The sequence below is a fragment of the Tasmannia lanceolata genome, unplaced genomic scaffold (assembly GCF_043159265.1).
Source record: "Tasmannia lanceolata isolate RefF3 unplaced genomic scaffold, GAP_Taslan_0.1 ptg000025l, whole genome shotgun sequence".
Classification (NCBI taxonomy): domain Eukaryota; kingdom Viridiplantae; phylum Streptophyta; class Magnoliopsida; order Canellales; family Winteraceae; genus Tasmannia; species Tasmannia lanceolata.
Window position 1 is genome coordinate 8,532,062 of NW_027518702.1, and position 60,948 is coordinate 8,593,009.

The 60,948-nt window shown below is 40.1% G+C and overlaps 1 protein-coding gene and 3 long non-coding RNA genes across 4 annotated transcripts; all 4 read left to right on the forward strand.

The window, feature by feature from the left end:
• Positions 1-22,725: 22,725 nt before the first annotated feature.
• Positions 22,726-23,257, forward strand: LOC143857790 (uncharacterized). The gene is made up of 2 exons (XR_013238766.1): positions 22,726-22,843; positions 23,016-23,257. It is a non-coding gene; the product is annotated as an uncharacterized LOC143857790 (long non-coding RNA).
• A 10,847-nt stretch (positions 23,258-34,104) lies between these two features.
• Positions 34,105-35,249, forward strand: LOC143857620 (uncharacterized). Its single transcript, XM_077368073.1, has one exon. The coding sequence runs from the start codon at positions 34,230-34,232 to the stop codon at positions 35,247-35,249; it is 1,020 nt and encodes a 339-aa protein (XP_077224188.1). The 5' UTR covers positions 34,105-34,229.
• A 1,899-nt stretch (positions 35,250-37,148) lies between these two features.
• On the forward strand, positions 37,149-37,716 carry LOC143857478 (uncharacterized). The gene is made up of 2 exons (XR_013238667.1): positions 37,149-37,316; positions 37,464-37,716. It is a non-coding gene; the product is annotated as an uncharacterized LOC143857478 (long non-coding RNA).
• A 22,429-nt stretch (positions 37,717-60,145) lies between these two features.
• On the forward strand, positions 60,146-60,702 carry LOC143857854 (uncharacterized). Its single transcript, XR_013238775.1, has 2 exons — positions 60,146-60,288; positions 60,471-60,702. It is a non-coding gene; the product is annotated as an uncharacterized LOC143857854 (long non-coding RNA).
• The last annotated feature ends 246 nt before the right edge of the window (positions 60,703-60,948 follow it).

The following is a 60,948-nucleotide window of genomic DNA, read 5'->3' on the forward strand; positions in this document are numbered from 1 at the left end:
TTGGTGGCTTGGGATTCAGTCTTGTGGGCCAGCACAGATGTTTGGCGTGGAGTTTTCTCTCTCTCCGTTGCTTTCCGTAAATGCAATGATAATTCAGTCTGGTTCTTCTCAGGTGTCTATGGTCCTTTGTCATCCTCTGAGAAGTGTCTTTTTTGGGAAGAATTAAATCAGACGCGTCGCCTATGTTCCGCTCCTTGGTGTATCGGGGGGGATTTCAATGAAGTTCTAGGATCAAGAGATCGACTTGGGGGTCAGCGAGTCACTGCGGGCATGAGATCTTTCGCTGATTTCATCGCAATCAACGAGCTCGCAGATTTACCTTTGGGTGGCTCCTCTTTCACCTGGGCCAGAGGTTCGAACCGGAGTCGGCTTGACCGATTTCTTCTCTCGGGTGACTGGTTGGCAATTCTTTCTGAAGTCTATCAGCAGGCTTTACCCCATTCAGTTTCCGACCATTGCCCTCTCCTTTTGTCTCCTAAAATGGAGTTCTGGGGCCCGCCCCCCTTCAGATTTGAATTAGCTTGGCTGGAAAATCCCCAAATGGAGGCTCTCTTAGTCCGATGGTGGTCTGAAAGCGTCTTTGAAGGTCCAGGGGACGTAGTTATAGGCAAAAAATTACGCTTCATTAAGGGGAAATTAAAAGAGTGGGATAAGGAGCAGAAAGAAGTGGACCAAGGCAGGAAGAGGATTCTTGAGGACAGATTGATGGAGATAAATACATTGGCAGAGAGTGGTTTGGCCTCGGCGGAGGATTATGAGCAACAAGGAAGATTAATTCAAGAGCATAAAGAGTTGTTGATGCTTAAAGAAATCTCTTGGCGCCAAAGATCTCGAGTCAAGTGGTTGTTGGAGGGAGATAAAAACACAGCCTTCTTCCATGCCATGGCTAGTGCTCGCAGAAGAAGGAACAGAATTGAATCCTTAGAAGTGGAGGGGGAGATTGTATCTGACAAGGAGCGAATTATTGAAGAAATTATTGAATTCTACAGATCTTTATACTCAGCTGATGGGATGTTACGCCCAATTCCTCAAGACATTTGTTTTGCTAGCTTAAGCCTGGAAGCCTCAGCCGGATTGGAAATCCCTTTCTCTGAGGTGGAAATCCGATCAGCACTATTTTCTCTGGCAAAAGATAAAGCCCCTGGACCCGATGGTTTTTGTTTGGCTTTCTTTCAAACTTGCTGGGAAACAGTAAAATCGGATATTCTTCGATTCTTCATAGAATTTTTTGAGGGAGCCATCCTTGACAAAGGGACAGGTGCAACTTTTCTCGTCCTCATTCCAAAAATTGAAGGAGCAACAAAAAGCTCGGATTTTCGCCCGATTAGCTTGGTGGGCAGCCTTTACAAAGTCCTCGCAAAGGTTCTGGCGGATCGTATCAAAGTGGTTCTTCCTTCAATTATATCGGTCTGTCAAAGTGCCTTCATAAGCAACCGGCAAATTCTTGATTGTTCTTTAACAGCCAATGAAGCCATTGACTATTATCGGAGGAAGGGGGAAGGCGGCATTCTATGCAAGCTTGACATGGAGAAGGCATATGACCGAGTGGATTGGGCAGCATTAGATTTTCTCATGGGTCGTATGGGCTTTGGGGGAAGGTGGAGAGGGTGGATCCGGAACTGCTTATCGTCCGCCTGGTTTTCTGTCCTCATCAACGGATCAGCAAAAGGATTCTTCAAATCTTCTAGAGGATTGCGGCAGGGCGATCCTCTCTCTCCTTTTCTTTTCCTGATTGTGGCCGAATCACTGTGCAGACTGCTGAAAAAAGGAAGTGAGTTGGGGCTATATCAAGGGTTCCTTATTGGCGAGAGCAAGGTGGAAGTATCGCTTCTTCAGTTTGCGGATGACACTCTTCTGTTCTGTTCTCCGGTCATATCCCAGATTCTTAACCTTAAAGCTATGCTTCGTTGTTATGAGATGGTTTCGGGTCAAAGATCTAATTTCGCAAAATCTCGGTTGTTCGCGATCAACGTTTCTGAGAACGATGCATCCTTTTTCGCCGGAATTATGGGGTGTGATTTAGATGTCTTTCCAGCAACCTATCTGGGTCTTCCTCTTGGTGTGGGTCGACCGAAACACAACCTATGGGCTCCTATTATTCAAAGGATTGAGCGACGTTTGGCCACCTGGAAGCGCCGGTTGGTTTCCAAAGGAGGTAGATTGGTGCTTATAAAGGCCGTTCTATCCAATATGCCGATATATTTTCTATCTCTTTTTCAATGTCCCGCCTCGGTTGCTAAACGCATCGAACAAATTCAGAGACGCTTCCTGTGGGGCGGATCAGGGTCTTCCAAGGGGGTCTCCCTGATTAAATGGAGTATGGTCTGCTTGCCTACTAAAAATGGAGGTTTGGGTATCAGGAGGGTTCAAAGTTTTAACCAGGCCCTTATGGGCAAGTGGCTGTGGAGATTTGGCGAAGAACAATCCTCTTTGTGGGTCCGGGTCATTGGAAGTAAGTATGGTTCAGATCATGGGCATTGGGACTCTGTTGATAATTTTAAACTCAAAGGTCTCACGGCTTGGAGGGACATCTTGAAGTTGAAGTCGTTATTTGCTCCTGGCGTCCGATTCAGAGTATATAGGGGGGATCGGATTCGGTTCTGGCAGGATCCTTGGTGTTCGGCCGATCCTCTTCAAGTGATGTTTCCTGACTTATTCATCGTTTCATCTCAGAAAGAGGTCTGGGTGTCGGAATGTTTTGTAAGGGAACATGGGAAGGTGGCTTGGTCTCTTAAGTTTCGCAGAGACTTCTTTGTTAGGGAGTTAAACTCTTACAACGCCCTCCTCTCCTTATTGGATTCTTGCTTCATCAAGTCTTCGGGCGTAGATCGTCGGATTTGGATTTGGAATCCTTCGGGGATATTTTCAGTCAAATCTTTTTATAACCATCTGATCCCTTCTTCAGTGGAGCATGTGTCCTCCTCGTTTTGGAGACAATCTTGCCCTCCGAGAGTTGCTTTCTTTGGGTGGTCGGTTAGCTTGGGCCGCATTCAAACTATGGATTTTTTGAGGAAACGAGGAATGTGGTTGGTAGATCACTGTCCTCTATGTTTATCCGCTGGGGAATCCATTGACCACCTTTTCATACACTGTAAGGTTGCTCGCCATATTTGGGGTCTTATTTTTTCTCGTTTTGGAATCAGTTGGGTCCCCTCCAACTCTATGGCTGAATTCATTCAGAGTTGGGCCTGGACTCCTTGGAAAAGGAAAGGCAGAACGCTGTGGAAGATGTGTCTCCTGGCCTCATGGTGGTTCTTGTGGAAAGAGAGGAATGCTCGTATCTTTGAAGGGAAGGCTAGATCTCCCTATTGGATTTATATTCAGTTGATAGCTGCGGTCATATCCTGGGCTCGAAGCCTTCCTCTGTTTCGTTTTGTTTCAGCTTTCGACCTCTGGGAAGGATGGTCAATCATATGCTTGGAATCGGCTACCAAAGTGAAAATCCTCCCCTCCTGGATTCCTCCTCCTCCGGGATCCCTGAAACTTAACTTTGACGGATCGTCTATCGGCAATCCAGGAATGGCAGGAGTAGGGGGGTTATGTAGAAACCACAAAGGGGAAGTCCTCTGGGTCTACTCGGGACCTATCGGAGTGGCAGACTCAAACGAGGCAGAGGTCCGAGCCGTTCATAGCGGGCTTCTCTCGATGCCTCGTCTAGAGTGCGACAAAATTATCGTCGAAGGGGATTCCTTAAATGTGATTCGCTGGCTTTCGGGTAACGCTTCTCCCCCTTGGCGATTTTTGCCTCTCTTAGAGGAAATAGAGGACAGGGCTAAGGGCTCCTCAATAGTTTTTCGCCATGTCAGGAGATCAGCCAATGCGGAAGCAGACTCCCTTGCCAAGAAAGGAGTCTTTCGGGCCGCGTTTGAGTGCTTTGACTATCTACCTCCTTGAATTATTGTACTGCTATCTTTGTATTATCTTTGTTCCTTCAGGACCACCTCGGTTCTGTTTTTACATATATATATATATATATATAATCTGTTGCCCTTTTCAAAAAAAAAAGTAACTCCCTTGGGCAAGGCAGGTATAGGGGGTGTTTTAAGAATTGAATTCTAAGTCTAGGGAAACCAAGATGGGGTTTTTTTTTTTTTTTTTTTTTTTTTTTTTGTGGGGGGGGGGGGGGGGGGGGCGGGGGGTTAATTGGTTGGTGATTAAAAATTTAAAACTTAAAGGATTGATTATACCCAATTCACTAAGTGTATTCTCTTTCTTAGATGGTTAGCACAATAAATGTGAAACAATGAAAGTACACACCACAAAGGAAGGACTAAAGGGAAGAGTAAGAGAAATTGACATACCAATTTATAGTGGTTCAACCTTTAAATCCAAGGGTCTACGTCCACTCTTCTCAAGGTCATACTTGAGGGATTTTAGTAATCGAACACCACACTGCGCCTGGCTCCAAGGCTCCTTACAAATCTTCCGGGGGATTTAATTACAGTGCCCTCTCCACATTACAAATGATAGCTTGCTTGAAGTACAAGGAGTGCTTGGACTCCCTTGGGAGAGAGTGATTTGAAGTCAAATTGATTGTAATGTGTATTTAGGGCTTCTTGAGGGTTGGTAGATCTTTCAAAAGTCATTAAAGTTTATGTTTAATGGGTATACATAGACCCAACACCTCTAATCTAGCCATTAGTGACATTTCCGTACATAAATGTCCCTTTAAAATCTAGTCGTTACGCCCCAGCGACTAGTTTTCTCGATGAGACCAGTCGACCGGAGAGTCTCGGTCGACCACCCTTCGAAGATTGGTGCCAATTATTTTTCAGCAGCGTGCATCGCTCAGTCAGCCAGTGCGTTTCAGTCGCCCGAGCGGGTCCAATCGCCCGACTTGCACATGGTATTTCACTTGGGCATTTGCCCTTTGGCCGGCCGGTCGACCGCACCCATTTTTCTCATTTTTTTTATTTTAAACCATTTTTGATATTTTCAAGCTCTAAAACATGCTTTTTGGGTTCCTTTGAAAAGCATTTTGGGAATTGTTTGAGTGTGCCTGGACTTGAACTTTCACAAAGAGAAGGATGTACATACTAATGCTCTCTCTCTCTCTCTCTCTCTCTCTCTCTCTCTCTCTCTCTCTCTCTCTCTTCTCTTTGCGTGTGGCCTTCAAGTGATCTTCCTTTGAATGTTTTTTTGCTTGGGATGCTTGAATTTGGGCTCATCCTTGGTTGTACCTCCAAGGCATGATTGATCTGGGTATGTTCCAGCTCCTTTGACACTTGTTTGGTCCATCCTGAAGCTTTGGCCATTGTACTGTGATTGTACTAGATTGAATAAACCTGTGAATGACTTGTCTGAAGCACAACACTGAATGCAACTTATCAATCCTTAATATTGAATCAATTTGTGTTTGTTGGTCATCAAAACAAGGAATAGTTGAACCCTTGGTGGCCCTTGGGCTAGCAAGAAAACTTTGGGCAACATCATCTACTTCTTCGCAGGCTCAATCCATATCACCAATTCCATAGAAGCTGAGGTTCATGCACTCCACCGAGGATTGGCCATTTTCATTAGGCAAATGTGATGCAAGCCTCTCCTAGGCTTCTTGGACTAAGGATCGGAAGAGTGACATACACACACTCAATTGCTCAATAACTCGGATACATTAAAACAGATTTGTACAAGTTCAGTAAAATGAGCGTATCTTCTTCGATATAGGTCAGAATGACCCGATTCTAAATCCAAAATTTCAAGAATTCACAGATCTAAAACTTTGATAAGGAAAATTTTCTCAGAAAATTTCTTTAAAGTACTCAAAAGTATGATGGAAGTGGGCTTCTGTAAAGTACTCAAAAGTATGATGGAAGTGGGCTATCAGCAAAGATTAAATTCAGGGTATAGATAACAACTTCAATGGCTATTCTTCAAGGTTGCCAAGGAAGGTAGGTAACATCAACTCTTCTAGATTGATTGTTGCAACTCTTCAAGAATGCAAATGATAGGGGAAAGCTCCTATTCTTCAAGGAAGGAGTGAAGCTCTTCTAGGTTTCAAGGATAAACTCTTCAAGATTCAAGGAAAATGCTCTAGGCAAATTTTCATTCAATATTCAACTCAAAACGTCATTACATATGCTTGCTGGACTTTTATAGAGAAAATACAATAGAAAAAACATGCAAGCTAGCCTACTAACGATTTTAGGGACTTAAAAACTCATAAATTACTTAGGAACTCAAACACATTGACTTGTTAAAGACCTACATACATGGCATACTAAAATGGTCATAACTTTCCACCACTTAGCCAAATGAAGATCATAAATATCCGTTTGAAACAAAATTCAAAGATATACAACTTCTTAGTTTACCATTTTCTATGATTTGTCTATCTAAAGGTCCAAAATCGTGCTTCAAAAATGACTAGAATCATTATGACGGGAATGCAACTGGATCAGGCACGATTGGCGTGTCCATGATCTTGGGCTGGAGCTGGCCTTTATGCTCGGTAGATTCAAGTTGGGCTTGGGACTTGTGTTGAGCTTGAATGCCTGATGATCTTCTCAAAGTCGTTGGATGGTGTGGACCCCGATCCGAGAGAGGCAGGGGGACGAGCCCCCAGGAAGTCTTTAGATCATCCACGTGAAGGAGAGCTCCACCAAGGAACTCTCGAAAGAGTGCCCCTCACAGCATGAGTGGCGATGTAAAGTGAGATACCTCTCGATTCGGGGACTAGCCCGGATTCGAGGCGTACCGTAAACAAAGAAAGAGTCGTCATCCAAGGAAGTAGGCCCTGGATCCCATGATGTGCTCTGTCGCAACAGATAACCAGAGATAAAAAAGGTCCGTGCCTGATGACGAATGGGGAAGGGGTTAGGCGCCCCCAATTCGCCCAAGTGCAAGCACCTGGTCTCTTATGCCATTTATTATTAACTTTGAAGAGTTTTGAACGAAAATCATGCGAAATGGGAACGAATATCCCCAAGATAACGTCTAGCAATCATGCATGTCTCGGAGATGAACAAGAAGCACACACAAAAGAAAATGAAAGACATGCCACCTAAGAATAGCTAGGTTATGAGTGTCATGCCTAATTGGTGTTTAAGTTCCGATGAGCAAACACATGCACACTATAACTAAAGGTATAAGGTCTGTACAGGAAAGTGAGAAAACACAGCAAAACATACAATATGACAAACCCTAGACTCTAATGCGATACTTGACTCGGACCAAGATGACCATCCATCCTGGCTGCACTACGTATCCCGGCCTCGGGAAGAATCAGAGTCAACGTAGTTCGGCGACCTATGCTAAACTACAATGCCTAACCCTCTAGGACCGCTATCCTAGACTCGATCAACTAGACCTGACTAGTTTTTAAAGCTTCTTGTGCCATTACTTAAGTTCAAGTGAATGGTAATTTTTAAGACTCCCTATATGCCCTAACTAATGCAAGTGGACCCTACACCCTATGTGTGACTAGGCTGTACGTCCTAAGGAAAACCATGGGCTATCTAAGTGCGTTCTAGTCTAGCCATCGGATCGACTAAGTGTCTAGCCGACCACGACTCGAGGCCTCCTAACTCTAGGGACACTCATACGACCAGATACAGTATATCAACACAATCAGGACAAACTCCTAATTCTAAGATACCCCAAACGCCTAGGACAGACTCCTAACTCTATGGGAAGATCTTTTGAAAATGGCTTGCAAGGTTATTTTGAAGAATTTTTGTATTTTGGGAATGTTTGAGAGGTTTTGAAGCTTATGGAAGTTTTTGAAGTTGTGACTGAACTCGGGATGCCAGCTGCAAGCCCGAGCTGCCTACGTACCCCTCAGCTAGGGATCAAGCCATCCGTAGTTCGAACTCGATTTTCCTAACTACACTCTTAAGGATTCAAGATTTTTGAGATTTTTTATGTTTTGAAGCGGTTTTGTTATTTTTGACACAAGAGGACAGAATCTTATCATCATAAGGGTATGACAGACTCCTGATATCCCGCAAAGGTTGGACAACATCCTATGCTTTGCGGGAGAATTGGACAGAATCACGACTCTGCAAGGGTTGGACAACATCCTATACCTTGCAAGAGCGGATAAAAATCACATGACTTGATGAGAGGATGGACAGAATCCTAACCCCTATGATGATAGGACAGATTCCTGAAAGATTGACTCTGAAAGATGGAAGGACAGAATCCTAAACTCTATGAAGGTTGGACAGAATCCTATATTCTATAGAGGTAGGACAGACTGATGAATTTTAAAAGGGTAGGACAGACTCCTAAACTTTAAAAGGGTAGGGCAGACTCCTAAACTCTAGGGTGGTAGGACAGACTCCTAAACTCTCTATGACAGACTCTAAAGAGGAAGAAATCCCTTAACATGCGAAAACTCTAAGGCATGAAGGGAAGGGGTTGGCTCAAGAAGCATTCCGTCATAGCTTATTTACTGAAAGTCTCAGAAGATCAATGAGGAGATCAAGCTTTGGTGATAATCCTAAATTCCAATGACAAGCTTGCAAAAATGAAGTAACTCTAAGAAGATTTAATCTAGGTGTCAACATACAACCTAAAGAAAGTGAAAGGAAAGGAAGGATGGTGGAGTTATAGTAGCACCATTATCACTTAGTCTTACAATTTAGCTTTCAGAAAAGAGACAAGATATTTTCAGAGGCTAACATGATTCCCAAAAATTCCCAAGAAATCTGCTTACTCAATGATGATTAGTTTATTTAGCACAAATCTATTGCATTTGTTCATCTGAGTGCTCATCTTATTGAGAGTGAAATGTTCATGGGAAACAACCAATATACTTAACAAATGCAACATGATATGGTAGAGACGACTTCAAGATAAAATAATATTTCCATAGCCTTGTTCCCAAAATTGCACCGACTCAACCTGTCTTTTTGTCACAACAATTGTGTAACCAATATAGTCCAAAAGAAAAGTGGATTAGACAAACTGAGTTTAAGCGATTCACAGAACATGGTTGCTCAATGAAGGGAATGCAACTAACCACATCAAGAACAAACCAAACATCATAGGCTAACATAAACTGAATAATTGCATGACATCCACAAAGAATAAAACAAAAGGAAGGGAATCACCTTGGTTATTGACAGATATTGATGACTTTTTATTCGAGGTGGGTTCCAGAGATGCAGCTAGTGGATTGCTGCCAAAGAGAATGGCGCTATTGGTCGGAAATTGCAGGATTCCACGGGGTTGCCAAAAATAATGTAGAGGGGTAAGATCTTGGGTTTTGATCGGGCAGATGGGATCTTGCCGGAGAAAACAAGGTTACGACTAGGAATTTGGGGCTGAAGCAATGGGGTTTTGAGGAAAGAAATGGAGTTGGGCTGATGGTGAAGTTGGTGGTGGCGGCTGAGGCTCGAGCCTCCTCTGCAAATCCCCTCTCTGCAAGGTTTTCTCCCCTCTTCTTGATCTCTCTACTTCTCTCTATCTCTAATTTTCTCTTGTCCAAAATGAAGATCCCTAAAATCTAGAAAACCAATGAGAAAATCAAAGAGGAAGAGGGATCTTGGGTTGAGATGGTGGCTGTTCTGCAAGTGATGGATGGCAAGTGGGGTTGAATGGGATGAGGATGGCTGGGATGGGTTTTTAAAGGGACCGGGTTTAAATCTTGGGGGAGTTGGAGATGGTGGTTTGGCCAGAGCTCCGGCGGAGTGGGATCGGAGAAGATGGAGGAGGAGGTGGAAATGGTGGCTGAAATGGAGGTGGTTATGGTGGTAGTGGAGAGGGTTTCAATGGAGGTGGAGGTTGCGGCCGATGGAGTGGTTGGTGGTGTTAGAATGGGTTTGGCCGGCCGGATTTGCAGAGGTGGCTGCTAGGAAGGTGGTGGTGGTTGATGGGTTTGAGGAAGTGATTTGGGTGGCTGATGGGGTACGGGTTTGGTAGTGGAGGTTGAGAAATTAGTGGTGGTGGTGGTAACGGTGGGAATGGCTGAAAAATGGAGGAGGGTTTGGGTTAATGGGTTTGAGTGATAAAGAAAAAGAAAAAATGGTGGAGGTAAGTGGTTGGGGCAAAAATGAAGAGGAAGGTGGAGGTGGCTGGCCGGAGATGCTTGGGCTGGCCGGAGATGGATGGATGGCCGGCGGCTCCTTCTTCTCCCTCTCTCTGTTTTTCTTCTTTGGAAAAATGAATGAGGCCTCTCCCCCTAAACCCTAGTTCGATCGAGATATATAAGGGAAAATGATAAATTTTCTTCCCCCCCATCCTCCATGGACAACCACCATCTAATGTATTTTAACTACTCTTTTCCTCGATAGGGGGGTGCCTGGGAAGCAATGGGACTAATATTTTGAGTCTTGTTACTGCATTTGGGGTTAGTAGTGGCACACCATTTGGTTCTATAAACCACCCCCTCCTACTTTAGATAAGGGAAATGATATCACCATAGCCAAGATTTGATAATCACACCAATTTAGCTCGTCTTGTCTGCCATTTCTCACTCGATTTTCGCAAAATTTTGCGGGCGCATTCCTTGGGGTTATGACAATCTTTTGGGAGTTTTGCACCAACTAATGAATACAATGGATTGGTAAAAACTCAGGTTCTCTCCTCGCTTGGGCTCCACTTCCTTGGGAATTTATTTAACTTCAAAGCTTCAACTCAACTTTGGGACCTTAGGGCCTGGTCAAAATGGGGTGTCTACATATGCCCCTCTTTGGCAGAGGGCTTTTGTTGCACGAATGCCAAAGCTGAAGAGACAACACATTTTGACTTGCCCAAGATTTTAAATGGGAGGATAACAAGATGGGTTGACGAGACAGATTCTCATCGGATTAATCAAGAAATGAATGATAAGACGAATTGACGAGACAGATTCTCGTAAAGAAAACTGAGATGGTGATAAAATAGTGAGACAGACTCTCGATAGAATAGTGAGACAGACTCTCAATGGATGGTGAGACAGACTCTCAATGTGATAATGAGACAGACTCTCAACTGAAGGACGAGACAAACTCTCGATGGGATAATGAGACAGACTCTCAAGGGATAGTGAGACAGACTCTCAACTGAAGGACGAGACAGACTCTCGATGGGATAATGAGACGGGCTCTCATTGGGATAGTGAGACAGACTCTCAACTGAAGGACGAGACAAACTCTCGATGGGATAATGAGACAGACTCTCAAAGGGGATGGTGAGACAGACTCTCAACTGAATAGCCAGACGGCCTCTAATTAAGCTACTCAGAGATTTGGAGGATTACAGAGCGGAATGACTAGACAATCGTCATGATCAAGCCACTACAAGATCTGAGAAGACGGCTTCTTAACCGATCAACAAAGCGGAATGATTAGACCATCATCATGATCAAACCACTTTAGAATCTGAGAAGACGGCCTCTTGATAGATCAACAAAGCGGAATGATTAGACGATCATCATGATCAAGCAATTCCAGGATCTGAGAAGACGGTCTCTTGACAGATCAACAAAGCGGGATGATTAGACAATTATCATGATCAAACCATTCGAGGATCGGAGAAGACGGCATCTTGCCAGATCAACAAAGCGGAACGACTAGACCATAATCATGATCAAACCATTCCAGGATCTGAGAAGACGGCCTCTTGACAGATCAACAAAGCGGGATGATTAGACAATTATCATGATCAAACCATTCGAGGATCGGAAAGACGGCATCTTGACAGATCAACAAAGAGGAATGACTAGACCATAATCATGATCAAGCCATTCTAGGATCTGAGAAGACGGCCTCTTGACAGATCAACAAAGCGAGATGATTAGACAATTATCATGATCAAACCATTCGAGGATCAGAGAAGACGGCATCTTGACAGATCAACAAAGCGGAATGATTAGACAATTATCATGATCAAACCACTTTAGGATCTGAGAAGACGGCCTCTTGACAGATCAACAAAGCAGAATGATTAGACAATCATCATGATCATCCCTAAACTGAAAATTTGACTTGGAAAACGCGCTCAGGTTTCTCAAATCTTGATTTGTTAAGACTGCTATCTCAACTATCATCGCATGCTAGGTATCTTTTATGGCCTGACTTTTACCAGGACATAAAAGATGCCCCTAGTATAATTTTACATCCAATACAGAAGTCTTAACAAAACTCGAACAGATTCAAGCTTCCTTTTATGAAATTTGGGTTACAAAGATTATTTTTTTTAAGTTTTCTTTTTCTTTTCAACAGCTTTGAAAGATTTTTTTTTCAACAGCTTTGGAAGATTTGCAACAGTTTTTACCATACCATAAATTGCAATGATAAGACAGTTGCTCGTCACACGACCACTTAAGTTTGTTAGACAGTCTCTCACCAAGCACACACTAAAATTGTGAGACAGTCTCTCACTAAACAAATCAAGAGCATGAAACTCAAGAAGGAACAGTTTTGATTCAAGAAACTAAGATTTTGATCGATTCCGTTACATGATTGATCGTCTCTTGCCGATAACTTTGGGAATGTGCGATCTCTGCTGAGAACCAAACAGAAGTAACTTGCTGATGTTTTAAGTATTGACCATTTTTTCTGAGAGAACTGAATTCTGCTGGGGATTGAAGGCTGCAGAAGCAAATTCTAGACTTCGCTGAAGAAACTGATTTTCTTGGAGAAGCGACTCCTTTGAAGAGCGAACTCAACTGAGAAGTTTAGAGGTTTGGCTTGAGATGTGCTCATATCCCTCTTATCTTAACTTGCTGGAGACATTATTATTGATTGCCTTCATGCTTGACATCTTTTATGACTTGCGTCATAAAAGATGCCCCTAGTATATTGTGTTTCCATGACAAGAGTTTTTTGGAGGCAGGACAATGATGGTTGAAGGAAAGATGCTTCGTTTCATGAAGGCTTAAGGGTTGCACAGTTTTTTTTTTGTATGGAGAGAGTAGGACAATCACCATGATGGCTGAGTCTGAGAATTCCTTCTTTCGCATTGCTCACTTTTGGAGGCTTAAGGTCTCTGGTAGGTTTGAACAAGATGTCTCTCGCCCCTTCTGATACCCAAACCAGGATTTACTCTAAATTTTCTTTGCATTTTGGAGGACACACTCCTATTGTTCCAGCACCCGACAATTTGGACTTTGCAAGGAAAGGGAACACAAATATGAAGGAGGAACAGATTTTCAAGGACTCAATCAAAGAAGATTCTTATTGTTCGAAGGACTCGACTCGCTTTCGACTCACTCTTGGATTTGGTGTGTTACTTTTTCAAGGGTATGTCTTAGCCACTCTTAGAGTATTTCGAAGACCATGTCAAGAGGCACTAATTTCCTCCGTCAGTATTTCCGTCATGGTTATTATCTTCTTCGGATTGCTCGGTTTCGATGCCCCTAGTTTAGATGAGTGTCAAAGTCAGCTTGCCGGCACTACTTGGACTCTGAGATTTTGCTCTGACTGAAGATTCTTCCTCCGTTTCATTAATTCACTCCTTGCAGGAAGTCATTGCCATTGACCAGATTGCCTTTCCAGGTTTTCAATCTGGCGGACTGCTTGTCCTAACTTTTGTCTGGATCGCCCTTTCGGGTTTTCGGTCCAGCGAGCTTGATACCCTAACTTTTGCCTAAGCCGACTTTTAAGTTATCAACTTAGCGGGTGAATGACCCTAAATTTTGCCTAGACCGCCCTCTCGGGTTTTCAGCCAAGCGGGTCTTTAGACTCCATCGTTTTTTTTCTTGACTTTGAACCTCTGTTTGTTCACCAGAAGGACTTTCTAGGTGGGCTTGGGTTCAAAAGGGTTGGATATTTCTTTTGGATTTCAAAGTTTCGACCGAATCTGGATTGGCCAGGTTGCCTAAGTACTCTAAAAATGGAGGATCAGGTCTGCATAGTTCGCTGGGGTTTGGAACAGAATGATTTGGCTTTTAAGCTCAAAGGTTGAAAGGGAATAATTTGATTTTTATTCCAAAGGTTGACCGAACCTGAATTGATCAGGTTGCCTACTTACCCTATAGAAAGGGATCAGGTCAGACGTAGTTCAGAACGAAATGCCCCTGGTTTGTGGGTGTTTGAAAAGAATGTTTGATTTTGTTGAGGCTCGAAGGTGTTTGTAAAAGGAGTTTTCAAACTTAGGATTTTTGGCGTTTAAAGCGCAGGTGTCCAAGGATGGCCTTATGATGTTTTGGCATACAAGCTTCTTGACTGGCTAAGGTTCAATGGCTTTGAACTTTTTCTCTTTTTTTTTTTTTAGGAGTCTGGCGTCATTTCCTGCCAAGACTTCATCTGCACTGTACAAGCTAGACTGATTGAATTCTCACTTTGTCTTTGGGATCTTGCACTGATATTCGGGATTCTACGACTCTGGGTCTTCTCTGAATGCTGAAGATTATATTGAAATTTTCAATCTATTTATCGACTCTGCTTCCTGCGATTCTGACGTTCTTGAGGAGTTAACGTGGGGGGCATGCTCCCTTCTCCTTTCTTCTCTGGATTCTATCTTCTTCTTTTTTTCACTTGAAATGCGGAATGCCCTTACTCCTTGATTACTTTGACTTGAAATTCCATCGGAACGTATAGCCCAAGTATTCTTTTGGGGGTTCATGCTCTATGCTCATGACTTTGTTGTCCGAAAGTTTTCTCTCAATTTTTCATTAACTTCACTTGATGTCTGGTATTCTTCGTTTGAAATTTTCTCATTAACTTCAATCGATATTTAATAGAGGCGTCTCGGATGTCCATGGGTCATGGTCGACCGTGTGCGCATCTGTCTGTGGGGGTTGGGTTTCGGTTTCCCATTATCGTGTTATGGTTTGTGGCGTTCCTCTACTTATCACACCATCATCCAAAATCCCCTTGTCTGATGGAATGATTATGACGAATAGGTGACTGATCTTCAAACCCAAGAGTACAAAGACATACTTAGATATTCGACATTCGAGGTACGTGGTAACGTATTATTTTTGTGTTTTGATTTTCCCAACTTCTTCGACTCTCAGATTTTATGTATATACACATGTGATCCTATTTTAAAATTTTGTAAGTCTTTGATCTCAATTGATTCCGGGTCTAGCATGCCTTTAACCTATGATACTTCTTGTAAATCATGTATATAACCATTTGTTCACGAATACTCTTTCGATCTTGCATCCCCTTGTTCAAATGCAATGAGTTTCTGTATTCATCCTGTGAGCAATGCTCTGAACTTTGGATTTTAATAATCTGTAATCTTGTTTTATTTGATTGTTTCTATTACTTAATATCCCAAGTATATTAGCAAAATTGTTTCTATTTATTGGAGAAAAAATCTCCACTATGTCCCATGATTTTAGCCAAATTTTGGCTAATTATTTATGTTTTGCCCTGTGCATGGTTGTCCACTAGTTTCTTAATAAAATTGTAATCTTTTTCAAAAAAAGTAAAAATTCTACTAGTCCTCCATCTCAACTAGGAAACTAGTTAAAATAGGAAAGCGTCTACAGAACAAAGTCTAGTATTTTTCAAAAATTTCTGTGGGACCTACTTCATAAGATGATCTAAACCGTTCATTTGTTGAGCCACAATGTAAATAGAATGTGTGCAATAAATCATCTGCACATGATGATAAGCTATCAACAGCCAATTAAAAAAGGATAAGATAAGGACAGTTTGTCAATCTCATTATCAAAACATGGAAATGCGAATATAAGTAGCCTAAATAAAATGTAACAAAAATGGAATGCGCTTAGACTCAAGTGCCTTCAAGAAATAAAGGGATTTGGTCACTAGTTTTATGTTTAATTGGCTTATTTACTCGTTTGTCTTCAGCTAATGACAGTTAAACACATGAACCCAAGTGACACATCGATTAGCCCTTGTTAACTTTTAATTATATAAAAAAGGAATTTGCTAGGAAATTTCGTGGAAAGGCATTTCGCGGCTGACTTTTGCACTCAGCTGAGGCTGTTCTCGCAAGCCTGTGAACATGCACCATGATCTCGGTGCTTTTGGATGTTTCTGGTTTCATGCTCTCAAACTTGGATGGTATTTTTCTATATGATGATTGGGAACGATAAAAAGAATGACAAGGAAATAACTCCATCTAATCCTGTCTATGTTCTTGGTTCTTTCGTGCTTTGCTTAAAAAAGGCTTCCCGCACGTCTAATCAAATTACACGCGCTCTTCAAGCTTGCATTTTTTTTCGTTGCACTTGGTCCCTTTCTGCGACGGGGATAAGTGCCTTATAAGACAGTCGGATGAAAATGTCATGTCCCCAAACCGTATACCCGGCTGAGGACACGACAGCGCTGTATACGCTGTATACCTGGAAAGTTAACTCAGCAAGTATACAAGGCTACAAAACAAATATCAAAGCCATCCATTCTAAGTAAATCTGAATAATGAAAATGGTCTACATATAAATCAATAAGTTAAACTCTTACTCTCTCCGCCAATCCAAAATAAGAATCAAAAGTAGTATTTAACAATTATTCAAACAATATTCACTGCCACTATCCAATCAAATAAACTACTAAATGAACGTGGGAAATGTCCTAGGCTTCCGCTCACTCGTCGGTGCCACGTTGTTCAAAATCTGAAATTTGTTAAACCACAGTCAGCCGAAGCCCAGTACATAATAACATACTAATAAAGTGCTGGTTAATGGAAAGAGTTCAAAATCTGATATTTGTTAAACAACAGTCAGCCGAAGCCCAGTACAAATTAACAGACTAATAAATTGTAGGTTAAGTATGCCAGGAAAGAGTTCAAGGACTGGTAATTAAACACTAAAGAAACGGTGTCCAAAACTGAGATTCTCATATGTGCGAAGCGGTCAAAAGTTAAAGGTCCATATCTATTAGAAGGAAATCACAAGTGCATATGTGATATTTCTTAGAGGTCAAAGTTCAAAAGAGGTTGCACATCAAAAGGGTCAAAGTGGTGAAGTTCTTATGGCACTTCCTGTCATCGGCTTAATCAAATAGTATAATAATATACACCACAATAGAGCGTGGTTCTAATGACATGTTATTTTACACCGATTGTCCTAGATGTCAGAACTAGTTCCTGGTTCTTATTCATATACATATCGATAGGGCCAACGTATGTCCCCCATTGGCAGGAACTAAGTTCTTATGTTCTTATAGGCCAAAGCCTTGCAACCGCACTGGCGAGGGTGATTCAAAGTTCAAAAATCTATGCCTCATGAAGTGTTCACATTCATAGGGTTCATATGGATGTCGAAGGCTCAACATAGATTTCCATGTTTCTATATTCGAAGGTCATATGAATCATAAAGTGCTCAAAATCAAAGATTCTATCATGGTTCACAAATAAGGATTCAATATTCAATAATATTCAATAGGATCATACAAGACAATAAGAACACTTGTAAGCACAAAGACTATATCTCGCAACGAATGAGGGCACAGAAAAAGGCATGCTAAACCCAATATAATCTCAAATTTGAAATTCACAAGATCCGTAAGAAAGATCGAACATGATCTTAAAGGGATTGAGGGTCAAAATACAAGGAGAAATCAGTACACTGAATTAGTACGTTATCTCGAACCTCAAAATAAACTTGTATGCTCTCCGGGTTGGAGAGCTATTCACCTAAACAGTGAACTAAATTCATCACCAAGGGTCTAGAGAAGTGACCCGAAACGAAAAATCAAAGCTCCAGAAATCCTAAAACAAAGTCACAAATCCCAATGGGTTCGGGTGCCCGACCCCTTATTCGGACGTCGGAGTCCCCTGGGACATTCTGTAAAATTTTGAACTCTCGGGTTTCTCAGTCTTCACAACATGTACGTTTCATCTCTTTCAAAATAAAATATACTTTTATTTTCAAAACCCTTTCTAAAGTACTCTTACTTTTAAATACTCACATATACAATTTAATACACTATAGGTATGTTTCCGTAACCAGAGAAACTAAGAGAAATTATATGGTGCCCGGTTGTGAAGTCTAGGGTATGAAGTACGACAGAGTACCGCCCTTGATATTTGATCCAACGTCAGACTCTTAAAATGGAAAGAAATCTAAGCGCAATTTGTTTCATGGTAGAAATCTGACTTAGATTTGAGATGCCATATATGGAGAGGATAAAACTTGCCATGTATTTCATAATTTTCAACTATATAGGGGCACATAGACAGACACAGAAAGACACAAGTTTAGGAGAAATGGGGTATTTGAAATTCTTCTTTGTGGCACTCCTTGTGGCATCCATTGCAACTAAAGAGGTTGCTGAAGCAACTAATCGCTTTCCATTTCTCGCCGATCTCAATGGTGACAAACCTCTTCCCGGCGATCCAGGTGGAAAATGATATCCTTAAAGAGAGCTTTTTATTATTGGTTATATGTTGTATATTTTCTGAAAGTAAAAGGAGGAGGGCTTATGGTTTGATTTGTTGTTTTCAGGTTGTCTTCTAGTGTGCGGAAGGGATGGGTGCTGCTTGTGCAGGGCCTCAACATGCATATTCTGCTGTCCTCCTGTCGAAGAACCCCAGAATCCCTAAGTATTTGGGACATTGTTTCTCTCCATTAGCCTGTATTCCTTGCTTAGCCATGGAAATTGGATTATGATATATAATAAAATGGAATACTGAATGATCCATTCTCCCCATATTTTCTCTTTTCTTCTTTGTTTTGTCCAGCCACTTCAGCTTATCTCATCACTCCTACCTTGATAATTCTTTTGTCCCTTACTCTCCCTACTCATCTCTCAGCACATGGGAAACAAATATTCCATGAAAAAAGGACTCAATGGCTGTCGAAGATGGTCTTAACCATGAAATATTATTCCATGGAATATTCATGTACCCTGAGAAATGAGAAGAGGAGGAGAAGAGAAAGGATGAGGCACTAGACAGGGTAGGACTAGAAAGGGAAAGAGAAAACCATAAGAATAGTGAAAACAAATATAACACAAGTGCCTTCAAACAAGAATGCCACAAATAAAGAGGTGGAAACCGATGGAAAAGTTGTGTAAGATTCAAGTCTATGCATAGAACCATGTGTTTTCATTAATTTTGTTAGATCCATGTTGTTTGCATTAATTTTGTTAGAAATCCATCTATTTCATTAAATTTGTTAGATCCATGTTTTTTTTTGGGCGCTGATACCCACCCACCCCACCCCGCCCCCCCCACCTTGATGCTGGCTAACGTATTCCCACCCGCCTTGACGCTGGCTAACGTATTCCCACCATTTGACCTCTCTCTCTCTCTCTCTCTCTCTCCACACACACACAACAGGAACAGTTGGTGGGCCCAACAGAAACCATTGGTGGAATGGCGGGCCCATCTTTGACCACCCATACCACACCATAGGATAATCCAAACGGTCCATTTGATGGGCCATAAACGTAAATAGGTTGCGTCCCAAAATATTTTTCCATAGGAGGATCCTAGCCCTCCGATCTAAATAGAAACTACATCTTATGCAACCTCTATAGATTGTAGGGTTGTGATCATCCTACTGAAATGATTTTTGGGGCACAACCTATTTACATTGTGGCCCATCAAATGGACGACTCGGATCATCCTATGGTCTGGACGGTACACTTCATTTTCAAAAAATATGGGTGGGGCCTAAATTGGTACGAACCACACCATAGGATGATCCAAACCATGGACGGCTTGGATCATCCTATGTTGTGGACAGTATGCTTCAATTTGAAAAATATCGGTGGGGCCTACGATTGGGCCTTAATGTTAGTGTACGACCAACTCCATAGGATTATCCAAACCATGGACGGCTTGGATCATCCTATGTTGTGGACGGGCCTTAATGTTACTGTACGACCACAGGATGATCCAAACCATTCATTTGATGGGCCAACCCTTTTGGTGGCACAACCCATTTACGTTATGGCCAATCAAATGGACGGCTCGGATCATCCTATGATCTGGACAGTACACTTCATTTTCAAAAATATGGGTGGGGCCTAAATTGGGCCTTAATGTTACTGTACAAACCACACCATAGGAGGATCCAAACCATGGACGGCTTGGATCATCCTATGTTGTGGATGGTACGGTCCAATTTGAAAAAAATCGGTGAGTGGGGCCTACAAATGTGCCTTAATGTTACTGTACTACCAACTCCATAGGATTATCGGCTTGGATCGTCCTATGTTGTGGACGGGCCTTAATGTTACTTTACGACCAACTCCATAGAATGATCCAAACCATTCATTTGATGGGCCACAATGTAAATAGGTTGTGCCCCAAAATCCATTTCCATAGGATGATCACAACCCTACAATCTATAGAGGTTCCATAAGATGTAGTTTCTATTTAGATTGGAGGGCTAGGATCAGCCTACGGAAATGATATTTTGGGACGCAACCCATTTACGTTTATGACCCATCAAATGGACGGTTTGGATTATCCTACGGTGGGCCTACGTTGTTTAAAGATGGGCCCACCATTCCACCAACGGTTTCTGTTGGGCCCACCAACGGTTCCTGTTGTGTGTGTGTGGAGAGAGAGAGAGAGAGAGAGACCGGTCAAATGGTGGGAAAGTGACATATCCATCTCATTTGTCGATCGCCTGCGATGTTCAAGATTCCGGTTGAATACCCGCATTAGATCCAATATTTCCGCTACAATCTCTTGCAATCTCCAAGGACTCTTTGAAGATTCTGAGGCCCAGGCCACTACATTTGAGAAATCGCCTTCCACTATAAGAGGACGTTGATCATGTTCAAACGTCCACCTTAGACCAAAAAGTAATGCTCTCACCTCAACCTTGTTAGCGTCACATATTCCACAGGGTCCTGAATACGTCATAACAATTGATCCAGAGGAATTTCTAATTACTCCTTCGACCCCTGCCCTTCCAGGATTGCCCAAAGTACTGCCGTCAAAGTTCAATTTCAACCACCGGCGGACTCATCCATTTGGGTTTAGGTTTGGAGCGGATAGTTTTGTCCCATATTACTGACCACTAGCTCCTTATGAGGTCACCCACCCCATAAGGAGTTTGTTTCTTCACCCTTGTCCAAGAAATCATTTCAATCTTGATATCCGAAGCAATACGAGCTGCAATTCTACTTTTCTCCTGAAAGATGCGTCTATTACGTTCTTTCCAGATATTAAATACTATGGCGTATGGAGTCGTTGCCCAGAGGTATCTACCCATCTCTCCAAAAGGCCATGCGCACCATCCAGATAAGAGAGAGCTGATAGATTGAGGACACACCCAGGAGATCCCAAAACTCCAATTGCTTTTATCCATAAATGATAAGTAAAAGGGCAATGCAACATTAAATGATCCAGAGTTTGTTCATTTTGATGACATATAGCACACATACTTGCCATACTGAAATGTCTTTTCTTTAGGCGATCACATGTATTAATCCTCCGGTGTATCAATGTCCATCCAAAAGCCACTACCCTCGGGGGTGCCAGTGAGTTCCAAATGCGCCTCATCGGAGAAATCTGACCATCATGTAACAGAGTGAAAAAGGATTTGGCAGAAAAGTCCCCATTAGATGCTGGAATCCAGATTCTTTTATCATCCTTATGTTGCGAGCAATATGTAGGTTCTAAGAGTAGGAGTAGTCTCTGAAACTCTTGAATTTCATCATCCTTTAGGTTTCGACACAAAAGAATGTCCCAGAATCCTCTTCCTCCCTGACCCTCTCTCACCAGGTAGTCCGCAACTGATGCTTCAGGGTTCGACGCAATTCTGAAAAGTCCGGGGAATTCCAAGCATAGTTTGGCTTCTCCGCACCAGAGATCCCACCAAAATCTCACTTTGGTGCCCTTTCCCACATTGTATCGGATTGATCGATCGAAATCCTCTTTAACAGAGCAAATGGATTTCCATGCACCTGAACCCTTTCCTCCCGTTAGCTTTTTGAAGCTCCAATCCCCCCATTCCAATACCCAGGCCCCCATTAGGCTTTAACTTCGTGACTTTATCCCAGCAAATTAGATGCCTTACCTTCTTTAGTGTCCCGTCTCCGTTCCACAAGAAATTTCGTTGCAATCTCTCAATTGTCAAGGCCACCTTGAGGATTTTGTACAAAGATATAAAGTACACAGGTAGGTTAGATAGTGCTGCTTTGATTAGTGTGATTCTTCCCCCAAAAGAGATATATTTCTTCTTTCAGGTAGCTAACTTTCTTTCAGTTTTTTTGCTACTGGGGTAATTAACAGTGTAGGCAAGGCTCTATGCCCTCAACTTGTTACTATTTTTTCATATTAATAAAATTTTAAGGTGCATCCCCAGTTTCCTAGATAAATTCCAGGTTAAGAAATTCAGAATATCAGCTTGTCGATTTTATACCTAAGAACAGTCATGACCCTGTTATGTGTCATTCGTATGGTTGAGAAGAAACTCCTCACGGTCTCTTGATGACCTAGATATGAAGGATTAATCTCTATATAATCTGAATATATACACTCCATAAAACTCTAGGTATTTTTCCATACCAAGAGAAACTGAAAAGGCAAAACAATAACAATATATCCACTAAGGTAGGAAACAGTCCCAATATGAATAGAAATTAAAGGAAGGATTTAAGATGCCATATATGGAGTCACGTGGGTTTATATATTTGAGTAAAATTCTTAATGGAATTTGTCAACACACTTACTCTATATTAACAACCTGAATGCAAAGATGATAAAACATGCCATGTATATCATAATCCATGGGGATTTTGCAATCTTATATATAGAGGCATACAGAGAGAAACAGCAAGGCACCCAGTCCATATTAAACACAAGAATACAAAAATGATAAAACCTACCATATATTCCATAATTATAGTGGACGAATCTTTTTCATAAGCTTATATATAGAGCCACAGAGAGACACAAAAAGACACAAGCTTAAGAGAAATGGGGTCTTTGAAATTCTTCATTGTGGCACTCCTTGTTGCAGCCATGGCAACTAAAGAGGTTGCTGAAGCAACTAATCGCTTTCCATTCATGGCCGAAGTTACTCCCAATGATGGTAAACATCCTAAACTAATTTTGTTTTCCATTGTCATATTGAGCTTAACACAAGAAAATTATAGCCTTAAGGAGAGCTTTTTAGTATTGATTTTTGGTAGTACATAATATTAATATGTATATTTTGTTAAAGTATAAGGAGGAGGGCTTATGGTTGGATTTGTTGGTTTCAGCTTGTGATCAGGGATGCCCGTTTGGTTGCTGCAGTTGCTGGTTCACAAGGTGCTTAACGTGCTGTCTATCTCCTGAAAAAACTAAGAATCCTTAAGTATTTAGGACTTGTAAATAGAGGTTGTGGACAAGAAGAGACATTGTTTCTGTCCATTAGCCTTTTCTTGTTTGCCATGGAAATGGGATTATAATCAATAAAATGGAATAAGGAATGACCCGTTCTCCTTATGTTTGCTCTTTTTTAGTGGTTTCTTCTCTGTTTTGTTGTGTGTTTTCTTTTTCTTTTTCATTTGTATCACAGAGAGAGATTCTAGTATGTTATGCTGCCAAAAATGGCCGGATGTTATTTGAAAATTAACTTATCTTTTAAGGATATTTTGGTCATTTGACTAGAAGCCAAAATTGGGTTGCTTTCTTGATTTTTCATTCAGGTGTCACAATTAGCTGTTGCGGTTTGCTTTATGAAGGGGAACAATGAAAAGTGGCAGAAAACGGAAAATTTGTAAACATGTGTTTTTTTTTCTTAATTTTGTCATTTCCAGAGAAAGTTCAAAAACAATAGAAGGTGTTACGAACCCAGATCGGTTCGTAACGGATTCGATCTTCTCAGAGGAAAGATCAGCCTCCTGACCTACTTCGAGGGAAGGGTCGTCCTCCTTTCTGTTCAAAACACACTTTCTCAAACAATTTTCTTCATTAATTTAATAAAGATGCATACACTTATTTACAGGAAAAAACCCTAAGCTAGATAACCCTTATTTCTAAAAGTCCTACCTCTACTAAATAACTAAAATGCAAATCTGAAAATAACAAAATATCTAAACAAACTTATTTCAGCCACGTGGGCACCTAACAGAAGGCCCTTGTTTTCTTTTATATTAACAATCACCGCCATTCTCCTTTTAAATATTAAAACAACTAAGAAATTTACAAAAAGTTACCACTCATCTCTAAAAACCGGATTTTTGCCTTTCCAAATGCATTTTCTTCCTCAAACACCAACCACAATTCTCCACCCTAAATCCTTGCCTATATAACCTAATCTCTTCCAAAACCTCAAATCCAACTCTAAATCCATCTTCCATACAAGAAATTTCAATCAAGTCCCATGTTTAAATACCAAAATCCCCATGATTGATTCGCCACGATATCTCCTTTTCTTCCCTTCCTCTCTATATAAACATACCTTAGCATCCTCTACGGTTCAAATGGTTAGAATGATCATATGCAGCTGATTTTTTGGGCACACCCTATCTATGTGAGGGCCCATCAAATGAATGCTTTGGATCACCCAAATAATGTGGCCCCCACAGTATTTTAAGCTAGTGTATTGAAACTCTTCTCTCATTTCGGAAATACAGTAGAACATGGAATATGAGAAGATGAGGGCTAAATTTATGTTTGAATTAAAGGGTAGGCAATTTCGCGCAAAGCTTTTGCTCACGGGAGAGCAGTCATCCCAAAGAAATTAAATGACGTGGCTTTTACAGGCGAGAACATCCAATTCACAGAAAGCAACAGAAAGAGCAACAATTGCATTTACCTAGTAAGGAGTTTTATTCCATGGTATGTTATCGGTGTATAAAAGAGGCAAAAGCTTTTGATGTATCTTCTAGAATTATGTACCAAAAGAACAGGCTTTACCCGAAAAACATTTTCATTAGAATTATGTTGGCTGTTTGGTTATAAGAACAAAATATGTCCCAATGATGTTATCATAATAAAATTCCAGAGGTAAGTAATAGGCTTTAGTTACTTCTGCACTAAAGTCTAGGAACAAAGTATCTGCCAATGATGTTATCTCGGCCCACAGAGATAGAAGAGAAAAGACTTTTTAACCGAGGACAAAGGCGTCTTCCAAAATCCTTCAGGTGCCGACATCTACAAATTCGAAACTGTTTTTTTAAAACGGAAATCCTTGTGAGTTGTGGCCCATCAAAGGGACGGTTTGGATCATCCTATGGTGTGGGACGAAACCGCACTTTTTGAAAAATACTGGATCATAAGGGCATCCACCATATAAACTCTTTCCCTGAGATTTTATATGTTGTAAGCTCGTATAGTCCATCGGGACATGTAAGGTGATCTAAACCATTCATTTGTTGACCCAGTATGTAGATAGAGTTTGGCCAAAAAAAAACCTTCTCCATAGGGACATGTAGCATCAGCAACACTCTTACATGATTAATTTTGGCACAAAATTTTAGCCAACCTTCCAAAACCGAGTGCAACATGGCTGGTTTTTCTGGCTCAGTTGCATTATGTGATGGATGGTCAGATCAAGTTAAGGTGGCCCTACTTTTGGCCTACAACATCATCCAAATGTGAACGGGCCTAAAAGTACTCTAATATCATGAGGTGGGTCCTACTTTTCCGATCCCAACTCAGTAACGTTATCAAAGATGTGGGAATAAGGGGCATTTCAGTTATTCTGTAAGTTGAAATGGATAGACGTTTGGAATCTGTTACCTATTAAAGTAGAAAGAGTCTTTTGGGGCATGTTCAGTTGCGCGCAGGAAACGGAAAGGAAAAGGAAATGACGTGGCAGAAGAAAACGGAGAGGAAAAGAGACTGCTAAGAAAGCAGTAGGAGTGCGCATTCAGTTGCCAGAAAATAAAAAAGAAACAGTAAAGAAACAACAGGAATGTGCATTCAGTTGCCAGGGAAACAGAAAAGAAACAGCACAGAATATGTTCTTTACCACATATGAAGCAAGTTATTCTCCCTAAGCCTACCAAATAGTCCACTAATACAAATAAATACTCAAAAAAACTTAAGAAGCATATTTTAAAAGCAATATAATAGAACCAACAAGAAAGAGGGAAACCCATGGCAACACCCTCTGTGGATGAGCCTCTAACCTTTCATTTCGCAACTCCTCTACCCTTTGCACTTCCTCAACCCTTTCGTTGCTCCGATACATGGCTCTGTCCAAATATGCGTCTAGCTGTAACTGAGCCTCCGCCAACGTCCCAAATAAGCGGTAGCATGCTCCGCTAAATTTGTCAACTTGCTCATGCCACTCTGGCCAAGTGTAGTAAATCTCAGGCCTCCTGCCATTAAAGACAGCATAGTACTTCTGCTTTCCCATACTCGCCTAACAAAAAGACAACATATCACATGATGAAAAGATGTCAAAGCATCATCCAAATGTCAAAATAGAAAATATGCACCGCCTGCCATTAACCGCCATTCAAATGTCAAATATCATTATAGATAAAAATAACTACCGCCATAACTACCAACATCCAAAACAAAAGATACCACCATAACTACCAACATCCAAAATAAATAACCACCATCCAAAATAAAACAAAGACTGTAAAGTTCATAAAACAGTAACTACCACCCTAACCACCACCCAAAAAGTACCATAAAAGCATCGTTCATATAACAGTAACTACCACCACAACCACCCTCAATCATCCATTTTTTGCCTGATGAAACGAGCCATCTTCCTTTGGATGTACGACCTCATCTCCTCCTCCTCGTACATGATAAAAATATGCGCGTAAGATGGATTTACTGTGAGGTACTCCATGGTCCTCAACAAGATATCCTACGAAAAACCCTCAACCCCTCTAGCAGCTTCGCGAAGCTGTGCAAGGTAAGCAAGGGCACTCGCACCTGTGAGGGCATCGGCAACCTTGTCCATGCTTATTGAAGGACGCGACATACTGTCCAAATGTGCCCCACCCTGGTGAGTCCTCTGTCGTCTGGTACCAGCCCGTCTTAAGGGAGATGTCCCACTACCACCATTAGTGGGATCTGCTTCTGGAGATAGTAGGTGGTGAGACATGGGGTATGGTCATCTGCAAAGTCATCCCTAATGTCATCAAGACTAATTGGCTGCGAACTTGCTATGCTTGGATTCTTATGCGTCCTAGACCCAGCCCCTTTCGCGAACTCATCTCCAAAGATTTTGCACATATCGTCATGCAAAACATGATGGGTAGTGAAGTGTTTCTTATGTTTTGGATTAGCCTGTGAGAATGAGCATAAAAAATAAGAAGATATTGGATATGGTATTACTATAAGAAGATTGTATCTTGAGAGGAACTGTTTCTTACAGCGAGGTAGTCATCGTAGACCTCTTTCTCGCAGGTGACCATTTTGGTGTCATTGTCCCAACCAAAACCGCTTCTACTGAGGATGATGCAAACACTCTTGTATGTTTCTTTCATAGTCTTGATGTGATTTTTTATGTGCTCCTTATTGAGTTGGAGGTTGAAAATGCATTCATTGCAGTAGCCGCAGCTACATAAGCATGATCCTTAAAACCATTTGGGATTTTGTACCTCTCTGCGATCTGAACTAGAAGGGTATCTACGAGCACCTTGTCCATTTGGTCATTCCAAATGATATTCCTCCCCCTCTTCTGCGAGGTTTGTGGCGCAGTTGTCATTCTGATTCAATATGGACATATATATTTGTTAGAAGTCATACATCCATATAACAACCTGAGATGTATAACAACTTGAATAAACACACATACAACCATCAAAACATAACAAAGTTACAACATACATCATCCAAGCATAAAAAGATACAACATACATCATCCAAAACAACTAGCTACTCTCTTCCTTCAAAATTTTAATCCATCACACTAATAACAACAGAGTTACTTGAATAAACACACATACAACCATCAGAACATAACAAAGTTACTCAAACCTGTAAAAGAGTCATACAACCATCAAAACATAACAAAGTTACTCCAACCATATATGAAGTGAAACTATAATCCCCTAACGTCAATGACGTCTACTGAAATCATTCTACATCTGTGTGGTAAACGTGTTTCTAATTTCCTCTCCTGCTATTTTGTCATCATCCCTTGATTGAGGAGGATCTCGTGGTATGTCCTCATCTTCCACAATTTGTAGCAAGAGTTGTCTAACTTGAAAGTTGTCCACATCTTCTAATATTGAATCATTAGGCAAGAAACGTCGAATATGATTATGGATGCAACAACATGCCAAGAAGATGTCAATCTGCTTCTCGTTATTGTACATTGGTTCTTCATTAAGAATATTGAAACGCTTCTTCAAGACGCCAAATGTGCGCTCAATGACATTTCGACAGGACGAGTGTCTATGATTGAACAACTCATTACTAGTCTGTGGACGCCGCCCGCTCCACTCACTTAGATGGTATGCGGTCTTACAATGCGGGGTAATGAAATGTCGTATGAGAGGGTACCCGCCATCGGCGAGGTAACACTTTCCTACAAATAAAAAAAGATTCTATATCAGCAACTAGTAATAAGTGGAAACTTGTTTACTACAATGTAACTATGTCATATACAATGTACCTGGAATAAGTGGAATCTTGTCAACCCTTGTTAATGCATCCGCTAACACTCTCGAGTCGGAAGTCGAACCCGCCCATCCGGCTAGGATATACATGAATTTTAGGTCAAAGTCACAGGCCGCCAAAACATTTTGAGCTATAAAATGCTTACGACAAAGTAGGCAGGTTTTTCTTCAATACGTAATTTAGCACATATGTATGTCCCGTCTATTACACCGATGCAATCCTTGAAATATGGCATCCACCTTGGATTTCCCTCAATCTGCGATGGTGTCTCACCTGTCGGTGGTTTGATGAAGAAATCTTGCATACCCAAAATTGCCTTTAGTACTTTGTTGAAATACGTCGAAACAGTTGCCCCTGAACGTCTATCACATGCTCTAATAGTCCTAACCCTCTGATTATGTGCCACAATATGCAAGAAGATGGCAACTTGATCCTCCACCTTACAATGAACTGTATCTTCTAGGGTTCCCGCCCATTTAAATATCTCAACAAATTGAAGAAAGCAGCTGACGTTCATCCGTAGCAAGTTATGACAATGTTCATCTGAATCGATGACAAAATAAATGAACGTACGACCTGTCAAGTAATTGCTTTAATAGGGAGCTTTGACAAGATATCGTTCGTAGTACTTTTTACAAAGTACTAACATAGCAGCAGCACCAGCCATTAGTAGTGCGACTGCTCGTCCAACTAGCTCATTCCTACGCTTCAACTCAGCTCTTCGCATCAACTCTTTCTTCCTCCTCGTTGTAGGACGACGAGGCATCTTACTCTAGATAACTAGTCGAGAACTCAATTAAGAAGACAACAAAGTAAAAAACAAGGCATCTTAAACACAATCACAAACAATCCATCCATCCATAAACCCTCCCTCCGTAAACAATCCATCCCTCCATAACCATCCATAACACAATCACAAACAAGACACGCACAAATAATCCAACCATCCATAAACCCTCCCTCCATAAACAATCCATCCCTCCAAAACCATCCATATCCATCCATAACACAATCACAAACAAGACACGCACAAACAATTCATCCATTCATAAACCGTCCCTCCATAAACATTCCATCCATCCACAACCCATCCCTCCAAAACCATCCATAACACAATCACAAATAAGACAAACACAAACAATCCATCCATCTATAAACCCTCCCTCCATAAACAACCCATCCAACCATAGCACAATCACAAACAAGACACACACAAACAATCCATCCATCCGTAAACAATCCATCCATCCATATCCATCAATAACCATCCTCCAAACACATACATGCACATCTACCTAAATACATTTATAATAGAAATGAAAGGGAAAAAATTAAGTGTGAGTATTGATTACCTTGCAAAAAATGGAAAAGTTCTTGAAAAGGAAGCTCAGATAGGACACCAATAACCTGCAAGACAAAGAAGAGCAAAAATGAATGAAAGGATTAACAGGAAACCATCCATCCATAATCCCTCCATTAACAACAACCATCCTTCCACAATCCCTCCATTAACATCCATTCACAAACCATCCCTCCACCACATCCATCATTACAATACCAAGATCAAAATCATATGCAAAACCCTAGTTTTAAATTCCATACCAATACACTATAAATTTGATTTTCAATCGGATCCAACAAAACATGTCTTCTAATATCCAAAAACAAAAAACATGTCTTCTAAGCCCCAATAAAAAATGATGTGGTAGTATCCAAGCCCCAGCAAAAAACAAAAAACAGACGTGATAGTATCCAAGCCCCAAAAAAAAATTAGGAAAAACTCAAATCTACAAATATCCAAAAACTACAAGGATAACCCAAGCTTTAGGGTAAAAAAATTAGCAAAGGATAACCCAAAATCACGCCCAAAAACAAAAAAAGATTCAAGCCCACGAAGGGTAACCCACGAAGGATCCAAGCCCCAAAAAAAATCCCCCAAAAAATCAATAGATTGAAGCAAAAAACCAAAAAGAAAAATACAAACAAAGATTGAAGAACCAAAAAACATAGACCATGGCATAAGAACAGAGTATATAGCCCAAAAAAGTATAAAAAAAGAGGGATAGAGGAGGCATAGTTGTTTCTTGCAGAGGAAGAGCGCGCGAGGAGTGGAGTTTCCGCCGACGAGAGGTAGAAGATGAAGTTGTATCTGTTTTGGGTGTTCACGAGAGAAGTCTGTTCTAGGGCTTGTGTTTTTTGTTCGTTCACAAAAAAGTCTTCTTTTTTATTTTTGGGTTATCACGACTTCGACGGAGATCGAGGAAACGGGCTTATATCCGAGCTATTTAGTCGGGTTTTTTGTCTCGGAAAACGCCTAGACACGTGAGATTTCATGAATTCCACGTAAGGAGTGTATTTTCCACCCGCTTTCTGTATCCGCCCAACAAAACGTCCATTTTAGAGTGAATCCGCCGAACATAGGCCCCTTTTCCTTTCCGTTTCCGAATCCCATGCGCAACTGAACAGACCCTTGAGGAAAACGACACCAAAAGGCCTTTAACGTGTTTATAGATTTGGGAATAAGGGCATTTTAGTCATTTTAAAACTCAAAATGGATGTATGTTTGGCGGTGTGCGTTTTCCCGAGACGCTAATCCATCGTTATCTCCGTCCAAACCGAGATGAGATAAGAAGAGACAAAACAAAACTAATAGAGGGTATGACCGTATGACTGGGTATTAATTGATTAGCTGACGATAGAGAAGGATACAAAGGACTTATAAAAGCAGACACCTGCTTCTAATATACCATTTTCAAGTGAAAGTGCACGTGGCGACAATTCAAATTTCCTTAATTATGAAAAACAAAAAGACTTAGTATCCATTCCAACATATATATGTATATATAATACGCCCCTATCTATAATCTATCTATAATCTATCTATCTATCTATCTATCTATCTATCTATAATATATACTAAGCCAGTATGATTCCAAAATGTCATTCTCTTTTTCAAGGAAATTTTTTTTTGGAGAAATCTTTCCTCCAATAAAATCGATTTTGCAATATTTTTTTTGTTTGCCACCTCTAAAAAGTTGAATTTTTGGTTTGTTGCCCGCATACTAAATCGTATTTGCCATTTTGGTTTGCCGCTATTTTTCAAATTTTTGGCTTGTTTTCTCCTTCCGTTTGACAGTTTTCCATTAAAAGCTCAACGGATTTTTCTCTCTCCAGGTCTCCGCGTACTGGGTAAGTTTTTTTTTATTATTTTGAGTAGAAATAGGAAGAAAATGGTTGTTACAGTTAGGGTTGCAACTCAGGTCAGGTAGGTCGGGTTTTCCAAAACCCTACCCTACCCGAGAATTATCTCGGGTCGGGTCGGGTCGGGTCGGGTCTAATTTTTTACCGGAAAACCCAAGATTTGTAGACCCGATCCTATCCAAGATAGTTTCTCGGGTCGGGTCGGGTCGGGTTTTCATTATTTAGCATGGGATAGTGACTAATTTTAAAGATTGTAGAAAAAAAATCTTCACACCAAAAATCTCTAAATTTATATCATCAAGTGTATAAATATAAGATGGAGACTATATTTTCACATAACAGACATGATCACCTCAATGAAAACAATTGTATCAATATATTGGAAAATAGTTTTCTATGTTATCCAAGAAATATTTAAGAAAGTCACAGTATACCCATATGAGTCGGGTCGGGTTTCGGGTTTTAGGTTTTTTTTCTTTAAACCCGGTCCTACCCAAGGTTGAATCGGGGTTTCCAATTTAAAACCCGACCCTACGCAAGACCGATGATTTCTAAACCCGACCCATGTTATTTTCAGGTCAGGTCGATGTGGGCTTGGTAAAACCCGAACCCGACCCAATTAAGTTGCACCCCTAGTCACAGTGATACGACTTACGAGTGAGAAAATCTCGCCAGGAAAATTCTCATCAATCTCTGGGTAAGAAAATTTCTCCCCTTAAAATTTGGCTTAGCAAATTTCTTTTTTCAGAAAAAAAATGTCCACAATCTTCAAATTTTCATCTTTCTAATTCGGTTTTCCCTATAAAACTAAACCTTATTTCAAAACGGGTGAAGCCCCTGAAGTTGTTGCTTTGATGGTTGTAAGTGTAGCACGTAGACCTAGTTGTAGATCTAATCCATCACAAAGACTGTCGGATTTGGGTATGTATGTATTTTCTTTTTCTCTGGTTTCTTTTTCTTTCAACTTTGTTGTGGTTTTTTTATTCTAAAAATGGTACAAAAGTGAAGGAACAAAAGAACTTCTTTGATTTTTTTTTTCTGTTAAATGTATTATTAATATGTCATGATGGGCTCTTTGGATCTTCATTTCCTGATCGTCTCTTCTTCTCTTTTGGCTCTGTCGGTAGTGATTGAAATGACTGGGTATAGCCGGAGTATGTACCTGCAGAACGTGATGGAATAGGATTCCATGAACAAAGATAAGCATCATGTCTATTTTTTATAATTTAACCAGAACAGTGTTACGTATCCACTTAGTATGAGTCTGTTGTTTTTATTTATGTTTATTGTGTCTGTTGTTGTTAGATATGTCGTAGTTAGGTTATGTGTATTGTTAACAATCATGTGTAGTTAGTGGTGTATGTTGTAACTGTTTTACAGCTTATAGGTAGTGGGGTGATGTAGCAAGGTAGTTACTGTTTGTGATGAGTGGATCTCAGATCCGGGAAAAGTGATGTTTATGTAGTTAGTTTGTACTGGAAAAAGGGAGAGAAATATTTTCCTAAAACAGAACTATTGAGGTTGTTCCCCTGGAAGTGGAACTCTTTTCTCTTCTATTTTGTGTATCTTCTTTTGATTCAGTGCAGGATCTTATCAGTGGTATCAGAGCGGTCGATCTTATCTGTGATACCGAGGAACCATGGCTGATGGAACTAGATCACAGGATGGGAAGAAATTGGAAGCAGAATTCAGACAATTGCGAGAAAACAACGAACACCAAAGTAAACAACAAATGGAGGCAATAATCAGATCAAGCAACTCGTAGCGGCGTTGGACCTCAAATATGAGACATTGTCGGCATCGGCAATGCACAAAAAATGGAGATCAAGAAGAGTCTATACATGATTCATTTCCAAAAATACAGACGGGAAGGGGTCCTGCTTATACCAAATATACCAAGATAGACTTCCCAAAGTTCAATGGGGAAGATCCACTCGGATGGGTTACAAGAGTGGAGCGGTTTTTCACTTACAACAACACCGAGGTGGAACAAAAGGTTCCTTTAGCGTCCATCCACTTGGAGAAGAAGGCGATTCAGTGGTACCAATGGTTTGAAAACCTCAAAGGACAAGTGCCATGGAAAGAATTTGTAGAGGCTATCTGTTCACGCTTTGGTCCGAATACGTACGAGGATTTCATCGGCCTGCTTACGAAACTTGAACAAACTTCGACGGTGGCAGAATATGAGGATCATTTTGAACAACTGGCAAATCTGACCAATGATCTACCGGAAGGGTTTTACGTCAGTTGCTTCCTCAGCGGTCTCAAAGATGAAATACGGACTAGTGTGCAAATGTTTAAGCCTAAAATGGTGTTGCAAGCTGTTGGATTAGCTAAGTTGCAAGAAGAGAATCATGAGGCATTGTCAAAGAAGCAAAGAATAGGAGCAAGCAAAGTTGTGGGGCAGATTAGCGGTCAAGACAAACAACCGGTTGGAACTACTACTCCAATTATGAAGAAGTTGACTCATGATAAGATGAAGACAAGGCGAGATAGAGGGTTGTGCTACAATTGCGATGAGCGCTACACCCCGGGACACCGTTGCAAAAATGCAACAGATATTTATGTTGGACCTTGAAGAAGATGGAAGTGATGGTGAAGAATTGGTCGAACCCAAACAACAAATCAGTGGTGAATCGGAGGAACCTCAAATTTCTGTGCATGCTCTTTCTGGGTCCACATCCCATCAAACAATGCGAATTCGGGGCTACATTAAGAGGCAGCCTATTATTATTTTGATAGACTCCGGGAGCACCCACAATTTTTTAGATCCGGGAACGGCAAAAAGGACAGCTTGCGAAGTACAAAAATCTCAACCATTGAAAGTTGTAGTGGCTGATGGTGGAAAAGTTACAAGCGTGGCTGAATGCAAAGGGTTGAAATGGGTGATGCAAGGAACTATTTTTCAAGCGGACGTCAAGCTGTTGCCACTTGGGGGTTGTGATTTAGTGTTAGGGATCCAATGGTTAGCAACTTTGGGACCAGTAGTTTGGGATTTCGCAAGGTTAAGAATGGAGTTTACATTAGAAGGTCGGAAGCATACATTACGAGGTGGCAAGGAAAGGCCAGTGAAGATGGTTGGGTCTCAACGCATGAACCATATTTTGAAGAAGGGAAATATGGCCACTATGGCCCAACTTTTTACAACCACAGCCAGTCATGAATTGAAGAAGGGAAATATGGCCACTATGGCCCAACTTTTTACAACCACAGTCAGTCATGAAGACGCCATGCTTGACAAGGAGATGGAAGAGCTCTTAAGTGAGTTCTCTGATGTTTTTAATGAGCCAAGTGGGCCATTCAGGGATCCAATCACGGGTGGATATCCATATGTCCAGAAAAATGAAATCGAAAGATTGATGAAGGAGATGTTGGAAGCTGGAATTGTTCGGTCAAGCACTAGCCCGTTCTCATCACCTGTCATCTTGGTACGAAAAAAGGATGGATCATGGCGCATGTATGTTGATTATCGTGCGCTAAATAAGGTGACTGTAAAGGATAAATTTCCGATGCCGATAATAGATGAATTATTGGACGAGCTGCATGTATCCAAGCTTTCAACCTTGAGGACAAGGTTGCTGCCCAGTGGGTGGCAATGTTACGTATCCATACTTAGTATGAGTCTATTGTTTTTATTTATGTTTATTGTGTCTGTTGTTGTTAGATATGTCATAGTTAGGTTATGTGTATTGTTAACAATCATGTGTAGTTAGTGGTGCTGTAATTGTTTCCTAAAACAGAACTATTGAGGTTGTTCCCCTGGAAGTGGAACTCTTTTCTCTTCTATTTTGTGTATCTTCTTTTGATTCAGTGCAAGATCTTATCAAACAGTTAATTTAACTAGAACAGTTTGCTCTCTCTCTCTCTCTCTCTCTCTCTCTCTCTCTCTCTCTCTCAATTTTGCAACACCCACTTCCCACGATTTACTATCATGCACAGCATGGGTGGGCCAACCATTTTACATGTCATGTTTTAATAAGGTAGGGCCCACCATTTTATATGTCATGTTTTATTAAGGTAGGGCCCACCATTTTATACCATATTTTGATGGGATGGGGCTCACAATCTACACTCAGACTCATGCATATGGTGTGGCGCACCATTTTACACCATGTTTGCATCCATGGGTCCTACTAGCTCTACTCACGCCCATGCATCAGGTGGGACCCACCACCTTACCTTTTACGTTGTTGTGTGGGCCCACTATCATCCCCATGCACATGTGTGGGGCCCACCATTTTAGATGCCATGTTTTGATGGGGTGAAGCCCACTAATTACATCCATGCATAGCATGGGCCATGAATGCTAGTATATTTATATTCATATCTGCGTGGAGAGAGATTAAGAGAAAATGTAGCGCAATTAATGGCAGTACGCAATTCATGGGCAGTACAAATTAGCCACCTTCCATTTATAATCAAAACATGGTTCATTGCACTGGGTGTTTGGCTGAGAATTGCAACTATCCGTTAGAGTGTTTCTAATATGGTCGTAGCCCTTTCATAGGCAACAACCTACGTGAAATAGCAAGGGGTGCCTGGTCCACTTGACCCTTGCCAGTTTGCCATTTTTATGGGTTAGTATTAGTGATTTTTAAAACTTTCCATAGATTTCCTCAAATTAAAATTATTCAAGAAATGCAAGATTTTATGCATGTCTCTAATTCATCAAATCATGTCAACATTAATTACCATCACCGACTCCATGTTAAAAACATGAAAAAAAAAAGGGCGGTGATATCCTCCAATCCATTCAATTAATTTGTTTAGATCTTTAAGCAAGGTAGTCCCCACCCATGTTTTTCAAAATGAACCGTACGGCCCAAACCATAGGATGGTCCAAACCGTCCATTTGATGGGCCACATCACAAATAAGTTGTGTCCCAACAAATCATTTCCACAAGTTGATCCTAGCCTTCCGATCTAAAGAGAAACTGCACATTATGGAAACCTCTATAGATCGGAGGGTTGCGATCATCCCATGGAAATGATTTTGGGGCACAACCTATTTACATTGTGGCCCATCAGATGGAGGGCTTGGTTCGTCCTATAGTGTGGACCGTACGCTTCATTTTGAAAAATATGGGTGGGTGGGGCCTACAATTGGGCCCTAATGTTACTATATGACCCACACCATAGGATGATCCAAACCATCCATTTGATGGGCCACAATGTAAATAGGTTGTGCCCCATGGGATGATCGCAACCCTTCGATCTATAGAGGTTTCCATAATGTGCAGTTTCTCTTTAGAACGGAGGGCTAGGATCGATCATCCTATGGAAATGAGATTTTGGGGCGCAACCTATTTACGTTCTGGCCCATCAAATGGACGGTTTGGATCATCCTATGGTGTAGGCCATACAGTACATCATTTTGAAAAATATGGATGGGGCCCACATTGTTCAAAGATTTCAAAAAATTAAATATTGTTGGTCCCACCAACGGACATAGAGAGAGAGAGAGAGAGAGAGAGAGAGAGAGAGAGGTCTGGAGTGTTTACCGGCTATAGAGGAGAAGCGGAGGGGGGATATCACTGCCAAAAACAGAGGATAAAACTAGCCATGTATATCCAACTGAAGAATAATCTTCATAGGCTTATATATAGGGCATACAGAGACAATGACAGGAAGAAGCTTAGGAGAAATGAGGCCTTTGGAATTCTTCTTTGTAGTATTCCTTGTGGCATCCATTGCAACCAAAGAGGTTGCTGAAGCAACTAATCATCATCCATTAGTCGACGAGCTCAACGGTGTCACGCCAATCCCTCACGAATCAGAACGTAAACATCTCATTCCAATTTCGTTTTCTATTGTCATCTCTACATTACTACAGGAAAAATAGCCTTAAAAATAGCTTTTCGGTATTGGTTTTTGTATTTATTTTGTTAGTTAAGATGACAGCTTATGGTTGGATGTGTTGTTTTTAGGATGTCGTAAAGCATGCATTGCGACCAGGTGCTGCAAATGCTTCCTCGGAAAAATATGCTTACACTGCTGTAAACCTGGCCAGTAATCCTTGAGTATTTAGGACATGTAAATGGTGGTTAGGGAGTGTGGACAAGCAGCAACACTATTTTTGTCCATTATCCTTTCTTTGCTTACCATGGAAATGGAACTATGATATAATAAAATGTAATAAGGAATGACTCTTTCCAGTATTATTTGTTCTTTTCTTTATTATTTTTGTTGTTTGTCTTTTCTTTTTCTTTTCTTTTGTGTTTGTGTGTGTTAGAGGGAGAGATAAGGGAGAGGGGTTCATTACTTTTACACTAGAGGGGTCTATCTAAGGTAAAAGAAAGGGTACATATATCATTTCCGTTGATGTTACACAACTACATAAAAAATAACTCGTTACAAAATGGGAGACAGGAAAGGAAAATGATTTTTTTACCCTCTTTTCAGTTTTTCAACCACCTCGTCTATCTTTTCTAAACAAAATGCCTCCATTTCCACCTCCTTTTGTTTCTCTTTTCTTGAAAATGATTTCATTCAGAGTCCACTATGTTGCGTCACTTTGATGGAAAATAAATACAAAACACCCACGCTTCCATTGACAAGGCTTAAAATGCCGCTCTTTTGCTTAAAAATTAGAGATTCTTCAATCCTTCGTGGAATCCATTAAATCTGACACACCCGGCCCCATGTAAATTTTTTCATATATAGGTGTCCTTATCAAATCGAAATTGTGGCTATTTTTATGGGTGTCATTATCTAAAAAATTTAGCTTGTGAACTATTTCCTTGGAATGGGTGTCGTTATCACAATTAAGCCTATAGTTATTACCTTGGAATGGGTGTCGTTATCATAATCGAGCCTATACGTAACTCCTTAAAATGGGGTGCCATTATCAGTTAAATATGTGGGTAAATTAGGAAAGAAAAATGTATAGATTTTAGCCACCTTAGTAATCCAAACCATTTTGAGAATGTAAGTGCGGAACTCAACGATTGATGCCTCTTATTATTAAGTCTAATTTAGATTCTTACTAACAGAATGCATTGGATTAAACCAAAAGAAAGCACCACGATGTATGTGTGGATTTTCTTAGAATAGAAATCCTAATCTTGGTAAAGAAAAAAACTAGAATTCTTCCTTTCTATAAATAGGAGTGCCTACATGGTTGAGATTTTCTTGCCCCTAAAATACGTGTAGTGTGTAGCGATTCATGGAGAGAAAATGGTATGAGCTCTTTGGGTTTTAGCAAGTTCCTCTTCCTTTGTCTCATTTAGGATGCAAGTATATTTTATAGCTTAACCATGTACCCTTTTATACATTCTTCTAGAGTGGTAAGTTACTTAGTCCAATAGTATATTGCTTCGTTTACTTAGTTTAATGTTGGTAAGTTACTACACTACTTTATATAACAACACCACGAAAGATCATCTATTGGGTTTTACCACGTCAGAAGGTCGGCTAATGAGAAGGCGGATTTGCTTGCTCGGAAGGGGGCATCTGGCAAATTGCTAGAATGGTTTGATTATCTGTCACCATGAGGAATATAGTGCATATTTGTATCTTTTTCTCACTCTTTTGATTTTTATATCTTGTATTCTTGGGTGGTGCATCTCGGGCTCCTGTTTTTCTTTAATACAATCTTGCCATTTCAAAAAAAAAAAAAAATACAACACCACGAACGATATATATTAAAACTGTTATTCTTCTCAAAATGAATGGGACTTTGGAACTTTCTTGGGCTGCAATCTTTTCTCTCCACTCTCTTCCTTTCGTTGCATGAAATTTGGTTGTTTCATCAGCTTTTGAAAGAATAAATATAGGTTGTGCTTGGGGTCATTGGGATGTAATGTTTTTCCAATTGATGTAATTTTTATCCACTGATCTGTCCTTCCAATTTCTGTCGGCCCACCTAATGTGCTATCAAATCCAATTTCTTGTGCTTCTTCAATCATGATTTCACAACACGCATCAATCATCTCTTCCAGTGAATCATTGATCGATTTGCTACCATAAAAAATAAATAGTTCATCATCTTCACTCTTTAGAAACAACTAAGAATTCGTCTTCTAAATATTCATCATATATTGGCAGAAATTCCCAGTTTATGATTTCTTGCTCGAAGTAATAATAAAACGATTTCAAGTTCAGACTTACCTCCCAATCTTGGCATTCCGCAACTCTCCTTTGAAGTAAATCAAGCATCTCACACTTAAGCCACAAAAGGCAGTGGTGGCAACTTAATTGTTATTAATCACTCAAATGGGCTGCGAGGAACATGTGACAAGGAGGTCGCAAGTGTAAATGATGGGGATTTAGAGCATGGAATTTCTAGCAAACATCTGGTTTTAAATTTCGGCCTCGGTCAAGACCAAAACTGTCACGCCCTGAACAGACTACGGCCCGGCACGTGGCAGCACCGCAAGCCAGTGTCTCAGCCATATGAGCATGCAAGGCTATCCAACAAGTTCCCCATGCAACAATGCAGAGCTACTAATACCATCATTTATTTATAGCATCAATAAGTTCTACAACTAGAAATCCATAAGTCGCCATTCATAACACTTCGCTAAGGATAATTAAAATTACATAAAGAGTCTGCCAATTGTCTTAAATTGAAATAACTAAATTCTCAAAATCAAGATCTAGGAAGAGGGTTTTTCCAAATAAGAAATTAATCTGCCTCTCTAAAGACGAAGTCCAAGAGTAGCTATCGCAAATGGTGGTGGTTTATCCTGAAATGGTAACATTAATAGGGATTTTCTTTAGCTTAAGTCCACTAAGTAACTAAATCAAAAGGCTATATATCTAGTTCCAAAAGGGCCTCTGATTTGAATTGCTAAGATCAAGAGATATCACAGATTCATTTTCCAAGTAATACATGCTTTTGCTTCACTCAAAATCTAATGCCTTAGACTAAATTATGGCTTCAAGACAACAGTCAAAAGAAGAGGTAACTGACAATCATAGTAGAAGGCTTACCTTATATATGGATTGGATCGATCTTCTTTTGGTGAATCTTGTCCGTTTAATGATTTCACAACATGATGCCTTTTACACAAAACCTACTTCTTGCCTTTATGATGCCTTATTCTAGATTTTGCAAGGAAAGGATGGTTTCTTGGAGAAATGGAGTAGAAGGTGGGGTATTGAGAGAGAGGAATGGGTTGAGATGAGTGCCCGGTTGGGATTTATGGGTGAGGGGAAGAGGCATGGGAGAGAAGGATCTCATTAAAGAAAGGGATGGAGAGTGGGAGTGGGTATACTGTTGGGCGTATGGGAGGCAGAGAAGGGTATGGGTAGTCGGTTGGGATAATTATGAGCGGGAGAGGGAGATGAGAAGTGGGGAGTATTTGGGTGGAATGGGAATTGGGTCTCACCCTCTGCATCTCTCTCTCTCTCTCTCTCTCTCTCTCTCTCTCTCACACACACACACACACACACATGCCTTGGGCTAAAACTGCCAAGCAATGAAAGCATAAATAACTCTTTCATAAATCCATTTGCTTTGATAATGACACCCAACTTAGAGGTTAATAGCCATAGGTTCAAGTGATAAGGACACCCCTTTTCAATTGATTGTCATGGTCTTAATTTTAATAATGATACTTATTTCAGGAAAAATTTAAAAAAAGGAAATTTAACATGGAGCTGGGTATTACAGAAACCAAAACGTTTCGAAACCAAAATTGCTGAAATTTACCAAATTTCGGTCGAAATTTCATACATTTCAAAATTTCCTCGAATTTTTTTATAAATTATTCAGTTTTTATTCCTTTACAGAATTTCAGCCGAAATTACAGAAATTTTGGCCCAAAAAACGACATTCCGAGCGCTTCTACTGAATTTCAGCCGAAATTTCAAGATTTCTGCCAAAATTTCAGTTTAGGTGAGGACGTAAATTACCCCCGAAACCAAAATTTAAAAATTTAGTGGTAGATTAGGCAAGTGGGTAGAATAGGGTAGCCTAGCTAAATTAAGTAGCTGGATTGAATTAGAAATTAGGCTAGAATAGAATGTTCCATTCTCGTCTCTTTCCATAGTTATGAAGATTTGATTCTATGTTTGTCATGTATGTGCTCTATATAAGCACACCTTTAGATTAATTGTAATTAATCCAAGATCAATAGAATATCTCTAAATTTATCACGCTTAGGATATCTTTCTGTTTTCTCTAAATCCGATTTTATAGAAAAGCAAAGGACATGTTAGGGTGAAACATCGCACTTTTTTAGTACATGAGAAACGTTTCCCAAACGGTCACTAAACCACGATTACGCCGTATCTCAAACAGAACAAAGAGTTAAGATAATAACGGTAATAAAATAATTAATAAAAGAAGAAAAAGAAAAAGAAAAAGGCTTTGGGCAATGCTCGGCCAGCCGAGCTGAGCCGGGCGGCGCACATGTGTGGTATGGTATAGCCCGCCGGGCCACCAGACGGCTCATGCACGAAGGACCCCCATTTTCCTCTTCTCATTCACAAGACATAGAAAAGTGGATCTATATATATACCCATAAGTTTCTCCTTAATTCTCCCACCTAGGACTAAAGGTTTTCACCTTACTTTAGAAGAGTTGGAGGGAAACTCAAAATTTGAGCTAAAAGGCTCCAAAGGCAAAGAGAGACACCAAGGACAAACCATAAAGTAAGTCACAAAGGACAAACCATAAAATGACAAAATATATTCTACCATTTGTAATTTTGAATTACAACTTGGTTTTTTCAATAAATAAAAATCAACAAGATATGCATGTCTCCAAAATCATCTAATCACCTCAACATTAATTACCATCTCTATTTTAGAAGCAAGAAGATCTGCTTGCGGATTTTCTATCTTCTTCATAAGCTTTTATATAGTGGCACACAGAGATTGTGCAAGACACTAGCTTAGGAGAAATGGGGCCTTTGAAATTCTTCTTTGTGGTATTCCTTGTGGCCACCATTTCAATCAAAGAGGATGCTGAAGCAACTAATCGCCTTCCATTAGTCAATGAGTTCAACGGCGTTACGCCTATTGTTAATGAATCAGAACGTAAACATCGTATTCCAATTTCGTTTTCTATTGTCATCTTTACCTTACTACAAGAAAATTATAGCTTTGGAAAGTGCTTTTTAGCATTGGTTTTTGTACATAATTTGTATATTTTGTTAAAGTCTAAAGATGGCTTATGGTTGGATTTGTTGTTTTCAGGAAGTTATAAAGCATGCGCTGCGACTGGGTGCTGCAAATATTGGCTCGGAATAGTATGCACGCACTGCTGTATGCCTGCCAAAGAACCCCAATATCCCTAGTATTTTTAGGACATGTTAATGGTGGTTGGAGACAAGCAATAGCACTGTTTTTGTCCATTAACCTTACCTTGCTTAGCATTGAAATTGTATGATATAATAAAATGTAATAAGGAATGACCGTTTCCGCTTATATTTGTTCTTTTCTTCGTTCTTTTTGTTGTTTGTCTTTTCTTTCTCTTTTTCATTTGTGTTTTGTGTATGTTAGAGGAAGGGAGGGAGGGGGAGTTCATTTCTTTCACACTGGAGAGGGCGGTCTCGATTAAAAAAATGGTTGATATATCACTTCCCTTAATGTTACATAACTATATAAAACAGAAACTTTTATAAAATGGGATAGAGAAAATGAAAATGATTTTTTCACCCTCTTTTCAGTTTTTCCACCCCCTCTTGCCTGTCTTTTCTAAAACAAAATGCCTCCATTTCCACCTCCTTTTGTTTCTCTTTTCTTTAAAATAATTTCATTCAAGGACCGTTCTGTTTCATCACTTTGATGGGAAAATAAATGGAAAACACCCGCTTTTCCATGGAGAAGGATTAAATTGGCCGTTCTTTTGCTTAAAATTAGGGCTTCTTCAATCCTACGTAGAATCCATTAAATCTGATGTGTTGGCTTAAAATCCCCGCTCAGCTTTTTGCCTCCCAGCAGCGGAAAAGGCTGAAATTCTAGCATGATTCCTTTTTATCGGGACAAAAAAAGGAAGTTGATAACCCTCCTTTCGAAAAGGCCTCCATCGTCGTCCTCTCGCTTGGGCTAGAAAACCAGTCAGTTCCTAAATTACCCGGCCCCATGTAAATTATATATGTGTGTGTGTGTGTCCTTATCAAATTGACATATGGATATTTTCTGGGTGTCATTATCAAAAAAATATCTTGTGAAGTATTTTATTGGAATGGGTGTCGTTATCACAATTGAGCCTAGAGTTATTACTTTGGAATGGTTGCCGTTATCACAATTGAGCCTATGCATAATTCCTTAAAATGAGGTGTCATTATCAATTAAATATGTAGGTTAATCATAAAAGAAAAACCTATAGATTTTGGCCACCTTAGTAATCCAAACCATTTTGAGACTGTAATTGGGCAACTCAACGATTGATGCCTCTGTCATGCCCCAAGACAGGGACCATAAGAGTGCCACGTATCCATGTCTTACCCCCATGAACACGCAAGGCAATATCTTCGCATCACCATTCCATTCAATAAGCATAGCAAACTATGTTATCAATAAAAAAATTTGAGAACATCCGCCCGGCAAAACAACCCGATTGTGCACAAATTAGATGAAAAAGTAAAAGTAAAAAATCTAGCCACAAGATGAACACAAAGATTTTACGTGGTTCGGCCAAGCCTACTCCACGGGCAGAAACACGATCTTCCACTATGAGAAAAACAAAATACAAGGATTACAATGGATTTAACCAAAAACCCGCAACCTTTCCTTGCTCTCGACTTCAGGGGTTGCAGGCATTTAGTTGCACGTGGAGCCATGAAAATCACACGCGGCTGTATGGTTTTGATGAAAGGTGAGAAGTGTGACAAATTATATCATCTGGTCGGGGACACAGTGACTAGAGTTCCTAATATCTCAATGGCTAGTTGGAAACAGGGTAATTGTGTATGCACACGTAGGGTCTCTTTCGTAGTTGGTGTAGAGACGAGTTTCTAGGTTGCAGACAATGGTGAGAGGATGAAAGTACCTGTGTTGGGGAGGATTGATCAAGATTCATCTCCAAGGTTGACTAGATGAATCAACGGGTTGGCAGCTGCACATGTGTGCGTTGCCCGTGTTGATGGAATCGGGAGGAGTCAGAACCAAGATGATTCGAAGGGTGTGTAGATGGCACTCCAGAAGGCAAATGGCGTTTTACGATGATAGTGGACCGGTGGCGACATCAACGGAAAATCTTCAGGTGGTTGGGAAATAATTCAGTGGTGACTGTTGGAAAGTTGCCTTATTTCCCACATGGTGTGCAGGAAAGACAAAATAGAAAGTCTTTTTTATTCTAGGTTATGGGAAAACCTAGGATATAAGTTTCTCTCTTGCATGTTTTTTAAGCAAGAGACGACAGAAGTGTGAATGTGAGAGAGAGAGAGAGAGAGAGAGAGAGAGATTTCTCTCGGGGTGTTTTTCACAGGTTTCTTTCTAGGGTTTTCTCTCAGGGTATTTCTCGGGGTTCTCTTGGGTACGGTCTTGGAGATGCTAGATTCCTTCGCATCTTTGAGACATATGTCACACCACCCAAAGTACGAACCACTCCATCGAACATCTTGATCTTCACTGTCCCAACTCCCATGATGTCACAAGTAGACCCGTCACCCAAGGACACTACACCCTCACTTTTCTCCTGGAACATATCAAAGTATTCCCTCCTAGAGCATACATGAACAAAGCACCCTGAATCTAAAATCAACTCATCGTGAGGAGAAGTGTGATTACCTATGGAGACTGTGAAAATGTCTCCAAACTCTTCACCTTGCTCATCTGTAACCGCCACCATCATATTCATAGCACCATTATCGTCCTAGTCAACTCACTTTGGACAATCCCACTTGATGTGGTCATATTCCTTGCAGCAGTATCATTGCATGCCCTTTCCACCGACCCTGGATCTTGACCTGCCTTTTCCCAATCCCCTATCACACGACCTTCCTCTTTGATTCCCACCATGAGCAACCAACCCATGCTCTTCATTTCGCATCTCATTCGATAAGAGCAACATCCAACTTCCTCCAACTTTATCGTATCATTACTATACAATAAAGTCGTCACCAAGTTGTGATACGAATCGAGAGCGAAGTAAGAAGCAAAAGGGCCTTTTCTTCTTTCTTAACTTTTCATCAACCTTGTAGAGCTGATCCACAAGTTCGTTGAACACCGTGATGTGTTCCAAAAGATTCCCGCCTGTGGGACATGATCCCGCGAGAGGGGCGTGGGGCGCGAGCCGCCGCGCGCTCTCCTTTGGTCTCTCGTTCCCACGCGATTGGCGTGTGCATTTTATTTGTTGATTTGAATTCGTCTTTCCTGTAAACTTGGGATCACTAAGGCAATCCGAATTTCACACGAAAGAGACTGACAGAGTCGCCACCTAGATGTGGGATCTAGGACCCGTAATTAACCAGAAATCTAGACTCGCTACCTGGTTACGAGAATGGAAGGTATGGGGAGTTATCCGCCACATGCACCATTCCTGCCCGATAATCGGTCTTCGATTCCAAAAGCTAACTCTTTTAAATTTATTTTAAATGGCTCATTCAACTCTATGTTAATGTGCGAACTAAGTGACATGCATCCTAGAATCTAATTTCAATGTGAATCCTAGATGTGTATCTTGATTTATTAATTTGTCTGGATTCATTCTACGTGAAAGTTCTCCTAGAATTCTAATTTCATGGAAAACCCTAACTGATTTGATTAAGTATTTACAAGAAAATTAATATACAAAACACCACAATTTGTTGTGGTGCCGACTCGCGGGTGGTATGCCGTCAGACATCCAAGCTGCCTACGTACCCAAGCCTCACTGGGATCAGAGTCGACGTAGTTCGGTGCACCTAAGCTAAGCTACTTATGCCTAACTCAACTAGGACACCGACTTAAACGGATTTGACTGTTTCAACAGTTTTAAAAGTAGTTATTTAATTCAAGTTGAGGATTTTATTATCTTAGGATTTCATCTAAGATGCTGTATGATTCTTATCTAAATGCAAGTTGTTCCTTAGACTAATGCAGGTTTGCCTACACCCTAGTTTACTAGGCTTGTCTTAAGGAAAGATTGGGTGACTAGTGTAACTAGACCTATGGTACGGTTGCTATTCATAGCAAGCGTCCGTGATGAGGCTGGACTCCTAACTCTAGGACTCCCTAAAACCTAGGACACGGCACGACACCAGTGTTCCTAAATTGGGCTCTAATGGTTCTTAGATTGGAAACCATAATCCAATGGTTCCGAAAGACACAAGATAAATCGATTTAAGTTCTCGAGGTTAATGAGTTTCAAATTTCGAAGATTTTCAGTTTCTAGACATTTAAGGATTACCAATGGTTCTAGGGTTCACAAATTTCGGCCTTGAATGGCATCCAAAGGAGGGAATCGTGCGCTCTTTCCTTGTGCAATTTAATACTTAGGTTATAGCATCTTATTGCCTGGCAGAATCTCAGGATTTCCGTGGACAATAACCTCGGAGCCAACAACATGCTATAACTTAAATATTCAAATTGTCAAAGATCAAGTTGCAATTGGGATACGATTATGGATGCACTGGCCATTTTTCCAGGAAAATCTAAAGATCCTAAAATTTCTGTTTCAATGGATTAAGGAGTGAACATGTGACAGAATTTTAAAGTTCTTTAGGAATTTTTATATGATTTTCAATTAATTTCGAATTTTCCATGGATTTTATCAATTTTAAGCATATGAGCGGTTTTACAAGTGAAATTGTTGCAAATAAATTCGAAATGATTTGAAATTTCTACAGCAGCAAGATGAAAATGTATGTAGCTTACAGGATGAGTTTTGCATATTTTTACATTAAATTCACATTTAATCTTGATTAAACCATTAAATGTCCAGATTGCACAATTAACACATAAACTAGTAGAAATATAACTCTAAATTCTATGAAATTTCTACAGAAATACTATATGAATCAAAATAGCATGCAGTGAGATTTTCATGAATTTTAGAAATTATTTACTACCAATTTCGGATTTTACAATTTCCAGACCAGATTATAAATTAACACTACATCCCATATTAAAACAGATCCAAATAACACGAAAAGTTTACAGTAACAAGTAATATGGAAGATAAGACTACTGTAAAAATTTTATGAATTTTAATGATGATCTGATGTTAGTAAAAATTCTCCTAAAATCTGATAAGTTTCAAAGAAAATATTAAATAATATACCAAATAAACTCCAAAAATCTTTATAAATTCATGGTAAAATGAATCAGTAACATATTATTTTCCCACGAAATTTCATTAATTTTAGAATCTGTTTGGTATATAATTTAATTTTTCTTCATCAAAAGATGTTTTTTGAAGAGTTTTCCATTTTTAAAACACAATTTGCGGAAAAAATCAGAATAATTCGGAAAAATACGGAAATATTTCGAGAACAATGCACCTACCTGTAGTGAAGATCTTGCCGCCGCCGATCCGATCCGCCGTCTTTCGCTTTCTCTGGAGTGTTTAGAGGGAGTGATTGAGGGAGTGAAGAGATAATGGAAGAAGAATATTAGGGAGAGGGATGGAAGAATATATTGAGGAAAGGGATTGGAGGGAGTGATTAGAAGAGATAATGGAAGAGAAAGAGATAATGGAAGATAAATTTCTCCTTTTTTTTTCTATGGATGGGAAGGAAGATATATATAGGGAGAGAAAGAGAGAGAGAGAGATATGTTGGTGGAGAGCTCATCATGTTGTCCCTCTTAGTGGAGAATCCATCATTATTGTTCTTAGTGGAGGGCCCATCATGTTTCTTAGTGGAGAATCCATCATTATTGTTCTTAGTGGAGGGCCCATCATGTTTCTTAGTGGAGAATCCATCATTATTGTTCTTAGTGGAGGGCCCATCATGTTGTCTTAGTGGAGAGCTACCATCATTGCTCTTCATAAGAGGCCTCACAAGAGGCCCCATTGAGGCCCCACAACGCGGGCCCCACAACGCGGGCCCCACAACGTGGGCCCCACACTGTGGGCCCCCGGTTGATTCAATTTTAAACAAATGTTCAATGCGGGCCCACCAAACGGGTACAAATTCTCCCTTGCTCGGATTCTCACGAATAACCCTTCTCCGCACTTTAGCGGAAAAAATCAGAACAATGCAGAAATGACCAGAAAGATTTGAGAAAGCGTAAGGGACGAACACCGGAATAGAAAACATTGAAAAATTGATAGCGAAACCCTAATTTCTTTTTTAATCAAAGCAGAGCAAAATGGGGTGTCTACAGATGCCCCTCTTTGGTAGAGATGACGTAGTCATCGAATACCAAAGTCAAAATGACAGAACCATTTTGCGTAGCTTTAATCGACAAAAGACTTTACGGAACCTAGACGCAAGCATTTACTACCTAATGTAAAACCCAAAACGAAGTCCTAGAATTGGAATGTAGTAAAAAAATCCCGCTGCGGTGCCGCTCGACATCACATTTATATGATGTTCAAAGAGAAAAGACCATTTTTGAATGGACTCAGAATGAAATACCATATTTTTACGGCTTCCAAGGAAATGAGACATCACATTTGTATGATGCTCAAAGAGAGTAAGAGACCATAGTTGTATGGACCTGAAGAGAATGGAACACCGTATTTTTTACGGAGTTCCAAGGAAATGAGGTATCATATTTGTATGATGCTCAAAGAGAATAAGAGAACATTTTTGAATGGACTCAGAAGAGAATGGAATACCGTATTTTTACGGAGTTCCAAAGAAATGAGGTATCATATTTGTATGATGCTCAAAGAGAATAAGAGAACATTTTTGAATGGACTCAGAAGAGAATGGAATACCGTATTTTTTACGGAGTTCCAAGGAAATGAGGTATCATATTTGTATGATGCTCAAAGAGAATAAGAGAACATTTTTGAATGGACTCAGAAGAGAATGGAATACCGTATTTTTTACGGAGTTCCAAGGAAATGAGGTATCATATTTGTATGATGCTCAAAGAGAATAAGAGAACATTTTTGAATGGACTTAGAAGAGAATGGAATACCGTATTTTTACGGAGTTCCAAGGAAATGAGGTATCATATTTGTATGATGCTCAAAGGGAATAAGAGAACATTTTTTAATGGACTCAGAATGAAATACCGTATTTTTACGGCTTCAATCTTCGGTTGAGATTAATGAATTTGGAGGTTTTTTTATGAATTTGAATTTGACGTAGAATTGGATTTGATGAATTTGGGGAATTTGAATTTGACGTAGGATTGGAGTTGATGAATTTTGGGATTTTGAATTTTGACGTAGAATTGGACTTGATGAATTTTGGGAATTTGATTTTAACGTAGAATTGGATTTGATGAATTACGGAATTCCAAGGAAATGAGGTATCATATTTGTATGATGCTCAAAGAGAATAAGAGAACATTTTTTAATGGACTTAGAAGAAAATGGAATACCGTATTTTTACGGAGTTCCAAGGAAATGAGATATCATATTTGTATGATGTTCAAAGAAAGAAGACCACTTTCAAATGGACTCAGAGAGTATATGATAACAGAGATTATCAGGAAAGGGGGAACTGGAATCTCCAATTAACAATTTTGGAAGCAAATGATTCAATACCACCATGCAGCAAAGGTCTTTCAAGGCTTGAATATGAGATGCCACTTTATTAGCAACCTGCCCCAGTTTAAGGCCTTCTAACCTTCTTCTATTCATTGACCAGAGATCATTCTTGCAACGATTTTTCACCATTCGTGACAGTCGCACCTTTTCCAAGTTTCTCGGAATCCGTTAATGAACCTGCCTTCAGAGTGATTGCACCCTACAACAATTCTTTAAAATAGCATTTGTAAATTTTTCTAAAAATAGAACCACAGACATTGGTAATAAAAAGACAAAATAAGAAAGATTACTCAAGTGATCTCGTGATGCTTCTGACTTATCAGTATTTTCTTTTGGGTTAGGTTAGCCTCTTTTAAAGAATGTTTCTCCACTGATAAACATCTTCACTTATTTTTTAAGACAGTGATACTTCATATATCCTTCTATCAACTTTCGGATTGTTTTGAAATTAATGCCCTTAGTTTCGGGAATCATTATTATTTTTGCCTGACCTACTGAGAGTTCAGAGGTCGATGTAATTCTTCTGGCGTGAACCCCATCTTACCACGACCAAGTATTCCTTTTTAGATTTTCAACTTGGCGGACCGTTCAACCTTAACTTTTGCCTGAATCGCCTTTTAGGTTTTCAACTCAGCAGGCTACCCCCTTAACTTTTGCCTAAGCTGCCTTTTCAGGTTTTCAACTTAGCAGAGGAATGATCCTGAATTTTGCCTAGATCGCCTTTTCAGGTTTTCAATCTAGCGGATTTTCAAGCTCCATTTTTTTTTTTTTTTTTTTTTTTTTTTTTTGAACACCAAAAGGACTTTACAGGTGAGGTAGAGCTTTTCAAAGAATGGCTTAAGGTTTTGCAAGAGTTTCGACCGAACCTGTGAACAGGTTGCCTACGTATCCCAGTGTAGGAATCAGGTCATGCGTAGTTCAGGGGAATGCCCCTAGTACATTGGGTTTTGAAGGAAAATTTTATGTAGGCTCGAAAGGGTTTGCAAAAGGTTATATATTTTTTGATTTTGGGTTATGAATTTGGGTTTTATTCGGCCAAAAGACGGCCTTCTGGTGTTCAAGCATAGAACCTCTTGAGTTGATCAAGATTTGTTGGTTCCGGCAATATTTCTCCATTTAAATTACGGAGCTTGACGGCTTTTCCGGGTAAGATTTGGTCCACGATGTATGGCCCTGACCAATTAGGCTTGAATTTGCCTCTTGGGTCAAGCACTGGTGCTCGATTTTCTTTTAGAACAAGATTGCCTTCTTCGAGATCTCTGATTTTAACCTTTTTATTAAAAGCCCGGGCTATTCTGCGCTGATAACCCTGCACATGGTAAAGTGCTTTTAACCTCTTTTCATCTAGCATGTTCAGCTCTTTATATCTGGCGTCTGCCCATTCATTTTCTGGCAACTTGACTTCAGTCAATACTCGGAGCGAAGGTACACGGATCTCCACAGGTAGCACTGCTTCCATACCATAAACAAGAGAGTAAGGGGTTGCCCCAGTTGAAGCTCTAATTGATGTTCTGTAAGCCCACAATGCGTACGGCAACTTATTCGACCAATCCTTATAAGTTTCTGACATCTTGCTAATGATAGTCTTGACATTTTTGTTTGCAGCTTCCACCGCTCCATTTGTCTGCGGCCGATAAGGTGAAGATTTATGATGCTTAATCTTGAACTCTTCGCAAAGAGTGATAACTTCTTTCTTGAAATGAGATCCGTTATCTGAGATAAGTTCATGGGGAATTCCATATCTGCATATGTTGATGCTATAGAGATAGTTGCAAGATGTCCCGATGGTAAACCATGGTATACGGACATAAAGAACTACATCTCGGGCCAGGGGCATCCCAATGAGGCGTCGAATAAGGAGATAAGGACTTTGCAGAGATTGGCGGCTAACTTTGTCATTTGTGGAGGAGAGCTAACGTGGGCCCCACACTGTGGGCCCGCGTTGATTCAATTTTAAACAAATGTTCAATGCGGGCCCACCAAACGGGTACAAATTCTCCCTTGCTCGGATTCTCACGAATAACCCTTCTCCGCACTTTAGCGGAAAAAATCAGAACAATGCAGAAATGACCAGAAAGATTTGAGAAAGCGTAAGGGACGAACACCGGAATAGAAAACATTGAAAAATTGATAGCGAAACCCTAATTTCTTTTTTAATCAAAGCAGAGCAAAATGGGGTGTCTACACCGCCTTGCTGCATCTTCAGCCCATACAACTGCTGCTTCAGATACAACTGGTTGACCAAGCTTTTTGACATGTAAAGCTTTTCTAGCTTCTCCCATAATTTTAGTGCATCTTCTTCTTCCACAACGTTAAACATAACACTATCTGCCTGACAGAGCTGAATCGTGCTGACCGCCTTCAACTCAATGTCTTCCCACTCGGCATCCGTCATCTTCTCTGGCTTGCCATCTTTTCCCTTCACTGCTTAGCCAATCTTTGTTGAACTGGGATATCCTTCACCCTCATCTGCCATAGGGTGAAGGATATCTTCTTCTTCCACAACGTTAAACATAACACTATCTGCCTGACAGAGCTGAATCGTGCTGACCGCCTTCAACTCAATGTCTTCCCACTCGGCATCCGTCATCTTCTCTGCCTTGCCATCTTTTCCCTTCAATGCTTAGCCAATCTTTGTTGAACTGGGATATCCTTCACCCTCATCTGCCATAGGGTGAACCTGAGCTTTCCATCAAATTTATCAATTTTGAACTGGGTAGAATACCGCCATCTCATATTACTTCGCACGTCTCAGTGTAGCGCTCCACCTCGAACACGAATCTTCTTGGACAATCTTTCTACCCTCAAATATCACTCTAGCCCCGATCCAACCACAACACCCACGATCACTCCACTTGGCTTCAATGATCGCTCCAACCACAGCTCTGATACCACTTGTTGAGAACATCAGTCTGGCAAAACAATCCGATTGTGCAAAAATTAAATGGAAAAGTAAAAGTAATAAATCAAGACACAAAATGAACACCAAGATTTTATGTGGTTCGGCCAAGCCTACTCCACGGGCAAGAAACACGATCTTCCACTATGAGAAAAATAAAATACAAGGATCACAATGGATTTACCCAAAACCCGCAACCGTTTACTTGCTTCTCAACCCAAGGCCATACCCAAGAGAACCCTGAGAAATAACCCAAGAGAAATCCTCAGTAAGAAACCTGAGAAAAACACCCCGAGAGAAATCTCTCTCTCTCTCTCTCTCTTTCTTTCTCTCTTTCTCCTCTCTCTCTCTCTCTCTTTCTTTCTCTCTTTCTCCTCTCTCTCTCTCTTTCTCCTCTCTCTCTCTCTTACGTTCTCACAGTTGCTATCTCTTGCTTAAAAAAACACGCAAAAGAGAAATGCCTCTTTTATATGCTAGGTTTTCCCATAACCTAAAATAAAAAGGGAAACTACTAAAAAACCCCTAAACAAAAACTTATCAACACAAATCACCCCAAAATTTTCTTAATTACCAATAGGGCCCTAAATAGATTTTAATTTTGGCTTTTACCCATTTTACCCTTATATCACCTTACAAATCCCTAAAATCTCTCCATCCATTAATCATTTGAACTCTCTCTCTCTCTCTCTCTCTCCATCAATCCATTCCCTCATTGGTCCATCTCACACTCCATCCATATGGACAATCCTAACCCTCCGATCCCCATTTTAAGCCTAAACAAATCGGAGGGTTAGGATCATCCTACGGAGGAGATATCCTGGGCACTTCTTATCCACGTTAGGGAGCAACAAATGAATGGCTTAGATCACTAAACTAATGTAGGCCCACTGTATTTACGACAAATGAATGGCTTGTATCACCAAAAGATCGATTGTGGGCCCACTGTATATTTTTGGGCTGCACGTACATGAACGCCTAAAATTTCTCAATTAAGAGAGCAAGAGAGAGTTCAAACTATCCTTATTGATTGAATGATTGAGAGAGAGAGAGAGAGATTAATGGATGGAGAGATTTTAGGGATTTGCAAGGTGACATAAGAAAGGGTAAAATGGGTAATAGGCAAAATCAAAAGATATTTATTGGGTGATTGGTAATTAAGAAAATATTGGGGGGCTTTGTGTAGATATGTTTTTATCCAGGGGGTTTCTAGTAGTTTTCCCAAATAAAAAAGACTTTCTATTTTGTCGTTCCTGCACACCATGTGGGAAATAAGGCAATATCTTCGCATCACCATTCCATTCAATGATTAAACATTGCAAAGAGTGCGGTCTCAAGTAAAAAAAAGGCCGATATATCACTTCCCTTGGTGTTACACAGCTATATAAAAATAAACGGTTAAAAAATGGGAGAGAGCGAAGGAAAATGATTTTTTCACCATGTTCAGTTTTTCAACCCCCCTTTTCTTTCTTTTCTAAAACAAAATGCCTCCATTTCCACCTCCTTTTGTTTCTCTTTTCACGAAAATGATTTCATTCAGGGCCCATTCCGTTGCATCACTTTGACAAGAGAATAAATGGAAAACACCCACTTTTCCATGGAAAACACTTAAAATGGCCGTTCTTTTGCTTAAAATTAAGGATTCTTCAATCCTACGTGGAATCCATTAAATCTGACATGTTAGCTTAAAATCTGTTCCCAGCTTTCAGCTTCCCAGCAGTGGAAAAGGTTGAAATTCTAGCTTGGTTCCTTCTTACGAGGACAAAAAAAGGAAGTCGAGAACCCTCCTCTTATCGAAAAAGCCTCCATCGTCTTCCTCTCACTCGGGCCAAAAAACCAGTCAGTTCCTATAATACCCGGCCCCATGTAAAAAAATGTATATATAGGTGTCCTTATCAAATTGAACTTATGGCTAATTTTTATGGGTGTCATTATCAAAAAAATTAGCTAGTTAATTATTTCCATGGAATGGGTGTCGTTATCATAATTGAGTTAGAGTTATTACCTTGGAATAGGTGTTGTTATCATAATTGAGCTTAGGCGTAATTCCTTGAAATGGGGTGTCATTATCAATTAAACATGTGCTAAATTAGGAAAGAAAAACCTACAGATTTTAGCATCCTTAGTTATCCAAACCATTTTGAGAATGTAAGTGGGCAACTCAACAATTGATGCCTCTGTCACACCCCGAGACCACGACCATAACAGCGTCGCGTATCCATGTCTTACCCCCACGAACACACAAGGCAATATCTTCGAATCACCATTCCATTCACTGAGAAAATAGAGCAAACACAAGGCAATAACCACTAGCAACCTTGCAGCCTTTCCACATCACCTACCTACGTAGGTACAATCTCACCAATTCATGGTAACAAGATATACAACAGGATACATATCACTTTGGCCCACACGGATCCAATACAACATTAATGATGCTTAATTCAAGAAATAGTAGACATGCTTTCAGATTTAACATCAAGGCTATTTGCATAGCTACAATATCATCATGATCAACAAGTGCAACTGGCTACCACATGCAAACAGACTTGATCCAAACTTTTGAAATCCGTGTAACAATGCACAATACATGATCTCATGCTTTTATTTCTAACAACATTCCTCCAATTCTCTGATCTAGCAAATAACCCGATGTTTAAATTTGGCACATGATTTTAAAACACTGTTATAGGAACAAGCCACTCACCAATAGTCGTTTAACGATTTGTCACGTACAAGCTTGAACCCAACTACTTCTACTCTTCCCAAGGATCTCCTAAAATTCATATTATTTGAATTAGGGTTCCAAACAACAACCATAGGGCATTAAAGAAGTTCTAATGGACCCTAAAAGGTCCGAGAAGAGACCAAACACCCTACCCGAACCCCAAATAGCCTGCAGCCCTTGGGGGTGCTAGCCGGTCGTCTGGCCCTGGCTCGGTCAACCATCCAGAACCCTTTTCGGGTTTTGTTACCGCTGGACGACCGGCCCTTGCTTGGTTGACCGGTCGGGACCCTTTTTTGGGTTCGGTTAAACATACAGTTTGGCTCGATTTTTTTCTTGTAAAAACTCTATAAAAATCATGTTTTCCCCTCTATTAAACAATTACAATTACCTACTTGAATACCCTTTAATCTTACCATGATTTTTAAGTCTATTAAACCTGAAAAACTTAACAAGATCTTTGGGAAAACGAATTTTCAATTCCACTTCACTCTTAAAATAAATCTAACAATCCCTTTTTCTTTGGGAATCAAAATTCGTAAAATATAAAAGTGATTTGATCATCAAGATCCACCCCAAATACATGGTATTTATCTTAAATCCCCATCCCAACTTAGATTGACACGCAAAACTAGTTGGATGGGTTTTCCTTTCAATTCATCCATCTTTTGTGAGACTTTTCTCTTTGCGATGTTGTGCCAAGAATACCTTCCATGGGTCTGTCTTTTCGGACTTTCTCCTTAGGTTTTCATCTATCATGGAATGCTAAGGACTGTTGGTAATCAACCGGCCTTTGGGGGACTAAGTCATAGCAGGCAATCAGCTAGGACATTTGTTCAACCAATAAGCATATCTGGCCCAAACAATGACCCATTCTAGTTCGCATCTCTTGTATCTCTTCCATCATTTTTATTTATAGTTTCTTCAATTCTAAACTAAATTTTTTTTTTTTGTTCAGACTCTACTCTTCTCTGAAAAGTGAGGAAAGACTTGATCCTTGCTGCCCCACCAGAAGTTAGATAGGTGGGATTCTATTTTCTTTAGAACTACTATTGGGGTTCCTATGGCTGAAGATTGGAGTGTTTGAGAGGATGTAATTTATTAAGGAATTTATAGTTTGATAATCTCAAAATAAAAACCCTCCTAACCAACTTATCGCAAATAGATTATGTAGACAGAAATCTTTAGCCCATTAAATCAAAATAGAAAATTCCACCTCCACACAATCAGCCTTACATTATTAGGTTTTATTCAGTTAATACAATTTATACAAAGATATCATTGTACATCTATCTCTCTCAAATGAATTATTCATTTCACTAAATCTCAGCAAGGACTTCTTAAAATTTGGCAACCACCACCTATTAAAGCTCCTCCATTAACAAATGGGAACTTCCTTATTAATTTGTTACTTCTAATAACACTTTCTAAGCCAATAGAATTTCCTAAATTATCTAAACCATCTCTCACGTCCAAATACGTTGGATTTCCTAAACTTTCTACGGCTTGGATTGATGAAAAATCAAAGCACCTTCCATTTAGGGCTTTAAGCTATGAAAGAATAATAACTATTACTTATCGGTAATTAATTATCTAATTTAGAAATTTGCCTTATCATTTTACTACGAGAGGAGAAAAACTTGTAAATTTCTGTTTCGTAATAGTTAAAAATAGCTCTTTTTAAGGGCTCTTAATAGCACCCTCTAGCCTCATTTGATCAGCACACACATTTAAATTATTCTCTAACTTTTACAAGTAACCAATCCTAACAACTCTTTAAAATTAAAATATCATCTAATGAAATATGGAAATAGAAATTAATTAATTAAAACTTCTTTAATAATAATAAAAACAACAACAACAACTAAACTAGGCCTACTAGACTTAGTGATCGAATCGATGTGGGCCGTCCATCTAGTCGGCTCTCCGCTCTCTTGATGACCTTTGGGCTATCGGCATTCGAATAATATTTGTTGATTGGATCGAAAGTCTTGATTATGGGATTGGTGATCTTAGGATCTCAACAGTCCGACCAAAGATCTACAGCTTTTCAATCAATTTGATTTCTCTTTTGAAACATCCGACCGCCGATCAACTAAGATAGTTGTATCAATTTTCTTATAGGTGTCTTCAAGTAGCCCCTCCCCTCTCTGAATTTAAATATCTAATATAATAACATAAAAATCCTTATATTTCATTGTTGTGGGGCCGGGTATTACAGGTTGAAAGTTGTTGAGGTATTTCCAAAGTTATCCAAAGTTGTTAGGACAGTACCAAATAGGGCTGGCAATTTCACCCGAAAAAGCGGGGATTCGCCCCGCCCCGCTTGGGGAGGGGATTCCCCGATTTGAGTGTGGAAGGGGATTTAAAAAATTCCCCGGTGCGGAGAAGGGGATGGAGTTCGCCCCGCCCCGCATTAATGCCATTTTTTTCTTGTATTTTTTTAAGTGTTTTCTTTTTTTTGGGAAAACTACTAGAAACCCCTTGGATCAAAACATATCTACAAGATTCCCCCAAAATTTTCATAATTTCCATTATTACAGTTTTGTCCCTGAAATAGCTTTTTATGTTTTCTTTTACCCATAATCCATTGGGCATTGTCCCTCATTATATTAGTATATTACCCTTAGAAATCCTTAAAATCTTTCCATCGAACCATCACTGTAAGGCAACATTAAATTCTTTGAAAATCTCCCTCCCCCAAATAAAGGCAACATCTCTCTGATGAGTGATGAGATTTTATATAGTGTGCGCTTGTATAGTCCATTATTTTTCAAAAAGTAATGTATGGGCTACACCATAGGATGATCCAAACCGTCCATTTGATAGGCTACAATTTAAAAGTACTTTACAGGCCACACCATAGATCATCTAAACCGTCCATTTGATGGGCCACAACGTAAATATATTGCGGCTCAAAAATCATTTCCATAGGATGATTGCAACCCTCCGATCTATAGAAGGTACCATAATATGCAATTCCTCTATAGATCAGAGGGTTGGGATTATCCTATGGAAATGATTTTTGGGCCACAACCTATTTGCGTTGTGGCCCATCAAATGGACAGTTTGGATTATCCTACAATGTGCCCATCAAGTGGAAGGTTTGGATCATCCTATGCCTATGGTAGTATGGTGTGCCCATCAAATGGACGGTTTGGATCTTCCTATGGTGTAGCACGTACAGTACTTTTTGGCAAGTGGGGTTGGGAATTAGGGATCTGCTAGGGACTATTGATCAATTAAATGAATCTGAGAGCAACCACCTTTGTCCCCATGTTAATAAAATGATAAGACAAAATCTTAGCCTATGTGGGTTGTGTGGCTACTCTCACATGCAACAGCCAAGCCGCAACATGCATGAAGTGATTGTCCCTAGCAAATCTTTAGTTTTAAACCTAACATTTAACAAAGTAAAGTGATTGTCCCCGAAGGATGCGGGGAGGAGAAGGGGAGGGGATGGAGATTAGATATTCTCCGTGGGGAGGGGAGGGGGATTCCCCACCATCCCCGCAGTGGGGAGGGGAAGGGGAGGGGGAAAATTCCCCGCAGAGGGGAAGGAGTAGGGGACCCCAACATCTGGCCCCGACCCGCCCCGTTGCCAGCCCTAGTACCAAAGCACCAAGGGTGAAGGTTGTATCCGGATTAGCTACTAATTCGGTCAAATCGAAAAAATCAAGTGAATAGGTTCACAGACTAACAACGGGCCAATGAGAGCCGTTGAAATCGTGAAAGCAAATAACATATCAGAAAAAAAGACACCCCTCAAATCCATAAACTAATAGCATATATTTTCGATCGGGAGTTAGATATGCTTGTAGGCTTCGAACGGGTCGAAAATCCATTGATTTCGCAAGAAAATGGGCCATTGACAAGATCAACGCCTCTCATTAAAATGGTAGGCCACCTCATTCCACTTTTCTTTTTTTTCCATGTCCTAAGCCATGAGTGTGCATCTTCTGGGGGCATGACACTTTACTTCTGTTATTTTCATTTTCGTGAGTACTATGAGAACCACATTATTATTTCATTTTTGGATTCAGTCATTGTTGGAGGACTAGTAATTTAATGGAATAAGGCAGATTACTTTTGCCTTGTGGTTTTTCTGGATTACTTTTGCCTTGCATATCCGTGAGGTAACTTTCCGGTATGTGGCACTGTCATGTGCCGTTGTATGGCTCAGTTCATGGCATGACAGCAAGTTGTGCAAGGACTACTTCACCCTTGCCAACTTGCCATTTTTAAACTTTCCATATATTTCCTCAAATTAAAATTATCCCAATAAATGCAAACTTATCCAAATACATTCATATTTAGAAGAAAGAACAGCTTGCTGATAACGAAGATGATAAAAACTTGCCATATATATCCTAATGTTTGAGGAATAGTCATCCTCACAAGCCTATATATAGATGCACCCAAAGACAATGCAAAACACAAGGTTGAGAGATATGGGGTCTTTGAAATTCTTCTTTGTGGCACTTCTTGTGGCCGCCATTGCAACTAAAGAGGTAGCAGAAGCAACTAATCGCCATCCATTAGCGGACGAGGTCAATGGGGTCACGCCTATTGTTAACGAATCAAAATGTTAACATCCTATTCGAATTTTTTTTTATCATCCCTACCATACTACATGAAAACAATAGCCTTACAAAAAGCTTTTTCTTACCTAAAAAAAAAGAGCTTTTCGGCATTGGTTTTTGTACTTATTTTGTATATTTTGTTAAAGTAAAAGGAGGACGACTTGTGGTTGGATTTGTTGTTTTCAGGGTGTCGTACTAGTTGCGAGAAGAAGAGGTGCTGCAAATGCTTCCTCATACTATGCTTAAAGTGCTGCGGAACTGGGGATGAACTCCAATATCCCTAAGAATATTTTGGACATGTAAATGGTGGTTGTGGACAAGCAGTAGCACTGTTTTCGTCCATTAAACTTTCATTTCTTACCACCAAAATGGGATTATGATATAATAAAATGTAATAAGGAATGACCGTTTTCGCTTATATTTGTTCTATTCTTCATTGTTTTTGTTGTTTGTCTTTTATTTTTCTTTTCATTTTTTGTTTTGTGTGTGTTAGAGAGAGAGAGAGAGGGGGGAGGGGGGGGGGGGTGTTGTAGTTCATTTCTTTTACACTAGAGAGTACTGTCTTAAGTAAAAAAAAAAAGGCCGATATATCACTCCCCTTGGTGTTACGCAACTATGTAAAAATAAACGGTTACAAAAATGGGAGAGAGTGAAGGAAAATGAC

Excerpts from the sequence above, each read along its gene's own strand:
- LOC143857620 (XM_077368073.1), top strand. The coding sequence starts at position 34,230 with ATGCGAATTCGGGGCTACATTAAGAGGCAGCCTATTATTATTTTGATA.